Genomic DNA, 71,908 nt, shown 5'->3' on the forward strand with positions numbered 1-71,908 from the left:
GGTTTGTCACCTAGCGGTGCATCAAGGACATAATTCTTCTGTGGAGCAATGAGGATAATCCTCAGATCACGGACCAATCCGCATCATTGCTACTAACATCTTTCAACTTAGTTTTCTCTAGGAACATATCAAAAATAAAATAGGGGAGCTAAATGCGAGCTATTGATCTACAACATAGATATGCTAATACTACCAGGACTAAGTTCATGATAAATTAAAGTTCAATTAATCATATTACTTAAGAACTCCCACTTAGATAGACATCCCTCTAATCATCTAAGTGATCACGTGATCCAAATCAACTAAACCATGTCCGATCATCACGTGAGATGGAGTAGTTTTCAATGGTGAACATCACTATGTTGATCATATCTTCTATATGATTCACGCTCAACCTTTCGGTCTCCAGTGTTCCGAGGCCATATCTGCATATGCTAGGCTCGTCAAGTTTAACCCGAGTATTCCGCGTGTGCAAAACTGGCTTGCACCCGTTGTATGTGTCGGTGTGGAACGACACCTATGGGATCACAAGAATCCCTACTACGGTTGCCGGGCCGCGGGGTTGCGAGAAGAGCAGGGTTAGTAGCCAGCACAAGGATCGTTTACCCAGGTTCGGGCAGCGAGGATGCGTAAAACCCTAGTCCTACTTTGGTGGGTGTATTTCAGAGAGTTCTTGAGCTCTCGAACTAGCTGTGGTCAGTGCGTGGTTCGAAAGAGCCGAATCCTTCTCCAGTATGCCATGGGCCTCATTTTATAGTCGAAAGGGGCTGCCACAATGGCACACAGGAGGTGGAAAGGCGTACAGTGCCCTGAGCTTATCGCTCATATTACATGACAAGACGCATTTAATGCGTAGCTTAGGTGTCCCCTTGCTTTATTGGGGACGGGGGTGAGGCCCGTCCCGTCCATCGCCGCTCCTCCTCGCTTTGACACGCGCCCTGGCCAGTGAGGCGTGTGGTGCCATGTAGGCAGGCAGGCAGCTGAGGTGGCGCAGTGGCGGAGCCTTCACGAAGATCTGCATGCCGCCACGCTGGTGCTCGATGAGTTGGCCTAGGAGCTGCATGTTGCCACGCAGGTGCCCGCCCAGCTGGTTGGGCTGGCAGCTGCATGTGAATGGCGGTGGAAGTTTGGTTGGCGTGGGCCTGGCGGTGGCCCTGCTGGCGTCCTTGGTGAGGGCCTTGCCGGGTGGCCCGGCAAGGGTCTTGCCGTGGCGCGCTGTCGTCCCCGGCAAGGGCCTTGCCGGGGGTCTGGTGGTCTTCCTCGGCAAGGATCTTGCCGAGGATCGTCGTCTTCTAATCCTCATCTGATCTTGAATATGTCTTCACAAAGATCTGCATGCCACCACGGAGGTGCCTCCCGAGCCCTGGCCCGACGTGGATGATGGCGTCGGGGACCGTGGGCTCAAGGGTGGCTCGCTCTGTTGGTGTGGGGTGAGCTACCCCCGCAAGGATCTTGCCGGGGCTGCTGAGGCTGCCGCAGCAAGGGTCTTGCCGGGGGAACCTACTTCGTACCTTTGCTCTTTGTGGTCTTGGCCTTGGCGTTGCTCTTATTATCTTGGGCTTTGGTCTTACCTTGGCTCACCTCCCCTGTTCTGCTTGGCGTGACCGTAGGCACGGCTCCGACTGCACGTGCACAGGTATAGGGGTACAAAAACGCACCCCTCTTTGTGTACACCGACAGGAGCCCGCGGGCCTGGGCCACACGTAAGCGCGACACGTTGTTGGGCCAGGCCCAAAAAGGTGCGCAGGCAGGCGGGGCGGTTTTGACCGCGGTCAAACTTTTCGCGCGCGGCGCTTCCCACCACCCGCGCGCGCGGCGCGGCGTGGAGGGGTGTGCGTGACGTGGGCGGCATGTGTGGGGCGGTTCCTGCACGCATGCGTCACATCGCAGTAAATGGGCAGCGCGACCCACGGCTTCCCCATAAAAAGGGATAACCGCGGGCGCACTATTCCTTTTACCCTTCGCGCAAGCCCAATCTCGGAAACCTCCGCCTGGCTTCCTCTTCTTCTCCAAGCTTCATCCCTGCTCGCAGCCGTTGCGCTTCCGCCGCCCTCTGTCCTGTCCTCCTCCCCCAGCCGCCATGGCGCCAAAATCCACTAAGGGCAAGGGAGTGGCTAAGGACGCCAGAGCCGCGGAGCCGCCGGAGAGTGCGCTGGCGGTGCAGCGGACGCAGTCCGCCTTCTTCCCCTTGACAGTTGACGTGTTCGAACTTCGGGACTCCTTCAGGCCCCTGTGGGGAGTGAAGATAGGGGGGAGAATTCGGGGCATCCAGCCACGCGTGTCATCATCGCTGACTGCGCCGAGGCTGCCCCAAATCGGTACCCCTTCTTTGTCGATTATTTTTTCTGCGGGCTCTGTCCTCCCTTCTCCGATTTCTTCAGCGATGTCATGCATACCTTTGGCTTCCGCCTCCTGGATTTTACTCCGAATGCGGTGGCGTGCATGGCCCTTTTCGCGCATCTCTGCGAGGGCTTCGCCGGGGTGCACCCCAACACGGCGCTCTTCCGCCATTACTTCTCCCCTCGGATCTAACCAGGGGGCGCCATCTCCGGTTGCATCGCCTGGGTCTCAAGATCCAAGGGAGCGTATCCGGAGGGCGCCATGAAGGAGAGGTGGGAAGAATGGCGGGGCCAGTGGTGCTGGATCGAGGAGAAGGACCCCCCGGCGTTCTGCGAAGTTTGACGGGCGCCGCTGGTCCGCAGAAGCGATTGGAGCGACGTCGATGCTGACGACGAGAAGCTCATGGTCGCCACCACCAGGATCCTCCGGCTCACCGAGGCCGGCCTCACCCTTGAGATGATCGGGGCGGACTTCATCCGCCGCCGGATCGCTCCACTGCATAACAAGGGGAGGCCAGCCTGGCTCTTCACGAACCCCGCCGACATCATGCGGCTTCGTCCCGGCCTCGACCACAATTTCACAGTGATGGGGCACGCCCATTTCTGCCAGCGGCTCTTCCAACTTGACGTGGGCCGCGACGGCGAGGTCGAGCGGACCGGCAAGGTCGCAAGGGCCGCCGCGAAGGCCGGCAAGGTCCTCAAGGGGCCTCTGTTCAAGCTGCCGACGGGGGTGGTCCCGTTGTGAAATAACTCCCGCCGGTCCGATATCATTGCCATGATGCCGGAATGCAATGCGCATGGCCCTGACCCGAGCTGGAAGGAGCCGGAGGACGCCAAGGTGCAGCAGTTTTTTGACACTCTGCACGAGGGGTACGTCAACGCCGACGCCGAGCGGCTGCTTGTCCAGGACACCACCCAGGCGGAGCTGGACTACATCGCCACCAGGGCGAGGGAGGCACAGCTAGCCAAGGAGGCCGGCAGCGCCAGCGGTGTGGAGGACAAGGCCGCGACGGCCGCGGAGGAGGAGGAGCTCGCCCGATGGGCGGCGGCCGCCGGGGGAGCCAGCAGCGCCGGCACCGAGGCTTCTCTGGTTGAAGATGTGACCGGTGAGTCGTCGGAGGAGGAGGCCGAGACCGCAGGCCCGACGCCGGCTATGGGGAGAGGGCGAGTCCTGCGGCGGGCCTGTTCCGGCGAGCCGGTCCGGCCCGGCAGGGCTGCGCGTCCAACAGCTGACCTTGGAGGGGTCCGGGCGCCACACGAGGGCCGCATCGACAAAGAAGCCAGTGAAGGTCGCGGTGAAGAAGAAGACAGCCGCCCCCTCTTCGTCCACGCGTGTCCAGACACCACCTCCTTCTCCTCCTCCGGCGGATGTTGATACGGAGGTTACTTTCGATTATGGATCCCTCAGCCCGAGGAGGAAGAGGAAAACAGCAGAGGAGGAGGCGGACGACGAGTAAGTATCTGGTTCCTTTTCGTTATCTCTGCCTTCTCAATCTGTGTTGCTCGTCTTGACTTGTCTTCGTCTTTGCAGGGACGTGAAGACGCTGGCCCAGAGAGTGAAGAGGGCCAAGGTCTCGGCGGGTGGCCAGCCCCCAGTTGGTACTTCGAGGGCGCCACTTGTGGTGTTGAGCAGCCCGGACAGCAGCCCCCGGCATAGCCCCCAGCGTAAGTTCATCACTCTTCCCCCGTCGACATGTGTTAGGGGCACGACACTTTGGTGCTGACCTTGCCAGGTATGCAGGAGGAGAGCAGCAGCAGGAGGAGCCACAGAGGGCTACTCCCAACACGCCGCCCCCATCGACCGCGCCGCCCCGAGGGGCGTCCCTGGCAAGGGCGCCAGGCACCGAGCCCACGCACATGGAGGAGGAGGAGGAGAACTTGGGCGCCAGCGGCTTTGCCTTGACGCCAATATTGGCGGGGAGGGGACTTCCATTTCCTAGCCGGGTACTGGCACAGGTAAGTCGTTTGTCGTTCGTCCCTGCTTCTTTTTCTTTCCGGCTCTTGGTCCTGGCCTTGCCTCACCCCCTTCTTCGGCGTCCAGATTCCTCCTCGGTGAACCCAGAGGACGTGGACGCCGTCATTGAGGACGTCGCCAAGGCCGCCGAGGCAACGCCGAGAAGATCGCCACCGAGCAGGCCACCAAGGGCGCTGCCGAGGACGCCGCCAAGGGTCCTACCGGGGAGGCCGGCAAGGCTGCCGCTGAGGAGACCGGCAAGGAGCCTACCGGAGAGGCCGACGGGGCCGCTGCCGAGGAGGAGGAGGAGGTAGCTGATGACCAGCCTTCCTCTTCTGCTGCTTCCGGCTCCGGCAAGTACCTGAGGGTGAGCAACGACTTGTTCGTCCACCTTCCAGGCGCGTCGAGCAGCAGGACACCCGTTGAGGGAGAGGTGTTCGACGACGAAGTGCTTGCCGCTGCCGGGCTTGAAGTCGTCGACGAGCCGATCGTTGGTGGCGACGGTTCACAGGAAGAGCGGCTCCTCCACGCCATGGGCGCCAGCTTCCGGAAGCTCCAGGCGCTCCACCGCGCCTGCCTGGACAAGGCTAAGTCTAGGACGGCGGTGGTGGAGAAGGCGGAGGCGGACCTCCAGAAGCGCGTTGCCGAGACGCAGGACCGGTTCCACGAGGCCCACAAGGAGCTCAAGGCTGCCCAGGGCGAGCTGGCCAAGCGCGACGTGGAGCTCACCATGAAGCTCGCCGGCGTCGAGAAAGCTCAAGAGATGGCAAGGAACTTGGCCGCGTCCGCCGAAGCCGCCCGGACCCAGCACGAGGCCGCGCTGAACTCCCAGGAGGAGGACCTCGCTGCACGCGAGGAGAAGCTTGCCGCCATGCTTCGCGGCAAGGATGCAGAGGTGGAGAAGCTTGTCTTGCAGCGTACCAGTGAGCTGGAGCAGAGGCACAAAGAGGCACTCAATGCCCAGGCCCAGGTTCACGCCGGCAAGGTGGAGGAGTTGGAGGCGGAGCGCGACGGGCTGAAGGAGCAGGCCCTGAAGCTGTCCCAGGAGAAGGACACGCTTAACAGTGCCCTGACATAGGCGCAGGGCGCGGTCGTCAGCAAGGCTGGGGAGCTCTCCGGGGCTAACAGCTCCATCAAAGACCTCAAGCTGAAGCTGGTGGGTCTCGAGAAGGTGCTGTCGGAGGCCAAAACCCGAGAGGGGACCCTGGCCAAGGAGCTGGAGGCCGAGAAGAAGTTGCGGAAGAACGAGGGCCTCAACTTCGCGGATCACGTGGAGGGCGAGAACCGTTGGCTCGATCGCCTCGCCACCGTCGCCAACCAGGCCGCCGCACAGCTGGCCATCATGGGGATGCCGGACGTGAGGTATGTCCCAGAGCGGAGCGTGAGCGCCAATTGCAGCCTGACCATGTTCTTTGAGAAGGTCGTCGGCGCTCTGGAGCGGCTCCACGCCAACCGGGCGGCCTCACTGGCCGACGAGTCCCGGAGGCTTTGCCAGGGTGCCATGACCAAGGTTCTCACCAAGGTGGCGCACTGGTACCCCGACCTCGACTTCGGCGCCGCGCTGGAGAGCTTGCCAGAGGGTACTGACCTTGCGCCGCTCAGGGAGCACATCAAGCCCATCATTAGCCGAGTCGGCGAAATTCAGAGGGTGGAGGGCCAGCGTCGGGATTAGGCACCCCGTTCTTTATCGCCGCTGCAGATTCACAACCAAGACAATCGCTATCTCTAGTTAGAACCGCAGCAACAATTCGATGTAATATAACTCTGCAGCACTTTCAGTATTATGCATGTTATTTTCCTGTTCGATTTTTCTGTGTGTGTTCACCCTACGTTAATTGGGTAGGTTCACCGGCGCGTAAACCCAGGGCGGCGTCTTGGGGACGGATCCCCATTGGCCTGCCGGGTGTGCTTGCTGCCGGGCAAACCACCTTGCCGCCCTTAGCGCGGCCGCCCGAATTGTCGAGCTTGACTCGAGTCAGAATCGGGAGCGTTGCCAGGCACGGAAGGCTACCCCGCCACTCTCGACGCGGCCGCTTGAGCTGTTGAGCGGACTCGAAACAAGACAAGGGCGTTGGGAATCGCGGGAGGGCCCCCATGCATGCAGGTTTCTCACACATAGGCAAAATCTCCGAGGACGATAACCTTATAGAAAGAAGGAAATAACTCAAAGCTCTGAATGGCTTAGCTTTTCTGTCGCCGCGCCGGCGTCGTTCTTCCGGCCGCCTTCTTCTCAGGAGCCAAGGGCGATGAAGAACCGCTAGGTTAGCTACTAGGCCAGATTCTCACAACTACGCATGCCCCCTGCCTGGCGCGCCAAAGATGTCAGTGTGGAACGACACCTATGGGATCACAAGAATCTCTACTACGGTTGCCGGGGCACGGGGTTGCGAGAAGAGCAGGGTTAGTAGCCAGCACAAGGATCGTTTACCCAGATTCGGGCCGCGAGGATGCGTAAAACCCTAGTCCTGCTTTGGTGGGTGTATTTCAGAGAGTTCTTGAGCTCTCGAACTAGCTGTGGTCAGTGCGTGGTTCGAAAGAGCTGAATCCTTCTCCAGTATGCCATGGGCCTCCTTTTATAGTCAAAAGGGGCTGCCACAGTGGCACACAGGAGGTGGAAAGGCGTACAGTGCCCTGAGCTTATCGCTCGTATTACAGGACAAGACGCATTTAATGCGTAGCTTAGGTGTCCCCTTGCTTTATTAGGGACGGGGGTGAGGCCCATCCCGTCCGTCGCCGCTCCTCCTCGCTTTGACACGCGCCCTGGCCAGTGAGGCGTGTGGTGCCATGTAGGCAGGCAGGCAGCTGAGGTGGCGTAGTGGCGGAGCCTTCACGAAGATCTGCATGCCGCCACGCTGGTGCTCGATGAGTTGGCCTGGGAGCTGCATGTTGCCACGCAGGTGCCCGCCCAGCTGGTTGGGCTGGCAGCTGCATGTGAACGGCGGTGGAAGTTTGGTTGGCGTGGGCCTGGTGGTGGCCCTGCTGGCGTGCTTGGTGAGGGCCTTGCCGGGTGGCCCGGCAAGGGTCTTGCCGTGGCGCGCTGTCGTCCCCGGCAAGGGCCTTGCCGGGGGTCTGGTGGTCTTCCTCGGCAAGGATCTTGCCGAGGATCGTCGTCTTCTAATCCTCATCTGATCTTGAATATGTCTTCACAAACATCTGCATGCCACCAAGGAGGTGCCTCCCAAGCCCTGGCCCAACGTGGATGATGGCGTCGGGGACCGTGCGCTCAAGGGTGGCTCGCTCTGTTGGTGTGGGGCGAGCTGCCCCGGCAAGGATCTTGCCGGGGCTGCTGAGGCTGCCCCGACAAGGGTCTTGCCGGGGGAACCTGCTTCGTCCCTTTGCTCTTTGTGGTCTTGGCCTTAGCGTTGCTCTTATTATCTTGGGCTTTGGTCTTACATTGGCGCACCTCCCCTGTTTTGCTTGGCGTGACCGTAGGCGCGGCTCCGACTGCCCGTGCACAGGTATAGGGGTACAAAAACGCACCCTTCTTTTTGTACACCGACATATGTGAACGTAGAGCTTATCACACCCGATCATCACGTGGTGTCTCAGCACGAAGAACTGTCGCGACGGTGCATACTCAGGGAGAACACTTGTACATTGAAATTTAGTGAGAGATCATCTTATAATGCTACCGTCGATCTAAGCAAAATAAGATGCATAAAGGATAAACATCACATGCAATCAATATAAGTGATATGATATGGCCATCATCATCTTGTGCCTTTGATCTCCATCTCCAAAGCACCGTCTAGGTTACTTATGCAAACCCACGGGGGATATCTAGAATCACTTTCGGCTACTAGATCGAGCACCAGTGATTTCGTATCCGATCAAAATCTTGGCTAATTGATCGAAGTGGGATCGCAAAAACGTGTCAATAATGACAACGCTGGGCGAAAAGGCTAAAGACTTTCTTGGTTGTGACAGAACCACTTATCTTTCGCCCACCATTGTCACCGGCGCGACACCTTGATCTCCATCGAAGCATCGTTGTTGTCTCGCCAACTATTGCTTCTACGACTATCGCTACCGCTTAGTGATAAAGTAAAGCAATTACACGGCGATTGCATTTCATACAATAAAGCGACAACCATATGGCTCCTGCCAGTTGCCGATAACTCCGTTACAAAACATGATTATCTCATACAATAAAATTTAGCATCATGTCTTGACCATATCACATCACAACATGCCCTGCAAAAACAAGTTAGACGTCATCTACTTTGTTGTTGCAAGTTTTACGTGGCTGCTACGGGCTGAGCAAGAACCGTTCTTACCTACGCATCAAAACCACAACGATATTTCGTCAAGTATCTGTTGTTTTAACCTTCACAAGGACCGGGCGTAGCCACACTCGATTCAACTAAAGTTGGAGAAACTGACACCCGCCAGCCACCTGTATGCGAAGCACGTCGGTAGAATCAGTCTCGCGTAAGCGTACGCGTAATGTCGGTCCGGGCCGCTTCATCCAACAATACCGCCGAATCAAAGTATGATATGCTGGTAAGCAGTATGACTTGTATCGCCCACAACTCACTTGTGTTCTACTCGTGCATATAACATCTACCCATAAACCTGGCTCGGATGCCACTGTTGGGGAACGTAGTAATTTAAAAAAAATCCTACGCACACGCAAGATCATGGTGATGCATAGCAACGAGAGGGGAGAGTGTCGTCCACGTACCCTCGTAGACCGTAAGCGGAAGCATTATGACAACGCCGTTGATGTAGTCGTACGTCTTCACGATCCGACCGATCCAAGTACCGAACGCACGGCACCTTCGAGTTCAGCACACGTTCAGCTCGGTGACGTCCCACGAACTCACGATCCATCAGAGCTTCGAGGGAGAGTTCCGTCAGCACGACGGCGTGATGACGGTGATGATGATGCTACCGACGCAGGGCTTCGCCTAAACACTACAACGATATGACCGAGGTGGATTATGGTGGAGGGGGGCACCGCACATGGCTAAAAGATCAATGATCAACTTGTGTGTCTATGGGGTGCCCCCTGGCCACGTATATAAAGGAGTGGAGGAGGGGGGAGGGCCGGCCTAGCTATGGCGCGCCCTGGAGGAGTCCTACTCCCACCGGGAGTAGGATTCCCCCCTTCCAAGTAGTAGGAGTAGGAGAGAAGGAAGGGGAAGAGAGAAGAGAAGGAAGGAGGGGGCGCTGCCCCTCCCCCTAGTCCAATTCGGACTAGGCCTTGGGGGGCGCGGCCTGCCCTAGGTAGCCCCTCTCTCTCTCTCCCCTAAAGCCCAATAAGGCCCATATATTCCCCGGCGAATTCCCGTAACTCTCCGGTATTCCGATAAATACCCGAATCACTCGGAACCTTTCCGATGTCCGAATGTAGTCGTCCAATATATCGATCTTTATGTCTCGACCATTTCGAGACTCCTCGTCTTGTCCCTGATCTCATTCGGGACTCCGAACTACCTTCGGTACATCAAAACACATAAACTCGTAATACCAATCGTCACCAAACGTTAAGCGTGCGGACCCTACGGGTTCGAGAACTATGTAGACATGACCGAGACTCATCTCCGGTCAATAACCAATAGCGGAACCAGGATTCTCATATTGGATCCTACATATTCTACGAAGATCTTTATCGGTCAAACCGCATAACAACATATGTTGTTCCCTTTGTCATCGGTATGTTACTTGCCCGAGATTCGATCGTCGGTATCTCAATACCTAGTTCAATCTCGTTACCGGCAAGTCTCTTTACTCGTTCCGTAATGCATCATCCCGCAACTAACTCATTAGTCACATTGCTTGCAAGGCTTATAGTGATGTGCATTACCGAGAGGGCCCAGAGATACCTCTCCGACAATCGGAGTGATAAATCCTAATCTCGATCTATGCCAACGCAACAAGTACCATCGGAGACACCTGTAGATCATCTTTATAATCACCCAGTTACGTTGTGACGTTTGGTAGCACACAAAGTGTTCCTCTGCTATTCGGGAGTTGCATAATCTCATAGTCATAGGAACATGTATAAGTCATGAAGAAAGCAATAGCAACATACTAAACGATCAAGTGCTAAGCTAACGGAATGGGTCAAGTCAATCACATCATTCTCTAATGATGTGATCCCGTTAATCAAATGACAACTCATGTCTATGGCTAGGAAACTCAACCATCTTTGATTCAATGAGCTAGTCAAGTAGAGGCATACTAGTGACACTCTGTTTGTCTATGTATTCACACATGTACTAAGTTTCCGGTTAATACAATTCTAGCATGAATAATAAACATTTATCATGATATAAGGAAATATAAATAACAACTTTATTATTGCTTCTAGGGCATATTTCCTTCACCAGGTAGGATCCTAGGGGAAAACCTGTGGGTTAGGGCCCACTCAAAAGAAACACCGTTGGAACGATTTTTCAAAAGAGAAATAATGCACCAGAATGATTATAAAGAATATGATCCACCGAAAGCTTGAATTGGGTTCACCGGAGAAGAAAACGAAATGGAGAATGACGACTAGAAACTCCTAAACATCTTCACGAGGAATTCACCAGATGAAACATGAAACAAAAGGATGATGAGACTTCACACGATAAACTGGATACTTGATTCGAGATTTCAGACTCCGTGAAGAAAAAGGGCGTGAGGGTGGGAAAAGAAAACCAACTTGGGACGGGGAAAACGACGCCGTTGAGAAAGATGAGAGTTGATCTTGCAAAATATGAAGAGGGTAAGTGAAACACACCGGTTGAAAAATAGCTAAGATCGCAAAGATCGAGAAATACCCGCATGATCCTAAAGAAAATTTTAAAGGGAAAGAGGAGTAGAATCAAAACACCTACGTCACAATTCCTCACTAGAGCGACAAGGGGATAAGGAGTAAAAGAATTCCTACTATCCGATATAACTAGACTGCTACACTTACGGATATGTGCTACGGATTTATTCTTAGAGCAACTCCAACGCGGCGACCCATTTCATCCGCGCGTGTCTGTTTGGGACGGCGCAGACAGAAAAGTCGGCCCAACGCGTCGACTCAAACGGACGCGCTCCGCTTTTCGTCCGCCTGCCGACCCATTCCCGGCCCATTTTTGAGCCACATTTGCGTCGGCGCGGACACGAGGCGGACGCGCGCGGCGCCCGCCTACTCCTTCCCCTGGCCCGCCAGTTGGTGGCAGCCCCTCCACCAGCTTTGGAGGTATTCAAGGTCCAACACGATGGCAAGTCCTTCAACCTCTTGCATTGTTGGAGAGTCATCAAAGATGAGGAGAAATTCAAGGCGCAATATGCCGCCCTCATGTCGCGTGGGGGGAAGAAGGTCGTGGAGGAGGTTGGGGACGGCGAGAAGCCACGGCCGCGGGGGAAGACCAACCCCAAGAAGGAAGACAAGTGGGAGGACATGATGACCAGGAAGGACTCAAGGGAGGAGAATCGCCGGCAGGACAAGGAAGAACAAATGAACGTCTTCATGGAGATCCAAAGGAGGAGGTTTGAAATGGAGGCGGAGAAACAAACAAGGATGCTTGAGATGGAGGCGGAGAAGCAAGCCAAGATGTTAGAGATCAGGGCCGCCAATGCCAAGATCAAGGCGAAAGAAATGGCTCTTGCTAAAATGATGACGGTGGTGGAGACCATGAAGGTGGATCTCAACACCGTGTCGCCAAGGAAGAGGCTGTGGTTCGAGAAGATGCGGTCCGACATGCTTAAGTTCGACGACGAGTGACCTATGGCGGTGAGCGCCATCCTTTTTTGTATGTCGTCAAGTGTGCTGGCATGACCACGGCCGCGACGGTGTGGTCGAACTTCCGCCCCTTTTTGTGTGCTGGCATGTGTGCCGGCCGCTGGCAAGTGCACCAGCTGAACTGTGTGGTGTTTTTCTAAAGCTGGCATTGTATGCCGGTGTTGGCATGGAGCCGGCGTTGGCATCGAGCCGGCATGAACTTCGGGCGACGACATGACCGTTGGCATGATCTATGACCGTAGACCTTTTTCAAAATTTACGTGCGGATATGGAATGGGTGGCGGCCGTTGGGCGCACTGCCAACCAAATCTTAAAGAGGATGGACGCCGAGCGGGCAGTCCACCCAAACGGACAAAAAACAGATAAAAGCATCGTCCGTTTGAATCGGCGCGTTGGAGTTGCTCTTACGGACTGAAGCGTCGTCCGTGAAAACAATCTGTAGAAAGCTTCCGTTAGTGTAGCATTTTTGGTAGCCGCCGTAGTCACGAGTGGGAAAGAAAAAAGCAAAGGGGGCAAACACAGGATAAAAACAAGAAACTGCGACCTACAATTGTCCGATCATGTTTTTCCACAGACGAAACTGAAGCTCTTTTAATTCTGCTGGTAGCAAATCCAATCCCTGCAAACGAGTCACAGACAAAGCGTACTCTCTCTACCGCCTACGCTACGCATGAACGAATTGATGGGCGCCATCAGATCAGATCCTGCCGATGGGGATGATGCACTCGGTGGGGAACGCGTGGGGGTACCGCTTCCGGTCGGCGCAGTAGTCGTAGGTCATGTAGTTCATGCGCACCCAGTTGAGCGTCATCCAGCTCCACCAGTCCAGCCGCTGCGCCATCCACGACGACGCCGACGACGGCAGGTGGTCGCCGCCGCACCGCGCGGGCGACGCCCCGCCTTGCCAGACGCAGGCGCTGGTCGCGTCGAACCGCCGGTACGCGGCCACGAACGGCGCCTCCGACCAGTCCGTCTTGACGCGGCCGCCCTGCGTCGCCCACTCCTCGGCGTTCCAGATGCTGGCGAAGACGTGCACCGGCTGCCGCGTCGGGAACGGCACCCCGTTCGCCTCGTTGTTCTTGAACACCCGGATCGGCGTCCCGTCGATGTACAGACTGTAACGAACCACAATCAATCAGCAAGATCATGTCAGAGAACTCAGGATGGAGAGATGAACCATTGACGACGATGGTGCTGTGGAGAAGGGATCCGTACATGATGTTGAGCGGGTTCCAGAGGATAGAGTAGGTGTGGAAGTCGGCGGTGGGGTCGAACCAGAGCACGAACTGCTGCTCCCGCTCGCCCTTGCCGTCGCTGAAGATGTTGGTGTGCAGGATGTAGGGCTCGCCGCTCACGTTGCCCAGGAACTCGAAGTCCACCTCGTCGTGCCGCGCGCCACCCGTGCAGATCTGCATGCAATGTCGATCTTCATTCTTAGTTATATAAAATGGAATGCAGATAAGATTTAAACGTGGACGCCATGACTACATATTATGCTCAAAGGGGCAGAATAATTCCAGATTCTGTCGCCTGAAGAATACAGACTTCAGATTATATCTCCTCAAGAATACAGTATTCAGATGGTGTTTAGTCGGCCTTGGTGGAAACCACGTCTGAGAAAAACCTGGCTCGTTCACCATGATTAGATATGCTCGAGAAAATTATTGTTTTTCCCTCCTCAAAACGGCAGAATAATTTCAGATTTTGTCTCCTGAATAATGCAGAATCCAGACTCTATCTCACATTATCCAGATGGTGTCTAGTCGGCCTTAGTTGAATTCACGTCTAAGACAGACCTGGCTAGTTCGCCATGAACGTTTCTTAAATGCAATTCATGACTTAATTAAGCCACTGTACATCTGCAAGGACGATGCTCTCACTTTTTTCACCTCAAAAGAAAATGAAATGCTCTCGTATCCTTATGTACATACACACAATAAGTGTAGTAGATCTGTGGTGCTACTGGTACAACTTCACCCCCGTTCATTGCAAAAACCCAATTTAATCCATCAATTACTAACACATTTATGCGTCAACTAGTACAAAATCCACTGCAGTTGGGCGTCAGTTAACCTCTGAATTCACACTTGTTTCCTCCGGGGACTACGTTAATGTGCTCGAGAGACAAATGCAGGGGACCAACAAGACATTTTTCACCTTAATGTGCTCGAGATTTTTTACCGTTTGCTTTCTGAATCAAAAATCACTCTACGAATGACGAGTGTCGAACTCGTGTGGGTACTGGGTAGGTGTTGTCTGAACTCTGAACAGTGTCAACCTTTTTTTTACTCCGGTTAACGAAATGGGCAATGCCGGTTAACTGGGCAGACGGAAACGAGAAGGAAAATGCAGTCGACCAGCAGGGAGATCCATGTACACTTACGTAGAAGGAGGTGATGGTCCCGGCGGACTCGCCGGCGACGAGCCTGATGTCGAGATCGAACCGCCCGAAGAGGTACCGGTCCTTGGACTCCAGCCTGGACCCGGTCTCCCGGTCCAGCGCCAGCTCCACCACCCGGCCGTCGTCGAAGAAGCGCGCATTGCGCTTCCCCCACACGGCGTCGAAGTCCCGGTGCAGGCTCCGGCTCCGGCCGGCCTCCACGGCGGCCGCCGCCCCCGTCGCCCCTACGGCCAAGGTCACGGCCACGGCCACGGCCAGCAGCCGCCAGAGAGAGCCGCTCAGCATCTCCGCGAAACCTTCTCCTGTGAAATTTTGAAATGGGGTGGCGATCTTCGGCGAGATGTCGCGAGAAAGTGAGAGGAGGGGGGCGACGGGGGCTCGTGAGCAATTTATGGGCACCGTCGTGGTTGCTTTCGCCAAGTGCCAGCGGGTGCGGGGACGGGGCGGGCCGGCATGGGCGCCGCTTTTATGTGGCCACGGCCGTGTGACCGGGACGTCGTGTCTCGGCAACACGACGGGGCTACAGAGTCGACGGCAGCGGGGATCGGATCCGTGGGACGTGCTGTGTGCTCGTGGCTGTATGGGTCGCGCTGGCTGATCTCTCCGGCAGCCGGCAGGTACTACGACGTGGCTGCTGTACGATACGACGTGGCAGTCGCGTAAATGATACTCGTATCTTTCACGGTGGCGTGCTGAAAACGGGCCGGCGGGCGGGGAGGGTGCATGACTGAGATGAGTGCGCGGCACGAAGCGAACGGGGGATGTGATCACGGCGGGCCGGCCGTGGCCGGTCGGTTCGGGGATTTGAATGCGAATATCAACTCGGCTGGGTCGACCGAGCTGTGGCAAGCATTTACGTGCGCGGTGTAGGAGTAGCCGGCTGGACGCCCGTCGACGGCGATCCGCGGGAACGGCGTAGGCTAGGGACCTCGCGTGCGTGGTGCTACGGCACCTTTCACATGCCTGCTCCACCGTACCTTGTTCTTGATTATTGACCTCAAAAGGGCGAAAGTTCCTTTCTACCCCCGAGCTGGGGTGAACAGTAACTCAAAAACCATATTTAAAATGTTTTGAAAAAATAATTTTCTAATGGAAAACTTTGACAAATGTTCTAAGAGCTTGCAAAATTTCATTAAGTAAGTCGTGGGAAAACAATGCTTTCAAAAGTAGCATTTTCATTGTATCAATTTTTTTCCATGACTTTCACAAATGTGATGTCATGAAAGTTTGCAAGTTCTTAAAATATTTGTCAAAGTTTTTTATAAAAACAATTCAGATTTTTTTTAACATTTTAAAAATATTTTTTGGTTTTATGGTTCACCCAAGCTCATTTGAACACAGGTGCAAAAACTTAACGTCCTCGAAAGGGCTTCTTCCTCTTTTGTGTGACAGCGGGCATGCGTGGCTAGTTTGTCATTACAGGCCAGATGAAACGGCGATCGATCGTGACAATGCCAAAATATGTCCAAATCCTACCCTGTGTACCCGCAAAAAAAATACTACACTATGTAATGTTTACTAGGTGCTGACGTCAGAAAAAATGTTTACTAGTAGATGCTATGTAACCTTCAAAAAAATTTACCTAAGAGCATCTCCAATGACGACTCGCAAAATTTCTCCCGCATCTGTCCGCAGGCAGGGGGACCAGTCCGTGCACACGGATGCGGAAGGCCGCCATCCAACGCTATCCAGTATGTCTCCGCCAGTAAATTCAAATTCAAATTTACTCCGATCTACATAGTGCGCCGGATCACATCAGTGTCGGATCGCATGCGCAATCGCAACAAAAAAAGACAAATATGCTTAGTTTTTACATGCCCGAATCCAAAAGAACATCAGTCCGATAGTCCATGTAATTTTCTGCCATGTCGGACCGGCAATCCCAACCATTTGCTCCCCAATCAAGGTGTTGCCGTCGCCACTGGATAGACAACCTCCACGCTCGCGTCCGCGTCCGCCTCCGCCGCGTCCTCATTGTCCGCCGCCGTCAACTGATCTTTCTGCCGCTGCAACATCTGGTAGCGGACGGATGGCACGGACATTCTTGTGTCAGCATCCAAAGAGTCCACATTCAAGGTCGACATCTTAGCGTCCTCCGCATAGGCGGCGATTTTCACCCTCGTTTCCTTGAGCGCGGCCTTCCTCTCTTTGAGCTTGAACTTCTTGTTCGTAGCCTCCATCAACAATTTGAACCTCTCCGCCTTTTTCTTCTTCTTAATGTATGAGCGCTTCACGCATGCCTCCTTCTTCTTCGCCAAGATGTCCTCAAACCTCTCCGTCAGCTTGGCCGCCGCATCTTCTAGCTACGCCCTCTCCTCCTCCCACTTCTTCCCCCGTAAATTTCTTCTAACCTTTTTCAGCAGTTCTTGGGTTGGGTTGGTAGGGTCACTGGTTTCTTCCTCGGTGGCTTGGGCAGTGGTCTTGGCTATGAAAAGGTTCCACTTCGGTTGCCATTCAACTTCAACCAACAATGCATGACGGTGAAGGACTTCTTCTTCAACTTCTTGTACACCAAACAAGCACGAGTACGCTACAAAGTGAAACATTGTGAACAATGTATATCCGGCTAGTGATCAACAAGACTAAGGATATCAAGCTAGTGAGCAACAAACAATGCATGTCTGGCTAGTGATCAACAGAACTATGCATATCCGGCTAGTGGTCAACAAAACTATACATCTCCGGCTAGTGAGTAACAAAAAAATGCATGTCCAGCTAGTGATCAACAAAACCAAGCATTGGCGGCTAGTGAGCAACAAAACAATGCATGTCTGGCTAGTGATCAACTTACTTGCTCGGTGATTTGTGCACCGCCAGGCCACCGTGCAATGAGATGCTTCAAGTGCCCATAATACTTGGACACGACCTCTTGGATGGTGTACCATCGATGGTTGAGGGACTTCCATTCACGGTTGCGGATGACCGTGTCGGAGTAGGGCGCGAAATGCTTGTGTTCATGGAACCATATGTGAATGTTACTCCAAAATGTTGTGCCCTTTTGCTCCGTGCCATGGACAGGTTCGAGGCTAGTGATCAACCGAACAACTCGTCCTCCCTCATGTTGAAGTTTTCTCCTCTACACTTCTTCTTCGGATTGCCGGTTGTACCATCCGGATAATCGTCCTCGCCGTCCTCCTCCTCCTCCCCCTCTGGCTGCTGCTGTCCGACGGCCCAGTGCTACTGTTGCTGTGTGCCATCGCTGGTCTGGGTGTAGGACTGCTTCGTGGCCGTCTCGGTGTAGGACTGCTGCTGATGGTAGTTGCTGGATTGGGTGGGATCCGAGTCTTCCACCTGCCTGTCCTCATAGCCCCCTCATCCTCCTTCGCCTTCGTCGTGGATGATGTCGAGCATCTCCCTGTCCAGGTCGTCGTACGTCGGCTCCCTCGCTCTAGGCATTGCAGCGAATAGCATGCGGGACCCATCTGCTCCCCGTCCGTCGTCCGCGCCCGGACAAGCTGCGACAAAGAATACTCAAAGAAGAGTGGCGTCACGTTAAAGTTGATGATGTAAGGCACCGTGTTGGCATGCCACGCGAGCAGATCATACGTCTGGGTACAAGAGCAGGCATTGTATTTACACGGTGAGTCATGTTCGAGCACGTGTTTCGTGTATTCTACAAGTTTAGTATCAAAGTGACCACCCGACGCAAGTTTAGGCACTCCAGTGTATTTACCCCTTTTTTCTTCAGCTTTTCCCAAAAGTGAATGCTTATACAATGTGAAGTAATTATCTCATGATTGTTAGATACGTTAACAAAAGAAATATATAATGCAGGGATAATTAGATGCCAAAACTATTTTCGAAAGTTCTCTTTTCCTTCTCCTAGAAGAATAACCATTTCCCATCATTTTATCTCAAAATAAGAAAAAGAAGAAAAGTCCATTTTACTACCCTGAACAAATTTGCTGGTTCACATTACCCCTGACATATATTTCTGCTCCCTTCACCCCCCTAAACAAACCCATACCGGTCAAAATCAGCCCCTGGGTGGTTTGCCTCTATTGACTGCTGATGTGGCACCAGTCAACGAAGTTTTGACCTTCGGGTGGGCCTCGGCTGAGATTTGCTGGACAACCTGTTGCGCTCCTTCCTTCCCGTCTCTTTCTCTTTCCTTCCTCTAAATGCCATGGTCGCCGCTCTGTTCTGCAGATCAGTGCTGCTGAGACCCACCGTGGCCACTCGAGACCACCATCACCGTTGGCCTCGAGCGCCCTCCACCTGGATCCCGCCGCCTTGCCGTAGATCTGCGTCCGTCATCGCCGTTCGTCGCCCAGCACCCGTCCCCGTCGGGCGCCTGCTTCGGATCCAGCGAGGACCATGCAGCCGCCGCTGTGCAAGCTCCTCTGCCTCGCCAGCGCCGAGGCCGATGGTGGGGCCGCTGGACGGTGGGGAGGTGCTGGAGGTCCGGAGGTGGCTGGTGGCAAGCTCCGGGTCGGAGCAGAAGTAGTGAAGCGACTGGCGGCGGAGCAGCGCTAGGAGTGAGAGGTCGTCGGCGTGGAGGGCTTCAGCAGCGACGCAACAGCGCGGTGGTGCTCAGACGCAGACGTGCACAGAGGAGGTCGGGATGTTTTCATGGCGGCTGCGGAGGTCCTAGCCTCCCGTCGACCAAAGGCGGCTGACCATGGGCGTGGAGGTGGCAGCAAGGGTTGGTGGGCTAACAGGGCGACGGTGTGGGTGAGCAGGTCGGGGGGGGGGGGGGGGGGGGGCAGCGAAGCAGGGAGGCGCTTCGGCAGTGGGGCGCGAGCAAGCGAGCCGAGGCACATGTTGGCGGCGAGGATCCGGCGTCCTGCAGGAAAAGGTGGAGGGAGCGGGAGAACCAGGGAGCAGGGCAGTGGTGCTTCGCCGCCGCCGGCGTACCGGCGACGGCCAGGACCAGTGTGATCGGGTGTTCACGCGGGATCGGGTTGGGCGCAGCTCCAGCTCCTCCCGGCGGCGACGACATAGGAAACAGGAGAAGGAGGACGACACTGGTCAAATACCGCCTTGACTTCTTCCACGGCAGCAAACCACCTAAGAAAACCCACCTAACACGATTTCTGACCGGTATAAGATTGTTTAGGGGTAAGGGAACTGTAAAAATGTCAGGAGATAATGTGAACCAGCAACTTCGTTCAGGATAGTAAAATGAGAGTTCCATTTCTGCCGCTAGAAGGTACTCCCTCCGGTCATTTTTAGTTCGCATATAAGATTTGTCTGAAGTCAAACTTCATAACTTTGACCAAGTTTATAAAAAAAAAACCAACATTGAGAATGTGAAATCAACAACATTAAATGCGTCATGACTTTAGTTTTCATATTGTATAAATTTAGCATTGTACTCCCTCCATTCTAAAATAAGTGTCTTAGCCTTAGTATAATTTTGTATTAGAATTAGTATAAAGTTGAGACACTTATTATGGGATGGAGGGAGTAGATGTTAATATTTTTTTATATAAATATGGTCAAATTTTATGAAGTTTGACTTCAGACAATTCTTATGTGCAAAGTAAAAAGGACCGAGTAGCTGCAGATGAGTGAGAGACCCCGTCGAGTTATCAGTCTAACAAATCCACAGTGGGTCCGACCTGTCAGCCGCAGCAGACGAGACGTCCACCTTAACCCCAGCTTAAACCCCACTGGTTAAAGCATCTCCAACGGTACAACGGCCACCCCCCTCTATTTCTCTCCTCGCCGCCGTCTGCGCCCTTCCTCTCTCCCCGCCGCGCCTCCCGCTCCGCCGCCATGATCAACCTAGTAAGTCCCCTCTCTCCCTCTCCTCTGAACCCTTTGCCTCGCCGAGCGGCGGGGAGCCAGCACACGAGCTCGAGATCTGGGCGGGGGCTGCTCCCCGTGCCCAGGGAGCCCAGCCGGCGAGCAGTGAAACAATTGTAGGATTTTGCAGGAACCCTTGCGTGTCACATACTCTAAACATTCCGATTTTGCAGGATTCCTTTGAGCTTCCTCGGCGGGATTCCTCGAGAGATGGGGACGTTGAAATGACTTTGGACGTATGATAAGTTGTATATACGCTGTATGTATCCCTATTGGGCCGGCCCAAGAAGGTGGCCGCAGTACCGGTCGCACCTACGGCAGCGATATAATAATCGCTAAAGAAGGAATAAAGAGTGACCTCACAACGATTCGAACTCTACGCCTCTAGCTCATAAAGTCCAGCTGCTAACCAGCTAAGCTGAGATGCGTTGTTGACAAATAAAGGGCGCGTCAATTTAAGAACTAACTACAACGGAGAATCCGGGTAGTTTTTGGACTTTTTATCTTGTCCTTGGAAAATCGTGAATTTTTTTACATGACTAATGTTTGAAAATCCAACAATTGTTTCAACAACTCTAACAAACTTTGAAAAAAAAATCATGTTTTTAGAAACAAGCCTTTTATGATTGGAACCATTTTTTAAAATCCTAAACATTTTCTGAAAACACGCTGACATTTTTGGAATTTACAGAACAAAACTTGTTAACGGGAGTATTTTCGAAATTCTGAACAATTTTTCAAAAGCGCGAACAATTTTTGAAATTCCCAATAATTTTTTGAGTTTTGAGAAAAAAATTCTAAACAGGAACATTGTGAATAGTTTTCACAAAACAATAACCTTTTCTGAAATAGACCATTTTCGATTGGATGGTGTTCGGGTAGGCCAAAAGGGTCCATATGAGAGCACGTTTTTTTCGCATCGTCAAATGACCCCAATAATTTTCCATGAACATATATAACCAATTCGAGACACCATGCCTACTTGTTTGAGTTTTCGAATTTTTCTGCATTTTCTGGAGTTTTCTCGGTGAAAAGCGACCAATAAATGGATGGAGGTGACCCAACTTGCATACGATGTCGAAAATCATTCAAACCTGACATGAATGCCTATCATGTGCATGCCCACCCGATAGAAAAAGTTGGAGTCATTTCATGCATGTCCAAAAATAAACCATGTTTAACAGTTGTTCCGGCATGCGAGAAGGGTCTGTATGAGAGTACGGGGACATTTTGTGAAATTCCAGATAAATTTTTATAATTTATATTGAAAAAAACTTAAATGGCCAGTTCAAGGCATCATGCCAAGTTGTTTGAGTTTTTGACAATTCTTGCATATTCTAGAGTTTTCTTGTTGAAAAATGGTCGGACGTGATGCAACTTGCATATTGTGTCGAAATTCGTTCAAACCTGGCATGGATCCCTACCATGGGCATGCTCACCTGCTAGCAAAACTTGGGGTCTTTTCATGCATGTCCAAAAATATACCATGTTCAATGGAGGGTGTTCAGGTAGGCCACACGGGTCCGTATGAGAGTAATTTTTTTGGCATCTTCAAATGATCCCAAATTTTCTCCACGAGCTTCTATGATCAATTCAAGGCACAAACCCAAGTCGTTTATGTTTTTGACAATTCTTGTATTCTCTGGAGTTTTCTCAGATAAAATGACTGATAAATGGACAGACATCACGCAACGTGCATAAGGTGTCAGAATTCATTCAAACCTGACATGGATGGCTACCATTCGCATCCCCTCTGCTAGTAAAAATTGGTGTTATCCCAAGAATGTCCAAAACTAGACCATGTTCAATGAAAGATGTCAGTGTAGGCCCAAACAAAACGTGTCCAAAACTAGACCATGTTCAACGGAAGTTTTGGTGGCTCTTCATATTTCTTTAAAAGTGTTCAAAATGTTGTTCAAAAAAAAATCTTAACATTTTGAACTAACATATCTCCTTCATTTTTTCGAAATGTTCATGCTTTTAAAGAATGTTGTTCAATTTTTTTGAAAAATGTTCATGCTTTTATGCAAAATGGTTTTTTTCAAAATGTGTTCAAGTTGTTCAAAAATGTTGGATTTTGAAACATTATCCAATTTTTAAAAATTCATTCAGAATTTTCAACAAAAGTTCAAAAAATTGAAAAGGTGCCTGGATTTTACGTTTTTGTATTCTACCTTGGTGTTACTCCCTCCATTCGGTTTATTTGGTCCGAGAGCCAGCAAAACTCGTACTACCAATTTACCATGTTTATTATTCTAAAAAAAATGTACTACCATGTTTATTAGGGTGCTGCATAGTTTCTAAAAACAAGGCTGTTGCATTTAGGCACGCCACTTTATTCCCTTGATTCCAGCGTCTCTCCATGGAAGCTAGCGCATGGGGCTCTTTGATTGGATCAGGCAGTAGGCATTGCATGTACGGTTAGTTAATAGGCCTAATAAATAGCGGCAATTTGCCGCAAAAAAAATTTAATAGCGGCAATTAGCTAAGAGGTTTATTTCCAATTTCTCTGCCTGTGTAATTTTCTTGGTCTTCCAGTTTCGGCTGAATTCTTAATAGCGTACGCTCCTATTTATTCACAAACACTAGTCAGCTCGATTGGTGAGCCACTCAATTTTATGTGCAAGAGGTGCGTGGTTCGATTCTTAGCGGGTGCAGGCACTTATTTTGTGTGACTTTTTACATCTCGCGTCGCGGTCCCTACAGCCGTCACCTAATGGGCCGGCCCAGTAGAGGGTGCCTCACGGCGTATATGTTCAGGACTATTAGCCAAAAAAAAAAGTATATGTTCAGGATGTATTTTAAAAAAAGACAATCCTACCCTTTACTATGAAGAGGTATCAAGAAATCTCGTGCGTTGATGTGTTGGGGTTGTACCGAAGCAGAAGTGTTTTAATTTCCCTATTGCTGTTTCTGGTCCTTATGTTATGCTGACATCAATTCTCATATTAGTAATGATGGAATCTCGTGTGCCTTGATGAATTTATCAATGCCCCGCAGTTAAATATAATATATATACCTCACCTTTGCCTGCAGATTGCAAAGGAGGAATCAAAAGCAGTTGCAGGAGCAAGCGCCATGAAAGGTGAGAACTCATGTGCTTTAGCAGAGCCAAACCTTATCTGAAATGAGTGTGAACTCTCTTGAAAATTTCGCTATGCTTTTATAGTCACACACATCAATACATTTTTGTAGCAATTAATCAGTGAATGGAGAAAGATATTCATGAAGTGGGGAGAACTGCTCCTATGGCAAAAACAGAAGTTGATGAACTGGAAAAGATGTATGTTTTCACTTGACCTTGCTCGTGTCTGCTATTCTTTCCTAGATGTATCCGCATAAATAAAAAGATGGGCATGCTTATGGTTTGCTGCCTCCCTGTGCTACAGAGCGTGTCTAACTGGCAGAAACCTGGATGCGGGAAGGGGTCTGCGGTAGATCGATCAAGGGAACAGACTACTGGGTAAGTTTACTGTCAATTTGTGTTTTCAATCTCTTGCCTGCATGAATTAGTCGTTGTTCACTGTGCTTACTGATGTCTACAGAGCAGTGAAAAAGAAATTGAAGGAACGGATGGACGATTTTCAGGTATTGTTTTCCTCCAACTGGAGTGATGATTTTCTTGTTCTGTGAACTTGCGAAGTGGCCCGCGCAAATGTGCGGGCAACGCTGTAATGAATCTGATATATTCGAGCGTTTTTTTATCAGATGAAAGGTTGCTTACCATTAACGAAGTATCTTAATCATTATAAGTAGTAGTTAAGTACAGCCTCTTAATTCAGTTAATCCCATGTGAATATATGGTTTCAGTGCTCTTTATTGTACTCGCTCCATTTGTTAAAGACATCCCTAATCCACCAGGAATGGGTTTGATTGTTGTGTCTCATTAAACGAAATATGCTTTTAGTGGATGTGACGTTTCCGCCGATGGAAGACACATATGGTGACGCCACTGAGATCCGGTGCCTTGACTGAGCCAAGGCACCGGTGAACAGTGTGGTGCCTTGCCGACTTGGCCGTTGGATTGAAAACGGACAGGCAAGATCACGCACTGTAGATTATGTACTGTAGCTGGTCCTGTAGCACCGACCTGTGAAAGAACTCTGTAGCAGATTGTACTGTGGATGGTTCCTGTAGCAGTGCCCCTATTCATGTTCATCCGACCATTGATTCTCGATTTGACGGACATAAATGGAGGGCAAGGCACGACACTGTTCGCCGGTGCCTTGGCTCTGTCAAGGCACTGGATCTCAGTCCATTAGTCTTGAAGCTTGACAACTCTATTCTTCAGTACACATGTATGTTGTACAGTACTCTGCTATCAAACAGAAAAGGAAATAGTGTTCCAAGAAAACATTAGTGCACACCAAGAAATATTATGGCTGGGTAAAAAAGTACTATGTTTACTGTCGACAAACTGTAGTAACTAATTTTGACCAGGCACATTACTAATGAATAAATTTTAAAATAAAATTCTAAATTATTCTAATGAATACTGAAAATGTTGTAACCTTTGCCAAGAAAGAAAATCCAGGAAATTGTTCAGTTGAACTGCAGCCTTTTTCCGTTCCTACACTACCTTGTCACTGTTCAGATCGTGTACCATGCATCCTTCCAAGGATTTTAATTCACTTGCTATATACATGGTAGGGAGCATTGTCAATGTTGAACGTTCCAAAAAAACTGCATACAAGTGAACTCAAATTGGTATCTTTCGGTCGTCTGCTCTTCACCTTCCAGATTCATGAGCAAAGAGAGTTGGGTAGTTCCAAATTTGTCGTCATCCTTCAGGGTCGTCGATGGTGAGGAGAGCCTCCACAGCAGCGAGCGGTCGCCATTCCTGCCATCTCCTCTTGACTTCTTCTCCAAATCCACCTCCTCTCATGTCTTAAATCTACCCGACTCCAGGGCATCGAATAATGAGAAGATTTATTCAGGCAATACACATACAATAATTGTACCTTTTATCTGTTAATATCATATCATTGCTAATAAGTTCATTAGTCATTGATTAACTGATTCCCAAAGTATTAAAACTTAACCTTGATTGTCCATGCATATCTTGTCCCTTGTAGAGAACTAATGCGCTTAACAATTAGCAGTTTAGGTGCGATATCTGTGGAATCTTGTAAAATAGAATTAGAGAGGTTAATATAACACATAATACATATTGTTTTATTTCTTAAGAAATAGCATGAGAGATGAAATAGATCAAGTTACCCAAACTCTTAGGCATCTACATTGCTGACTACTTGTTTACGATTGGTTGACAGCTGATGTGTAGCACGTATGCTTCCGTTGAGTGCATCTCTGATCATAACAGAAGAGGACCATACTCATAGGCTGCACACTGATGTGCAGCACGTATGCATCCTTTGATTGCATCAGAGATCAAAGCAGAAAAAGGTTGCATCTTGCATGCATGATGGGATCCCGTGCACTACTCATGTATCAATGTACTATGTATCTTGCATCTCTACTGAATTACTGATTGACTCGATGATGCTGGACGAAGAAACCCTCTGTCCCGCAGACGATAATGATGGCGGCGGTCGAGGCCGTATGAGCCACGTGGAAGGCAAGATCGGGAAACTGCTACGGTCAAATAAGACAGGATTTGCCGCGGCAGGCGGATACTTTTTTTTTTGCAGCGGCCGCCGGAGATTTATGAGAGAGCGTGCAACAGAGATTTTTTGTTTCTCTTTCTTTCCAATCAGGGATGGAGAGGATAATGCTTTAGGTCAGATGCTTGCATGGCATAGGTGGGTAATTTCTTTAACTTTACATGTTACGGAGATCGAACGGCTAAAACTCCATCAGATGAAGGGCTGGTATTTTCTGATTAACGTGGGATTTTCTAGCTATTTTCTCTATTTTTGACCCATATTGTGTTTTTAGTATGTAATAATAATAATAGATAGAAGATAGATAGATAAATGTTCCCTCTAATGCCTAATAATCTTTAGATACACACAAAAAGTTAAAACCAGTTCCATGTTTCTATTTACTACTCGGCTATTTGATATGCCCACCCTCATAGAGCAGCGGGAAGAAACCACTCTGCTTCCCCATGTCTATGAGCCATCCTGGTATCCAGGATCCAGCTATATGAATTCTGAACATCTAGCTCTTCATAAGCAGTGGAAGTGGCTTCGTTGATGCTTCTATGTTATAAAAAGTAAAAGAAAGATACTACTGAACTGTGTTTTGCAAATTGTCCTCCTTTAGACTTTCATTAACTTTACAAGATTGTTTCTTGGCCATTATGGTAGATTGATAGTGTGCTATAAGCCTGATGTCTCTGAAGATAGAGTATATAATGTAATCTTGCAACTATGTGAGTGATACGGTGTTGTTACCCTCTGATGCAGGTATTGAGAGAAACAATCATGCAGGAGTACTGGGAAGTTGTCGAAAGAAGGGTATTTACTGTAACTGGTAATCGCCCTGATGAAGAGGTATAATTGCAACTTTTTTTCCATGGTTAAATTTGTGCTTTGATTTGCCATGTTTTTTTCTTCTTCTATTGTTTATCTTACAGTGTGCCTCCTTTGTTACTTTGGAACCTGCAGACAATTGACGATTTAATCGAGACAGGGTGAAGCGAGCAAATTTTGAAAGATGCGGTTCAACAGCAGGGGAGAGGCCAGGTATATGAGTTATAACTTGGTCATTATTTGGACACTTGTGGGGAAATGCATCAAAATCTCATCAGTATAATCTTCCATCTTCCAGATATTGGATGCTGCTGCTGAGATACAGGCGCGGCATGATGCTGTAAGAGATCTAGAGAGCAGGCTTCTGGAGTTGCAGCAGGTTACCTTTCATTTGCATAAGCTCTTATACAATTTTATAGTTCACACCATGCATATGTGAATGGCAGGGGGGTAATATGTACCCCATTTCCTGGGCTTTGCCTTGTAGATATTCCTGGATATGGCAGTATTGGTTGAGTCTCAAGGAAACATGATCTATAGAGACACATGTAAGACCACTTCTGAAAACAGCTTGTTTCAAATAGCCTAACCGATTTTTATGAAGCAAGCTAACGAAATGTTGCTAACATTTGCACTGTCATGCCACTTTGTTTTTCCAAGGTTTCAAATGCTACTGATCACATACAGCAAGGTGTGGGTGCTCTCCAGAAGCAAAGAAGCTGCAGAAAAACTCGAGAAAGTGGTTAGCATCGTGGTCGGGATTAAACAGCCATGGAAGAAGTAACCCTTGAGCACAACCTGAAACCCAAGATCTCGGCAGAATATATATGGATATAGATACTGTTTTTCTGTGTGTGCAATCTGTGAGTTCTATGACCGATTCACACTCTTCTGTGGCTGCACCTATGTTCAACCAGACAAAGCCCCTGGAGGCTGCTGCTAATTCGTTTGTGCTTCGCGTGCTCCAGCTATTTTATCGGTGAAAGTGGCGAACGCGAAACCAAAATCTGCATCCTTGTTCCTGAATCCTGAATTCACTCATTGCAGTTTGTGCAGCATACTAACATGTACTAAGAATGTTTTGCTGTTTGTTGCTGGATCTGATGCTCATTCATCCTGGGGTTGATCGTCGCCGCCTTCGTCCTCGACGACCTCCAGGGGCTTGAAGTGCTTCCCGTCTAGCAGGTACGTGCCGACGGCGAGCCGCACGGCCCAGACGTCCTTCGGCTTCCGCGCCATTATCCTGCGCAACGCCGCGGGGATGTCAGGCGTCAGAGGCATCACATATGCATTCAAGTGCTTGTATATAAGAGTGTAGGAGCGCTACCTCCCGACGTCGCCGCGCTTGACACGGCCGGCGTTCTGCCGGAGCGACGGCACCGACGCGGCGGTCTTGAGCATGGGCGGCTCCTCGGTGATGACAATCGGCGAGCCGACCTTCAGCTTCGCCTTCGAGGCGTCGGGGGCGTCGCGGTTCACGCACCGGACGGCTATGGCGGCGGGGCGTCGTCGGCCCGGAAATGCTGGGAATCGCGGCGGTGGGGCGTAGTAGGATGACGGATAAACAGCGGCAGCCGCTGGCCGTAGCATCCTGCCCTGCTGAAACGGGATAAAGATAAGATGCCTTGTGCTTGGAGAAATGCCTAAATGCACTCGGCGGCAGCTGGTCCGGGCAGATGCCCAGCTCTACTAGTTGGTCCACGCTAAGGTGGGGTCCACCGCAGCAGCAACAAATTATTTCGATACAATGCATGCAGGAGAAATCAGGAGAAAAATCACATGTAACTGGCTGGTGGACCAAGTCGGCTGACAGTTTGATTCCACCTGCTGCCCACGACCTAAATCAATCAAGCCCTCCATTTTATGAGAGCTTAGGGCAGGACCATCAAACCCCCCACAAGTGTATGGACCAAGCTGTTCGTATGCAATTTCTCATCCAATAGCATCCCGCATCAATCCGCAGACCAGTCCCGTCGTCCGTTTTTCCGCAAACCAGGGGCTTTGCAGGAATCCGAACGCTAGCAATGTAGGACTCTGACACCCTCGGTCCATCAAAAACCCTGCGCGAACCCCGTGTCCCTATCATTTTCTCTTTCTCTGGATCCGCTTTCTCTCTCGTCGAGGCCGCTGCTCTTCCACCCCCACCACCTGCCGAGCCCTTCTCGAAACTTCGTGACCTCGACTGCTACACCCGGTCTCCACGCCACTTGTCTCCCGCAGTCGGTCCAGACCTCTCGATCGTTCGCCGCGCAAGTACCATCCGCCCCTACGAGGTGACCACACCCAGCAAGTGTTTGGTGAAATGCCCGTGCTAATTTTTTTTCCCTTCTTTGAAGCAATGGATTCAGACAGTGAGTACACAAACGAGCACAACTAGTACGTGGATTTAAAAAAAAAGACGAAAGTTTTAGGCAATAGGGTTGGATGGCCGACTAAGCATCACTGTTTGCGGACTGGTCTCCACCATTCCATGGAAGGATACGATGTCCAATTTAGAGGTCAAAGTTAGAGATGCCCTTAGGGCACCTCCAACAGCGTACATCAAAATGAACACACGAAATGTTTGCGGACATGTCTGGACAACGGGCAGGGGAGATGCCATCCCACTAGGTGCACCAGGTGCGCACCCTGTGTCCAGTGAAGAGATAAGATAGAAGTGAATGAAAGAAAGAATTGGGTTTGCGGTGGGGTCCAAGGCTTGTCCGTAGTGTGTCCGAACTGCCCCTCCATTTCTATGTTTGGTATTCGATTGGGAGATTTTGAACATTTGTTCGTATCCATAGACGATTGACGTACCTCATTGAATGACAAAAAGTGCCCGAACCATCGGGGTCGTACACTCATAAGCAATTTGGTGCATCCCATTGAAGATGCCCCAAGATACCACGAGAATACCTCATGTGTAGGGCCGCATTAAGGGCATCTCTAACGGCAACCCGCAAATTTCCTTCTGCATCCGGTCGCGGACAGGGGGACCAGTCCACAGAGACGGATGCGGGAGACCACCATCCAACGCTGCCCGCATACATTACAAACACTTTTTCAACAAACCGGATGAAATTCATGCAAACATGGGCGGATTTCATACAAACCGGATGACATTCATGCTAACACGGTAGATTTTCATTACATTTCGAACATCTAGAAAAAAACCTATCCTACGGCAGCGGCGCCCGGCGTCCAAGCCCGTGTTGTCCTCCATCCACCGTCTCCATGCGCACCGGCGATAAGACCCGTGAAGTGAATCCGCGGTCTCTGGTGAGGAAGAGTAGAACACGGGAGATGGACCGGCTCACATGGGACACAAGGCCCTTGCCACCTCCCGTGGCCTACTCATCCTTGGAGGAGCCCGTGACCTGTCTGTCACTGGTGGACGTGAGGTCGATGGAAATGGTGGCGTCGGCGCTGTCGGCGGTGCGTAGAAGGCGCATCTGGCGTTGTTCTCCTCCGCGAGCGCCTGCAGCTGCATGTACACAGCGGCCGCTTCCTGGCGAGTGGCGGCTTGAGCACGGACGGCATCATAGATGGCACACCGCTCCATGACGAAGTTGGCGTTCACCACGGCCATGGCCGCCACCGCCTCCTCTCTCGCGCGCTCGCTGTAGATCTGGCCTTCCGCCAGCCAGTGCTGCCCCAGGAGGAACAGGTTGCACCGCTATTGCTCATGCGCCTGCTGGAATGCCAAACAAAGGCGCCGACGCAGGCTGCACCTTCGCCGTGGTGGTGTTGTAGTTCTCCTGCGCCTGCTCCATGATGAAGCTGGGGTGCACAGGAGGCGCGGGAGCTGGGGTGGTGTCGTCGGAGCCCGTCTCCATCATGGTGTCATCCTCGTTGTTGGAGACCTCGTGCAAGCTGGCCTCGATCCGCCTGGCACGACGACTCTGCCAGGTGGTGGCAAGGGTGGCCAGCACGTGCTTCATCTCAATGGAAAGGCTCTCCCATAGAGCTTCGCTGCCTGCAGTGCAAGGGAGGAGGATGCAGAGCGGCTTGTGTTGTAGAGTGGAGTTAGTTAGGTGTGGCCGGCTTTAAATAGCGGATTCTAGTGAGGCCGGGTGTCCGGGTGCGTCAATGCGGCGCCGGGGTGGGTTTCTAGGCCGGCGAGCCTGCTTAATGGTGGCATACGAACGGACAGGGCATTGAATAGGCATGGTAGATATATGTCTCGTCTCGTCTAGTCACGCGTCTCTGGCATTGAACAGGCACATACACCGGAGACGCAATGCGGGTGACGCACTCGTCCAGCGCGCCACTTCAATGGCGGAGGCAGTGAGAGGTCGCGTCCGCCCGGAGCCGTCTTCAATGTTGAGCGACGTGCTCTAGAGCGGCATGAATGCGGGTAGCCGGCACCGGGTGCGAACGCGCGTGGGCGAGGAGGAGGGGGTTTATGTGGGCTAGGGCGGTCAGAAGCGGGATTGGGAGCGGTCCGGACTCCCGTAAAGCCACCCACGTTTGTCTCCGATTTGCAGGAGAAAGTACGTCGAGACCGCGCCGTGGACCGATACAGGACCGCGTTGGATGGCTTCCGCGGTCCGGACAGATACGGGAGGTTTGCGGGTCCACCATGACCCATCTCTAAATTATTGTCGTCTCTTCAATTTTTGTGTAGTTAGGGAAACTCCAACGTGCTTCACTAAAATAGACATCATCAAGTGTTGACGGACACGTTTCCACGTGTCCACGGATAATTGAATGAGAGCCTCTTCGGTCAATACCACAATGGCGATTAGGTGGCGTTGAGGCGTGGCGTCTTCAAGGAGTTTGGACTGTCACGCACCCCTCAAACCCAACCCATATCTAGGGCGAAAATGGGATGCCTAGGTGTGCCCGGATGCATCCGCCACATCAGACAGACGGGAGGGACCTACGCGGAAAGCCTCGTGTCCACCAGGCGCCTCCTTCGGTTTGGTGCAAACGCATTCATGGTGCCGGTCTGGTGTGCCGCCCGAGGGGCTAAATCCGGCTATATATATCGGATGATGGGAAACCCTAGCCTCGTCCCATTCTCCTTCTCTTCCTCCTATTCGTCGTCGTCGCCGCTGCTCTCTCCCTCTTGCACTTCCAATTCAAGCTCGTCGTCATTCGCCATGGTCCGACAGAAGATCACATATTACAAGATGCTCACGCCTGAAGATCGGGCGGAGATCAAAGCCGAGATACGCGCCACGAAGGAGGGACGCCACACCATCGAGCTTGCAACAATGGGGGGAGGAGAAGTTACCGGAAGTAGATGTGCTGGAGGAGGAGGAGCCAGTCGCAGAGGACGAGGATAGGACCATGGAAGAGTACGTCGAGGAGGCGTTGAGCATGGAGCCTGGCATCTTTGCCATGGTGGAGGCGGCTGCGGCATTTGAGGCGGAGCATACCGCCATCCTCAACTCGATTCAGTCCGAGTGGGAGGTGGCGGCCAACCGATGACGACGACGATGAGGGGAAGCCGGAGTTGTGGCCCGCCGCCAATGACCACGAAGCCGGTCCTTCCAATACGAGGGTCATCGACATCACCGATATTTAGCTTCTTTTGCTAATGTATGATTTAGTATGTAGATGAATTTTAGGTTGCATGTTGTAGTATGAAAATAGGAGTTCCGGTTTGAAGATTTTGGTTGTAGCGTCGGCCAAACGAGGGATGACCTGCTCATGTCTGCGGATTTATAGAGGGTCAAATTTGACATGTCTGACTGTAGATGCTCACACACGCCAACAAGTTTGAGGACCAAATGTGTATTTTTTCCTCGCAATTGGAGGCATATACTTCAGACATTTTACAATTCGAATTGGGATCTGGTAATGCCCGAATGTCACGTACGAGCACATGGCAAATCGATTTTTTATGGCAAGTTTAGTGATACGAGGATGACAACTTTAGTCGGAAAGTATAGTAACTTCATGCTTTTGTTTTTGTTTTGGATAGAAAAATATCGTGTGTGTCAACTAACTAGCCACGCTTATTGATGTCTACTACACAACCTTCTTCTTGTAGACGTTGTTGGGCCTCCAAGTGCAGAGGTTTGTAGGACAGCAACAAATTTTCCTCAAGTGGATGACCTAAGGTTTATCAATCTGTGGGAGGCGTAGGATGAAGATGGTATCTCTCAAACAACCCTGCAACCAAATAGCAAAGAGTCTCTTGTGTCCCCAACACACCCAATACAATGGTAAATTGTATAGGTGCGCTAGTTTGACGAAGAGATGGTGATACAAGTGCAATATGGATGGTAGATATAGGTTTTTGTAATCTAAAAATATAAAAACAGCAAGGTAACTAATTATAAAAGTGAGCACAAACGGTATTGCAATGCTTCGAAACAAGGCCTAGGGTTCATACTTTCACTAGTGCAAGTTCTCTCAACAAGGATAACATAATTAGATCATATAACTATCCCTCAACATGCAACAAAGAGTCACTCCAAAGTCACTAATAGCGGAGAACAAACGAAGAGATTATTGTAGGGTACGAAACCACCTCAAAGTTATTCTTTCCGATCAATCCATTGGGCTATTCCTATAAGTGTCACAAACAGCCCTAGAGTTCGTAATAAAACAACACCTTAAGGCACAAATCAACCAAAACCCTAATGTCACCTAGATACTCCAATGTCACCTCAAGTATCCGCGGGTATGATTATACGATATGCATCACACAATCTCAGATTCATCTATTCAACCAACACAAAGAACTTCAAAGAGTGCCCCAAAGTTTCTACCGGAGAGTTAAGACGAAAACCTGTGCCAACCCCTATGCACAGATTCCCAAGGTCACGGAACCTGCAAGTTGATCACCAAAACATACATCAAGTGAATCAATAGAATACCCCATTATCACCACAGGTATCCCACGCAAGACATACATCAAGTGTTCTCAAATCCTTAAAGTCTCAATCCGATAAGATAACCTCAAAGGGAAAACTCAATTCATCACAAGGAGATAGAGGGGGGAGAAACATCATGAGATCCAACTATAGTAGCAAAGCTCGCGTTACATCAAGATCGTGCCACATCAAAAACACGAGAGAGAGAGAGAGAGAGAGAGATCAAACACATAGCTACTGGTACATACCCTCAGCCCCGAGGGTGAACTACTCCCTCCTCATCATGGAGAGCGCGGGGATGATGAAGATGGCCACCGGTGATGATTCCCCCCTCCGGCAGGGTGCCGGAACAGGGTCCTGATTGGTTTTTAGTGGTTACAGAGGATTGCGGCGGCGGAACTCCCGATCTAGGTTTCTTTTCGGGGGTTTATGTATTTATAGGAATTTTTGGCATCGGTCTCACATCGGGGGGGGGGGGGGGGGGTCTCCGAGTCATCCACGAGGTAGGGGGCGCGCCCAGGGGGGTAGGGCGCGCCCTCCACCCTTGTGGATGGCTCGGGACTCTTCTAGCCCAACTCTTTTCCTCCGGGGGCTTCTTTTGGTCCATAAAAATCATCAAAAATTGGCACGTCAATTGGACTTCGTTTGGTATTCCTTTTCTGTAGGACTCAAAAACAAGGAAAAAACAGAAACTGGCACTGGGCTCTAGGTTAATAGGTTAGTCCCAAAAATCATATAAAATAGCATATAAATGCATATAAAACATCCTAGATGGATAATATAATAGCATGGAACAATCGAAAATTATAGATACGTTGGAGACGTATCAAGCATCCCCAAGATTAATTCCTTCTCATCCTCGAGTAGGTAAATGATAAAAACAGAATTTTTGATGTGGAATGCTACCTAACATATTTATCCATGTAATTCTCTTTATTGTGGCAAGAATATTCATATCCATAAGATTCAAAACAAAAGTTTAATATTGACATAAAAATAATAATACTTCAAGCATAATAACAGGGCAATTATGTCTTCTCAAAATAACATGGCCGAAGAAAGCTTATCCCTACAAAATCATATAGTCTGGCTATGCTTCATCTTCATCACACAAAATACTCCAATCATGCACAACCCTGATGACAAGCCAAGCAATTGTTTCATACTTTTGACATTCTCAAACCTTTTCAACTTTCACGCAATACATGAGCGTGAGCCATGGACATAGCACTATAGGTGGAATAGAAGGTGGTTGTGGAGAAGACAAAAAGAGGGAGATAGTCTCACATCAACTAGGCGTATCAACGGGCTATGGAGATGCCCATCAATAGATATCAATGTGAGTGAGTAGGGATTGCCATGCAACGGATGCACTAGAGCTATAAGTGTATGAAAGCTCAAAAAGAAACTAAGTGGGCGTGCATCCAACTTGCTTGCTCATGAAGACCTAGGGCATCTGAGGAAGCCCATCGTTGGAATATACAAGCCAAGTTCTATAATGAAAAATTCCCACTAGTATATGAAAGTGACAACATAGGAGACTCTTTATCATGAAGATCATGGTGCTACTTTGAAGCACAAGTGTGGTAAAAGGATAGTAGCATTTCCCCTTCTCTCTTTTTTCTCTCATTTTTTTGTTTTCCTTTTATTTGGGCCTTCTCTTTTTTTTATTTGGCCTTTCTGCCCCCCTTTTTTATTTCCTCACATGGGACAATGCTCTAATAATGAAGATCATCACACTTCTATTTACTTACAACTCAAAAAATTACAAATCGATACTAGAACAAAAATATGACTCTATATGAATGCCTCCGGCGGTGTACCGGGATGTGCAATGACTCATGAGTGACATGTATGAAAGAATTATGAATGGTGGCTTTGCCACAAATACGATGTCAACTACATGATCATGCAATGCAATATGACAATGATGGAACGTGTCATAATAAACGGAACGATGGAAAGTTGCATGGCAATATATCTCGGAATGGCTATGGAGATGCCATGATAGGTAGGCATGGTGGCTGTTTTGAGGAAGGATATGTGGTGGGTTTATGGTACCGGCGAAAGTGGCATGGTACTAGAGAGGCTAGCAATGGCGGAAAGGTGAGAGTGCGTATAATCCATGGAGTCAACATTAGTCATAAAGAACTCACATACTTATTGCAAAAATCTATTAGTCATCAAAACAAAGTACTACGCGCATGCTCCTAGGGGGATAGATTGGTAGGAAAAGACCATCACTCGTCCCCGACCGCCACTCATAAGGAAGACAATAAAAAAATATCTCATGCTCCAACTTCGTTACACAACGGTTCACCATACGTGCATGCTACGGGACTCACAAACTTAACACAAGTATTTATGAAATTCACAACTACTCACTAGCATGACTCTAATATTACCATCCTCATATCTCAAAACAATCCTAAACAATCAAACTTCTCATAGTGTCGTGGATTTGTCATGGCAGATGTCCTAGTGAGAGGACTTAGTCGTGAGGCCAACACATCTATGTGGTAGCTTGAGAGGGGTTGAGCGGAATCGAGAAACACAACACAAGACAAGGATTTAGATAGCTTCGGGCCCCGGAAAACATCATCCGGTAACAACCCTACATGCTGTTTGTGGCTAGGTCTCATTATCATCATGAGAGAGTCGCCGGTAAACCGGCTCTTTGTGTCCAGCCCTAGAGATTGTTTCTTCTTTCTTGTCCCTCTTTGGGGAGCCCTGCCCCTCCTTATATAAGTGGAAGGGGCGGGTTACATGTGGAGTCCTATTAGGATTAGGACTAGTCTACCTTCTAATACAAACCGGATACAAGTCCGGGTCTTAACTCCTTATAAGGTAAATATTCCTTATGCCTTTCCTCGTAAACCGGCCCACCATAGTATGAACCGGCCTTCTGGGCCTTGGGCCTTGTCATCCGTCTGGCCCGCCCGCCGGGTTACCAGTGAGTCGCCAAGTCCGGCCGGGTTATACTTCGTGCCGGGTTATGCCGCGGGGTATATCCCCGACATTAGCCCACAGTTTAATTTGGATTTATCCATGTTAAACTGATCTGCAACATAAACACAAGAACAAATTTGGCGGGTTGTGCTCTGGTTTAAATATTCTTATAAACCGACACTTAATCATCCTTAAGTCCTTGTCATTTCTTCCTTCTAAAAAATCCAAGTCAATATACCAGCTTCATAATCAATTTGCTTGCAGAAGATATTTTGTAAATAAAGAATCCATTTGAATCGGCCTGCAATGCTCTGATTTGACAAAAATATTGGTCTTCAAATATTCAACTGATACCAGCCGGCTTGAAAATGTAGAACTTGCCGGTTTATCATTGCCAAAATTGCCGGGTTATAAAAACTGATGATCCCGGGTCATGACCGTTTATAGACACCGAGTTATGATTGTTGCCAATACCGGGTCACACAATTAATCTTCCTGATTTGCCCAAAACTGAGAATTTGAAGATGTTTCTCCTTTATATGCACATTACCTATAGCCCCCAAGTCTTAAGAGGAGAACATAGTGATAGCTTAATACTTGTTTCAATATAAATGTTGCAACCTTGAAGAAATCCAGATTGTTCATCTTAGTCACTAGTCACAACTTAATATTCCACATATGTAGCCCCCAAGTGCCGGGTTGTTATGCTTGCAGCAACCTGGGACTTGAAATTGCCTGATGCTCAAAAAACTTCAACCAGTGTAGCCCCCAAGGGCCGGGTCATTATGCAATAATGAGCTGGGACTTTATAAATATGATCATGTAGATTTGAACAGCAACGTGTAGCCCCCAAGGGCCGGCTCAGTAAGATAATATTGAGCTGGGACTTTGTAAATACTTCATTGAAAATAACATCATATGATGTAACCCCCATCATGGGGCTTGAACCCACGTCCACAAGGTTAAGAGCTTTGTGCTTTACCAACTGAGCAATAAACCTTTCAATATAATGGATTAAAGTTTGTGTACCTTAAATTTTTTGACAGAAGCAATTGGTAGCCCCCAAGGGCCGGCTCATTACACTGTGATGAGTCGGGTCTTCAATACGGTGAGCAAAAAAATGACTTTGCATTAGCTCGCAAGTGTCATGGTGCATGCTTGCAGCGACATGAGACTTGCATTCTTGATGTAATCTCAACTTGAATAATGTAGCCCCCAAGTGCCGGGTCATAAGCCTGCAGTGACTCGGGACTATTCCTTCAATTGTAGAATAAATCATATCCATCGATAATATAATAGCCATTGCGCTAAAGCGACTTTGAAAACCTTAATCATAATACTGGTTATTGATAACCATAATAAAATCCAGCCATGTTGGCTATTTGAAGATTTGAATAATATAATCCAATGATTTATAAGCGCATGATTCCAATGGCGCAATCCCAATATATACTGGCGACTTATAGTCCAAAGCCAGGCCGGGTTAATAAACACCGGATATTATCTCATCTCATACTGGCGACTTATAGTCCAAAGCCAGGCCGGGTTAATAAACGCCGGTGATTTATAATCATGCTTTATTCAACCTGTTTCTGCATACAACAAATTTAAAGTGTCCTGTGACATTGAATCACATCATTGGTTTACCAACTTTTTGTAGTAAGGGTGATAACCCTAATCATGAGTACTGATAACTCCTTCCATATTGTGCCGGTTTATGATAAAACTGTACCGTGTGGTGATAAACACCGGATTATCCATATATAACACTTGCGACCTATAGTCGAAACCAGACCAGGTTAATAAGCGCCGGATTATAACTGATCATGTACTGACAACTTGTAGTTGAAAGCCGAGCCGGGTTAATGAACGCCGGTTTATCAAAAACATTATAAATCTCATCAAAGGAGAAAAAACTTGGCAAATAAAAGCATATGAAAACTTGTAGTCGAGGCTTTTCACGGGCTGCCAGGCCCCAAATCGAGGCTTTTCATGGGCTGCCAGGCCACCGAGTTAAACCATTTTACAAAGCCTTTTAAGATGGACCTCAATCTTTAACCAATCGTCATCTTAACTTTGACAAGTTCAGGGTCTATGAGATTGACTTGTCAAGAGTTCGGCGGGTCATACCAGGTTTACCTGGACGGAGTGGCTTACTTAAAAAGGCAGGATACCCCAGAGTTTTAGGTGAATACACCTGGCTTCCAAGCCATGGCTTGATAGCCTATTACAAGTGTAGATTCTTTGTTCATTGCGAAGCAAAGAATCCCCAAGCAATATTTTGAGCTGTGCCCAGCGGGTGCCTATGTTTGAGTTGTGCTTTTGCAACACTCTCTTTGGCCCCTAAGTAATTTTCTTTTGGCCTTGGGCCGATCAAGAGGTGTAGCTATGGTTCGAATACAACCAAGCCCCCAAGTGATTTTCCTGGTGGCCTTGAGCCGATCAAGAGGTGTAGCTATGGTTCGAATACGACCAAGCCCCCAAGTGATTTTTATATATGGCTTTATAAGCCGGATCAATGGGTAAGCAGAACTCCGCTTTATAAATAGAATCCCCCACGTGATCAATAATATGATAATCCAATAAGGCAGGATATCCATGTTTGACCCGCGCATGATGGCAGCAGGTCCTCTTCGGCAACCTTTAACTTTTTGCAAGAGATAAATTCTTCTTGAACCGGATGTTAAACCGGATATTGAGAGCTTCAAAGCTTTATGGGAGACATCTTTCCCTTGAACCGGATTTTAAACCGAAATCTTCATTTTCAGCCGGAAATTTTCTGACGGCCTTTAAACTCGAACTTGCGAGAGATTAATTCTTTTTGAACCGGAAATTCTTAAACCGGATTTGAGAGCTTCAGAGCTTTGTGGGAGAACAGATTTCCCTTGAACCGGATTGTAAACCGGATATTTGAGAGCTTCAGTGAGACTGACTTCCCTTGAGTCGGATTTTAAACCGGAATCCTTTCTGATGACCTGGAACTTCTTCATTGAGCCGGGATTTTGTAAATGTCATATACATTCTAAGCCGGAAATTTTCTGACGGCGTTTAAATTTTCATCAATATAACAGTAGCCTCCGGGACCGGGTTATCTTTCCCTCCATCGTCCTGGGGTTCTTAAATTTGCTGCTGAGTCATGTCATTGTAGCCCCCGAGTCTCAAAGGTGACTCGAGGAGTTGGCTTGAGACTCTCCATATTTGACCGTGATATAAACCGGCATAACTTGTATATCATTGGTGTTGATAGCACGATATGAATCCACCAAAGGTTGAGGTGACCGCGGCGGGTTATAAATGATCCCGTATGAGCCGTGCCAGCAACTCAGCCAATGGTTCCTTCCAACTGGCGATTTGAAGTTTACCAAACTGTAGTGGTGGCGACTTGTGCGCCTGCCCATTGAGCCACCCAGTGTAGACGGCGATTGATAGTATATGATAATTTGCCTTCATTTTGTTGAAAGAAAACCGGGCTACCCAAGCTGTGACTTGCTCATACTCAATAAACAGCTCATGCAGACAGGTGCGGCCCGGTGTGTTGATGTAGACCGGGCCGTACGGGCGGCGGTTTGTGCGCGTCCATTCATCGGGTAATATGTTACAGACTATCGCCGGGCGGAATATTGTCAGCCCGTGCTCCATACCCATGGTATAAACCACATTTGTAGTGAATGATTGTCCTGTATATAAAAATACACAGATCAAAGTAATCGTTCTTTGACAAAAAATAACACGTGCTAATAAAATAGACTTTAGATGGATAGCACCTGATTCGTTTAGGCCGGAAATAACCCTCCATGAAGTTGATGATCACTAGGTGAAACTGAAATCACTCACGGGTGAGTCGGCCGCGGGAGCAGACAGATGAGTCGGCCCGGTGTTGTAAGCCGGTGCGGACGAGCAAGTTGTCCTCCGCGTTGTAAGCCGGCGCGGACGCGTGAACCGGCCGCGAGGGCGGACGGGCGAGTCATCCGTGGCGTTGTAAGGCGGTGCGGACGGGCGAGTCGGCCGGCGCGTTGATGTAAACCGGACTGCAATACGCGTGTCCGTGAAGCTGCGCGGCACAGCCGAACGTGCCTCTGCGGTATAATACCACCCCCTTTTCTTTTAATAGCTGTCATGCATAAAAATATTACAGGCCAGAGTAACTGTTGTCGGATGAATTAATATGTACTGATAAAATACATTGGAAAAATAACACCTGGTATTTTTTGCCGGATGAAGACGGATACTGGCGCTGGATAATGTATAGTGCTACTTTTGTTTTTGACAAAAGAATTGATTGGTTCTCTTGTCTTCAAGTGCCTGAGGTCTCTACGTGATGTATTTGGTTGTTCGTCAAATGCCAAATATTAGTAATCAGCACACATAGGAAGTACAGGTCTCAATCTCCTTGGGACTCGGACAGCCGCGTGTGAACAGGAAGACACAGCAGCAATCGGACATGTCCATTACACGGATTGAATCTGCAGTGAAATTCCTGATGGTCTCGGTAACCTGCGTATGATTGGAGTCTGCTAGTACCGGCCATGAATTAACTGTGGCATTGCTTTCTCTCCTCCACGTCATGTGTATACCATAGATTGGCTTGTCTTCTTATGCACAAAAGAAGGAGAATTTCTTTGGGAGTCCGTAGTGCACCCTCCAGAATTGCCTTGAGAAACGAGATTTGATTCCTGTGGGGTCTTCGGCTGGTTCTGCTTCATGATCAATGACCCGGCGGGGCTTGCGCGCTGTGGACACACTGGTCCTTCGCGTCCAGCGTTTTGAGCTGATGAATTTTTTCTTTTCTTTTTCTTGGAACATCCGCCGAGTAAATTGACCGTGCCTCGCGGGACTTGATCCGTATGACTGTTGTTTAATGGAAAGTAGACCCCCGCGGCCGCGCGTACAGAGGAAACCTTTAATCTCCTCAATATCACTTCCCGTAGATCAAAAATCTTTTTCTTCACGCCCATGATTTGTTGCAGTTGACTCTTGAATTTTGCCGGATCTGTTTAAGGTTGTACCATGCCGGGTTACCCTGCGCGATTGCTCTGTGCCGGCTCTTCTTCATCCGGCATATTGTGAGATTCTCGGTCCCTTGAAGTGATCCCTCCAAGAACTCAACACCACCGTGCCCAAGCCCCACGGTGGGCGCCAACTGTCGTGGATTTGTCACGGCAGATGTCCTAGTGAGAGGACTTAGTCGTGAGGCCAACACATCTATGTGGTAGCTTGAGAGGGGTTGAGCGGAATCGAGAAACGCAATACAAGACAAGGATTTAGACAGCTTCGGGCCCCGGAAAACATCATCCGGTAACAACCCTACATGCTGTTTGTGACTAGGTCTCATTATCATCATGAGAGAGTCGCCGGTAAGCCGGCTCTTTGTGTCAAGCCCTAGAGATTGTTTCTTCTTTCTTGTCCCTCTTTGGGGAGCCCTGCCCCTCCTTATATAAGTTGAAGGGGTGGGTTACATGTGGAGTCCTATTAGGATTAGGACTAGTCTACCTTCTAATACAAACCGGATACAAGTCCGGGTCTTAACTTCTTATAAGGTAAATATTCCTTATGCCTTTCCTTGTAAACCGGCCCACCATAGTATGAACCGGCCTTCTGGGCCTTGGGCCTTGTCATCCGTCTGGCCCGCCCGCCGGGTTACCAGTGAGTCGCCAAGTCCGGCCGGGTTATACTTCGTGCCGGGTTACGCCGCGGGGTATATCCCCGACACATAGTATTCAATGCACTTTATATGGAAGTTTTTATTATATCCCTCTTGGATGCCTATCATATTAGGACTAAATTCATAACCTAAGCAAATTACCATGTTGTTTAAGACTCTCAAAATAATATAAGTGAAGCATGAGAGTTCATCAATTTCTTCAAAATAAAACCACCGTCGTGCTCTAAAAAGATATAAGTGAAGCACTAGAGCAAATGACAAACTACTCCGAAAGATATAAGTAAAGATCAATGAGTAGTCGAATAATTATGCAACTATGTGAAGACTCTCTAACATTTAAGAATTTCAGATCTTGGGATATTATTCAAACAGCAAGCAAAACAAAATAAAACAAAATGACGCTCCAAGCAAAACACATATCATGTGGTGAATAAAAATATAGCTCCAAGTAAAGTTACCGATGAACGAAGACGAAAGATGGGATGCCATCCGGTGCATCCCCAAGCTTAGGCTCTTGGTTGTCCTTGCATATTACCTTGGGGTGCCTTGGTCTTCCCCAATCTTAGGCTCTTGCCACTCCTTATTCCATAGTCCATCGAATCTTTACCCAAAACTTGAAAACTTCACAACACAAAACTCAACAGAAAACTCGTAAGCTACGTTAGTATAAGAAAATAAATCACCACTTTTGGTACTGTTGTGAACTCATTCTAAATTCATATTGGTGTAATATATACTGTATTCCAACTTCTCTATGGTTCATACCCTCCGATACTACTCATAGATTCATCAAAATAAGCAAACAACACATAGAAAACAGAATCTGTCAAAAACAGAACAGTCTGTAGTAATCTGTAACTCTCGAATACTTATGTAACTCCAAAAATTCTGAGATAATTGGTGGACGTGGGTAATTTGTCTATTAATCTTCTGAAAAACGAATCAACTTAAAATTACTCTTCTGTTAAAAATGACAATTATTCTCGTGAGCGCAAAGTTTTTGTTTTTTACAGCAAGATCGCATTAACTTTCACCCAAGTATTCCCAAAGGTTCTACTTGGTACTTTATTGAAACAACAGATATAAAACATGATTACTACAGTAGCTTAATCACGTGGACACACAAAAACAGTAGGGGTAAATATTGGGTTGTCTCCCAACAAGCGATTTTCTTTAGTGCCTTTCTAGCTAGGCATGATGATGACAATGATGCTCGCATAAAAGATAAGAATTGAAACATAACGGGAGCATCATGAAGCATATGACTAGCACGTTTAAGCCTAACCCACTTCCTATGCATAGGGATTTTATGAGAAAACAACTTATGGGAACAAGAATCAACTAGCATAGGAAGGCAAAACAAGCATAACTTCAAGATTTTCAATACATAGAGAGGAAACTTGATATTTTTGCAATTCCTACAAGCATATACTACTCCCTCATAATAATTTTCAGTAGCATCGTGAATGAATTCAACAATATAACTATCACATAAGCACTATTTTCATGATGCACAAGCATAGAATTTTTATTACACTCCACATAAGCAAATTTCTTCTCATGAATAGTAGTGGGAGCAAACTCAACAAAATAACTATCATGTGAGGCATAATCCAATTGAAAATTAAATTCAAGATGACAAGTTTCATGGTTACCATTATTGTTTATAGAATACATGTCATCACAATAATCATCATAGATAGCAACTTTGTTCTCATAATCAATTGGAACCTTTTCCGAAATAGTGGATTCATCACTAAATAAAGTCATGACCTCTCCAAATCCACTTCCATAATTACCACAATAAGATTCAACACCCTCCAAAAGAGTGGGATCATTACTTCCTAAAGTTGACACTTTTCCAAACCCACTTTCATCAATATAATCATCATAAATAGGAGGCATGCTATCATCAAAACAAATATTCTCATCAAAACTTGGGGGACTAAAAATATCATCTTCATCAAACATAGCATCCCCAAGCTTGTGGCTTTGCATATCATTAGCATCATGGATATTCAAGGAATTCATACTAACAACATTAAAATCAAGCTCATCATACAAAGATTTAGTGCCAAACATTCTAATGCATTCTTCTTCTAGCACTTGAGCACAATTTTCCTTTCCATCATTTTCACAAAAGACATTAAAAAGATGAAGCATATGAGGCACCCTCAATTCCATTTTTTTGTAGTTTTCTCTTATAGACTAAACAAGTGATAAAACAAGAAACTAAAAGATTCAATTGCAAGATCTAAAGATATACCTTCAAGCACTCACCTCCTGGGCAACGGTGCCAGAAAAGAGCTTAGTTGATGGGATGTTAGTGCCGCTTACCTAGCCTCCCCGGCAACGGCGCCAGAAAAGAGCTTGATGTCTACTACACAACCTTCTTCTTGTAGACGTTGTTGGGCCTCCAAGTGCAGAGGTTTGTAGGACAGCAACAAATTTCCCTCAAGTGGATGACCTAAGGTTTATCAATCTGTGGGAGGCGTAGGATGAAGATGGTATCTCTCAAACAACCCTGCAACCAAATAGCAAAGAGTCTCTTGTGTCCCCAACACACCCAATACAATGGTAAATTGTATAGGTGCGCTAGTTCGACGAAGAGATGGTGATACAAGTGCAATATGGATGGTAGATATAGGTTTTTGTAATCTAAAAATATAAAAACAGCAAGGTAACTAATTATAAAAGTGAGCACAAACGGTATTGCAATGCTTCGAAACAAGGCCTAGGGTTCATACTTTCACTAGTGCAAGTTCTCTCAACAAGGATAACATAATTAGATCATATAACTATCCCTCAACATGCAACAAAGAGTCACTCCAAAGTCACTAGTAGCGGAGAACAGACGAAGAGATTATTGTAGGGCACGAAACCACCTCAAAGTTATTCTTTCCGATCAATCCATTGGGCTATTCCTATAAGTGTCACAAACAGCCCTAGAGTTCGTAGTAAAATAACACCTTAAGACACAAATCAACCAAAACCCCAATGTCACCTAGATACTCCAATGTCACCTCAAGTATCCGCGGGTATGATTATACGATATGCATCACATGATCTCAGATTCATCTATTCAACCAACACAAAGAACTTCAAAGAGTGCCCCAAAGTTTCTGTCGGAGAGTCAAGACGAAAACGTGTGCCAACCCCTATGCATAGATTCCCAAGGTCACGGAACACGCAAGTTGATCACCAAAATGTACATCAAGTGAACCAATAGAATACCCCATTGTCACCACAGGTATCCCACGCAAGACATACATCAAGTGTTCTCAAATCCTTAAAGACTCAATCCGATAAGATAACTTCAAAGGGAAAACTCAATTCATCACAAGGAGATAGAGGGGGAGAAACATCATAAGATCCAACTATAGTAGCAAAGCTCACGTTACATCAAGATCGTGCCACATCAGAACACGAGAGAGAGAGAGAGAGAGAGAGATCAAACACATAGCTACTGGTACATACCCTCAGCCCCGAGGGTGAACTACCCCCTCCTCGTCATGGAGAGCGTCGGGATGATGAAGATGGCCACCGGTGATGATTCCCCCCCTCCGGCAGGGTGCCGGAACAGGGTCCCGATTGGTTTTTGGTGGCTACAGAGGGTTGCGGCGGCGGAACTCCCGATCTAGGTTTCTTTTCGGGGGTTTCTGTATTTATAGGAATTTTTGGCGTCGGTCTCACGTCAGGGCGGTCTCCGAGTCATCCACGAGGCAAGGGGCGCGCCCAGGGGGGTAGGGCGCGCCCTCCACCCTCGTGGATGGCTCGAGACTCTTCTGGCCCAACTCTTTTACTCTGGGGGCTTCTTTTGATCCATAAAAAATATCAAAAATTGGCACGTCAATTAGACTCCGTTTGGTATCTTTTTCTGTAAAACTCAAAAACAAGGAAAAAAAACAGAAACTGGCACTGGACTCTAGGTTAATAAGTTAGTCCCAAAAATCATATAAAATAGCATATAAATGCATATAAAACATCCTAGATGGATAATATAATATCATGGAAGAATCATAAATTATAGATACGTTGGAGACGTATCACTTATGTCACTAGAATTGCGATCAAAACATTCGTTTTGCCATATGCTCGTACCTAACTTGACCAGGTACTTAGGGCATCTCCAAGGCAGACATGTAAACCTCCCGCAACCGTTCGCGCTGTCCAGACCGCGGAAGCCATCCAACGCAGTCCTGTATCGGTCCGCGGGGCGGTCCGTGCGTGATTTCTCCCGCAAAACAAAGACAAATGTAGGGGAGGTTTGCAGGAGTCTGGAGACACAAAACGTACGAATCACCGCATGCCCACCCGAAACCCTTTCTGGACCCCGCGATTCCATCCTCCTCATTTTCTCTCTTTCCTTTTTTCTCTCTTGTCGTCGCAGCCGCTCCACCACCCCAGCCACCACGCCACACCCCTATCAGAAAACTGCGTCTCCGTCACCTCTGGCGATCCAGCAGGGCTCCCCGCCGCTTCTCCTCCGTCTCCGTTCAACCCCCTATCCTCCGACCCCCCCGCCAGGTACCATGCTCTACCATGCCCGACAACTGTTCGATGAATCACCGAAGCTGGAAGCAGTTGTCCCTTCTTGTTTGTAGCAATGGATTCTGATTTGAAGTACCTATATGAGTAGTATGTTGAGTCCTCTGACGGCTCGTCGGACGAGGAGGAGTACTCCAATGAGCGGTGATGTAGGGGAACATAGTATTTCAAAAAAAATCCTACGATCACGCAAGATTTATCTAGGAGAAGCATAGCAACGAGCGGGGAGAGTGTGTCCATACCCTCGTAGACTGAAAGCGGAAGCGTTAAGTAACGTGGTTGATGTAGTCGAACGTCTTTGTGATCCAACCGATCAAGTACCGAACGCACGGTACCTCCACGATCTGCACACGTTCAGCTCGGTGACGTCCCTCAAACTCTTGATCCAGTTGAGGCCGAGGGAGAGTTCCGTCAGCATGACGGCGTGGTGACGGTGATGATGAAGTTACCGACGCAGGGCTTCGCCTAAGCACTACGACGATTTGACCGAGGTGTGTAACTGTGGAGGGGGCACCACACATGGCTAAAAGATCAACTTGCGTGTCTATAAAGGAGGGGAGGGAAGAGGTGGCCGGCCCTAGGGGGCGCGCCAGGTGTGGGGAATCCTACTAGGACTCCCAAGTCCAAGTAGGATTCCCCTCCTCTTTCCTATTCCTAGTAGGAGAAGGAAGGGAAGGGAGAAGGGGGGAGAAGGAAAGAGGGGGGCACTGCCCCCTCCTAGTCCAATACGGACCAGCCCATGGGGGGGGGGGGCGGCCACCCCTTTGAGGCCCTCCTCTCCTTTCCACTAAAGCCCATTAAGGCCCATTACTTCCCCGGCGAATTCCTGTAACTCTCCGGTACTCCGAAAAATACCCGAATCACTCGGAACCATTCCGATGTCCGAATATAGCCTTTCAATATATCGATCTTTACCTCTCGACCATTTCGAGACTCCTTGTCATGTCCGTGATCTCATCCGGGACTCCGAACAACCTTCGGTACATCAAATCACATAACTCATAATACAAATCGTCATCGAACATTAAGCATGCGGACCCTACGGGTTCGAGAACTATGTAGACATGACCGAGACACCTCTCCGGTCAATAACCAATAGCGGAACATGGATGGTCATATTGGCTCCCACATATTCTACGAAGATCTTTATCGGTCAAACCGCATAACAACATACATTGTTCCCTTTGACATTGGTATGTTACTTGCCCGAGATTCGATCGTCGGTATCATCATACCTAGTTCAATCTCGTTACCGGCAAGTCTCTTTACTCGTTCTGTAATGCATCATCCCGTAACTAACTCATTAGTCACATTGCTTGCAAGGCTTATAGTGATGTGCATTATCGAGAGGGCCCAGAGATACCTCTCCGACAATCGGAGTGACAAATCCTAATCTCGATCTATGCCAACCCAACAAACACCTTCGGAGACACCTGTAGAGCATCTTTATAGTCACCCAGTTACGTTGTGACGTTTGATAGCACACAAGGTGTTCCTCCGGTATTCGGGAGTTGCATAATCTCATAGTCAGAGGAACATGTATAAGTCATGAAGAAAGCAATAGCAATAAAACTCAACGATCATAATGCTAAGCTAACGGATGGGTCTTGTCCATCACATCATTCTCTAATGATGTGATCCCGTTCATCAAATGACAACACATGTCTATGGTCAGGAAACATAACCATCTTTGATTAACGAGCTAGTCAAGTACTCCCTCCGTCCGGGTTTATAGGCCTCTCAGCATCACAAGCATGTCCCCTTTTATAAGGCCCCACTTTGGAAAGGTGCATGCATGCAACCATTTCATTGGTTGCATTGAAAGCCATTGTTGTTGGTGTCATGGCTGGAAAATTAATACCCTTCATGTGTGCTTTTTCATTGGCTGCATGCATGTGAGAGAGTGCATTGGGAGTGGAATAGAAGAATTAATGTGAGAAAATTACTATGTGTCTTGGTCTAAGAGAAGTTGTCTTTAGGCCTAATAAACCCGGACGGAGGGAGTAGAGGCATACTAGGGACACTCTGTTTTGTCTATGTATTCAAACATGTACTAAGTTTCTGGTTAATACAATTCTAGCATGAATAATAAAAATTTATCATGATATAAGGAAATATAAATAACAACTTCATTATTGCCTCTAGGGCATATTTCCTTCAGTCTCCCACTTGCACTAGAGTCAATAATCTAGTTCACATCGCCATGTGATTTAACACCAATAGTTCACATCACCATGTGATTAGTTCACATCGCCATGTGACTAATACCCAAAAGGTTTTACTAGAGTCAATAATCTAGTTCACATCGCTATGTGATTAACACCCAAAGAGTACTAAGGTGTGATCATGTTTTGCTTGTGAGAGAAGCTTAGTCAATGGGTCTGTCACATTCAGAGCCATATGTATTTTGCAAATTTTCTATGTCTACAATGCTCTGCATGGAGCTACTCTTGCTAATTGCTCCCACTTTCAATATGTATCCAGATTGAGACGCAGAGCCATCTGGATCGGTGTAAAAGCTTGCATCGGCGTAACTCTTTACGACGAACTCTTTATCACCTCCACAACCGAGAAATATCTCCTTAGTATTCTAAGGATAATTTTGACCGCTGTCAAGTGATCCACTCCTAGATCAATATCGTACCCCCTTGCCAAACTCATGGCAAGGTACACAAAAGGTTTGGTACACAGCATAGCATACTTTATAGAACCTATAGCTGAGGCATAGGGAATGCCTTCTATTTTCTGCCGTGGTCGTGTTTTGAGTCTTACTCAACTTTACACCTTGCAATACAGGCAAGAACTCCTTCTTTGACTGTTCCATTTTGAACTACTTCAAGAATCTTTTCAAGGTATGTACTCATTGAAAAAACTTATCAAGCGTCTTGATCTATCTCTATAGATCTTGATGCCCAATATGTAAGCAGCTTCACTAAGGTCTTTCTTTGAAAAACTCCTTTATGCTTTCCAAAAAATTCTACATCATTTCCGATCAACAATATGTCATTCACATATACTTATCAGAAAGGTTGTAGTGCTCCCACTCACTTTCTTGTAAATACATGCTTCACCGCAAGTCTGTATAAAACTATATGCTTTGATCAACTTATCAAAGCGTATATTCCAACTCCGAGATGCTTGCACCAGTCCATAGATGGATCGCTGGAGTTTGCACACTTTGCTAGCACCTTTAGGATTAACAAAACCTTCTTGTTGCATCATATACAACTCTTCTTTAAGAAATCCATTAAGGAATGTAGTTTTGACATCCATTTGCCAGATTTCATAAAATGTGGCAATTGCTAACATGATTCGGACAGATTTAAGCATCGCTACGAGGGAGAAAATCTTATCATAGTCAACACCTTGAACTTGTTGAAAACCTTTTTGCGACAATTCGAGCTTTGTAGATAGTAACACTACTATCAGCGTCTGTCTTTCTCTTAAATATCCATTTATTCTCAATGGCTCGCCGATCATCGGGCAAGTCAATCAAAGTCCATACTTTGTTCTTATACATGGATCCCATCTCAGATTTCATGGCCTCAAGCCATTTCGCGGAATCTGGGCTCATCATCGCTTCCTCATAGTTCGTAGGTTTGTCATGGTCAAGTAACATGACCTCCAGAAAAGGATTACTGTACCACTCTGGTGCGAAACATAACCATCATTGATTAACGAGCTAGTCAAGTAGAGGCATACTAGGGACACTCTGTTTTGTCTATGTATTCACACATGTACTAACTTTCCGGTTAATACAATTCTAGCGTGAATAATAAACATTTATCATGATATAAGGAAATATAAATAACAACTTAATTATTGCATCTAGGGCATATTTCCTTCAGATGATGCAAGCAGTCCTTGAAGACGCGAAGCGTGCAGAGGAGCATGTTCTCAATTTCAAGGGCTCGATCAAGGGTCATTGAGTGCTCAATCACAACAGGGTGTGCGGGCATTTGACACTGATGGCCGACTACATTGCCCCCGATGCACTATTCGCTGACCATTTTCGCCAGCATTTTCGGTTGCGCAAGACTGTCTTCGATCATTTGTACCATGGCGTCCGGTCCTACGATGACTACTTCATCCTGAAGAAGGACACTGTGGGAACGATTGGCTTCTTTGGTTACCAGAAGTGCACGGCTGCACTCCGGATGCTTGCATATGGCACAACCGCTGATTCGTGGGATGAGTACCTACAGATGTCCTATAGCACACATGGAGATGCCATGGTCAGGTTTGCAACTGTCGTGGTCGAGGTGTTCGGACCTCGGTACCTGAGAGAACCAACTATGGCAGACACCGAGAGGCTCCTGGCAATCTCATAAACACGAGGGTGGCCAGGTTTGCTTGGATCTCTTGACTGCACGCATTGGAAATGGAAAAATTGTCCGAAGGCTTTACAAGGGCAATATCAGGGTCATGTTAAGAAGCCCACCATCATTCTTGAAGCAGTTGCATCACATGATCTTTGGAGTTGGTACGCTCTCTTTGGCATGCCCGGGTCTCACAATGACATCAATGTGCTGCAACGATCGCCGTTGTTTGCGAGGCTGACTGAAGGAAAAGCTCCTCCTTGCCACTATGCTGTCAATGGACATGAGTACAACATAGGCTACTATCTGGTTGACGGTATCTATCCTCCATGGGCTACCTTTGTCAGCATCATCTCAAACCCAGTTGGCCAGAAAAAAGGCTCACTTTACCGAAAAACAAGAAGCAGTTAGGAAGGTATCGAGAGGGCATTTGGAGTTCTTCACGCCCGTTTTGTAGTTGTTCATGGACCTGTAAAACAATGGGATACGGAGACCTTGTGGGAGGTGATGACATGTTGTGTAATCATTCATAACATGATCGTCGAGGATGGGGGTGACGATGATGCCGCAACTCTGGAATTTGAGAATATGGGTGATCCTATCCAACTTTCTGACCAGAATCCGGCCACATTTGAGGATTTTATTCAAATGCGTCAACAAATTCGCATCGATCAACTCATGCAAGGAAGATCTGATTGTGCATCAGTGGGCTGTGAAAGGGAACAACAATGTTGAGATATAAAATATTCGAACCTTCTTAAATTTTAACTAGTGTTGTATACAGCTATTTGAACTTCTGTATCCTTTGCATACGGCTACTTGATCGTGCAGACTAGAAAAACAAATCCAATGGCCGGAAGTATATGACTATGGTTGGATGTCGACCTTCCGTATCTGTGTCCGCGGACTAGTCCCTTTAGACGACGCGAAACATTTTTTATGGGTTGCCTTTGGAGATGCCGTTATCATTTTCGTTCGAATTAGGTCCAGGTCGGCAGGTCGGCAGCGCGCGTATGGTCCCGAGCTGCATCTGTAGCAGTAGGTAGTAGTGCGCAAGTGTGCAAAAGGTATGTCCCGTTTTGCATGGCCACCGGGGTGTGACAGGAATCATGTGTGTGGCTTTGTGACCATGCAAAAAAAATGTGTGTGGCTTTGTGGTACAAGTACAGTCAGCGATGCTCTCTGTACGTTCGTTTTGTTTACTACCACTACTCATATTGCTCAACCATCATATGATGTCTTCCCACAGCTATTAATAATCCAATCGGATGAACCTCCCGTTTGCAATGCTTAGAGCACCTCCACCCGCGCCCCCAACAAGCCCCTTTTGGGCGATTTTTTCGCGCCGGCGCTCAAAAATTGGCCCAGTCGCGTCCCTAGGCGCCTGTTTTTCGTCGGTTTGGGCCAAAACTGGCGCCGGCGGACTCAGACCAAACCCGGCGTGCCGGGGGCGCCCGGGGACTCTGGGGCAAGCGATTTTGGCACGGAAAAACTGCGGGGCCGCCGAGTCAACGACACTCGCCTCGTCATCCTCACAATGCCTAGGTTTCCCGCGGGGAATCAATGCCAAGGCTACCGTCGGTCAGCCTTCCATTGATTCCTCAGGGGCGGCGCGGTGACGCCCCACCTCCCGCCACGCGTACACACGACGCCCACCCCTCGGCCGCTATAAAGTAACGCCTCTCCCCTCGCCTGTGGCCACACACCGCCCACAGCCGCCAAGCTCTGCCCCTGTCTCCCCGTGCGCAGCCACCGCTGACGTTCCTCCCCTCTCTCCCCGTGCCCAGCCGCGACGATGGGCAAGCGTTTCCCCGGCGATGGGGCGGCAGCCAATGGCTTCAGCCGCCGCTCTTTGCACGAGTGGGAAGCCCACTTGCTGTTCGAGGCGAACATCCCGGCGCCTCCCGACATGAGCGTGCCGGGGAAGTGGAAGCTCAGCGTCGGTGGCGTCCCCATCCCCCCGCTGCCCGACGCCACCGCGCGCCCCGACTACTTCGCCGACGAGGTCGACCGCGTGCGGGCGTCACTGACGGAGAAGCAGCGGGCCCTCCCGCAGTACGCCGCCGGTAACCACGAGGCGTGCGCGGTGTACTTCCAGCACCGGCAGGCGCAGCGGCTGGCCTCCACTTACAATGCGTCGGTGGTGGGGGGGACCAAGAACAGCGAGGGCCGCCGCCTGTGGTGGGGCGCCCCCGGCCGCACGCTCCACGCCGTTCTCCGGCACCTCGAGGGCGGCAACGACCCGCCGTTGACGTATCCTACTGCCCCGATCCGGAGCGGCGGCTGTCGGTGTCAAAACCGGCGGAGCTCGGGTAGGGGGTCCCGAACTGTGCGTCTAAGGCGGATGGTAACAGGAGGCGGGGGACACGATGTTTACCCAGGTTCGGGCCCTCTCGATGGAGGTAATACCCTATTTGCTGCTTGATTGATCTTGATGATATGAGTATTACAAGAGTTGATCTACCACGAGATCATAGAGGCTAAACCCTAGAAGCTAGCCTATGGTATGATTGTTGTTGTCCTACGGACTAAACCCTCCGGTTTATATAGACACCGGAGGGGGCTAGGGTTACACAGAGTCGGTTACAAGGGAGGATATCTACATATCCGTATCGCCAAGCTTTCCTTCCACACCAAGGAGAGTCCCATCCGGACACGGGACGAAGTCTTGAGTCTTGTATCTTCATAGTCCAACAGTCCGGCAGAAGGATATAGTCCGGCTGTCCGAGGACCCCCTAATCCCGGACTCCCTCAGTAGCCCCTGAACCAGGCTTCAATGACGATGAGTCCGGCGCGCAGATTGTCTTCGGCATTGCAAGGCGGGTTCCTCCTCCGAATACTCCATAGAAGATTTTGAACACAAGATAGTGTCCGGCTCTGCAAAACAAATTCCACATACCACCGTAGAGAGAATAATATTTCCACAAATCTAATCTGCTGACGCATTTTGCAGCATGACATCACACCATGGCCCGGTCATTATTCGAACCGTTTTTCACAACCAGCCGCTGCACATATTGCGAGGCGGTTTTCTTGGCACGTCTTGTCGAAGCAGAGATCGTGTCCCCTTATCACGGGATTCCCATCAATACAGGTGTGGGTAACCCAACCGCGCCATCAATTACGGCGCTTGGGGAATAAGCGGTTTTACCAGGCAAGTGGGGAGGCGCAGAATCCCTGCTGCCTTTATAAGGGGGTAAGGACTCCCTTTCGCACCCACGCTTTCTACTTCCCGATTCATTCCCCTCCGCCCAAGCTCCAGCGCCCAGGCGTTCATCTTCTCTGCCCACAAAAGGCCTTCCGAAGATGTCCGGATCCGGAGCAGGAGGCAAATGGATGGCCTCTACCTCCGAGAGAAGGATATCAAAAATCTTCGGGAGGCCGGGTACCTGGCCAAGAAAATTAGCCACCGACTCCCGACGGCGGGACAGATCGTCCCTACTCTGGAACCCCATGAGAGGGTTGTATTCCTCCCTCACTTTGTCTGCGGGCTGGGGTTTCCCCTCCACCCGTTCGTTCGCGGCATCATGTATTACTATGGGATCGATCTTCACGATCTGTCCCCTAATTCTTTTCTCAACATCTCGACATTCATTGTCGTGTGCGAGGCTTTTCTCCGCATCTCGCCGCACTTCGGTTTATGGCTGAAGATTTTTAACGTGAAGCCCAAGGTGGTGGGCGGCGAGCACGCCGAGTGCGGGGGCGCTATGGTGAGCAAGATGCCCAACGTCATATGGCCAACAGGAACCTTTAATGATTCTGTCAAGGAGTGGCAATAGCAGTGGTTTAATATCACTAAGCCGCGCGGCACAGAATGGGCCGCCTCCCCCGAGTTTCGATCCGGTGCCCCCCTGCGGCTTACATCCTGGGTCAAGAAAGGCCTGGACTGGTCCTCGTCCGACGAACTGTCGGTGCTCCAGACGCGCGTTAAAGATATGGGAGACAAGAACATTGAACTTGTCAATGTGGTCCAGGTGATGCTAGTTCGCCGGATCCTGCCTTGTCAGCACCGGACTTGCAATCTATGGGAATTCGATCCGGCCAGGCACCAAACCTTGCGAGTGCTTTTCGGCTCTTCGCACAAGGACATCTGGAAGGTGCTTTTCAAGTCCAGCAAATCATGGCCGGACTCCGCCGAGGACCGCGGGTACCAACTGTCCCGCCCTGCAAGTTCAGTAAGTCATCAAACTTTTTACCCGCGTAACCCAAAGGAAGCGCTTAGCGTGTTTTATATAACTCTCCCAGGGCTGGACGAAGAAGGCGGAGCGGATCCATTGTCCGGCCCCGCTGCCCAAAGAACCGGCCGTCCCACTTCTGACGAAGATGCTGGTCCCGGTGCCTTACAAGGTGCCGAAGAAGACGGCCGGGAAGGAGGCCAAAAAGACCCGGGGCGGCCTTCGTCGCCGCGGCACTTCGGACACAATATCTGAAGGCTCTGATGCCCATTCCGCCTCCGAAGAGGACAAGGAGGAGGAGGAAGATGAATCCCCTGCGGGGGGAAGAAAGAAGAGGATGGCCTCAGTACACTTGGAGGCCGAGCTGCCCAAAAGGGGAAAGGCTCCTCTTCCGGAGGAGTCCGCTGCCGCCGCCGACAGCGGCCCGGCATGGGATCCCAGGGCCCAGCCCCTGGTGAACTCGTAAGCATATAAAATCCGAGTACGTTTTAGGCGTCCAGACTCATCATGGCATAGTATTTTAACCTAAGCCATATTTTTTTGTAGTCCGGCGAGGTCCCGTACCAAACAATCCTCATTAGAGGATTCGCTGAGCTCAGATGCTATGGAGAGCGGGACGCCTCCAAAGGCCCCTTCCTCCAAACAGGTGCATAACACCGATGCTTCGTCCCAGAAGGACCCCGGCCAAGGAGGGGAGAAAAAGACCGTGAAGGCGGCGCCTGGAGGTCAAACCTCAGGGGCCGGACACATGGGGGAAAAGATTCCCATGGGAGCTGACGGCGGGGGCCATCCTGAGTTTGGCTCCCAGCTGGATGCGATTCCGGAGATCTATACGGCTCCAGAATCAAGCAGGCAGCCTCCCTCGGCTGGAGGGGGCGTGCCTGTTCCATCAGCAACCTCTGTCCAACCAGAGGTGTCGGATGCTTTGTTGGTGGCGCTGAAGAGCGCCTCCATCGTTGATGAACACTGTGCCCTTATGGGTGCGGTGATTGAGAAGATTCAGTCAGCTGAGAGTGGACTGAACGAAGCCTGTATCAGCCTTATAAGAGGCTTTGAGGTATGTTTTATGAGTTTTCGAAGAGTTTCATAGTATAGATAGTAGCCCCTGATACACTGTTCGGTGAAAGAAAGAACCGGACAGAGGATCGAATTTATGTTCGCAGGAAGACTCATTGGATGACATATATTTCTCTTCTGTTATAAGCAGGCGTCTATAGCGGCTGCTGCTTCTCATACTGCGGAGATCTCCGGGCTGAATCAAAGTCTGGAACGAGCCAAAAAAGAACTTGGCCAATTGAAAATGCAGTTGAGAGATAAACAAGGTATGCACAAGTCTTGTTCGCGTTTATTGCGAATGAATTTTCAGTATGAACTAAGCTTCATGATTTGCGCTAGGGATTGTGACCGAAGTCGAAGCCCTTAAGAAGGCTGCGGCCGAGGCCGAGAAAAAGGCGGCCACAGAGCAGGCTCTTCGTGAGAAGCACGAGGCCAGGGTTATTAAAGCTGAGCAGGAGCTGCAAGAGGCCGTGAGGAAGTGCAAGACCTTGGAGTAGAGTTTAATGGAGAAATAATCCGAACTCACGCAGGCGCATCAGGCCACGAGCGATGCCCGGGGGGAAACCCAAAGCGCCCTGCAGGGGATCCAAGAGGCGAGAAAGATTGCGGCTGGTAAGGCTTTTTCCATGTAAATCAAGTATTTGAGGGGAAAACTATGTTTCTAATTTTGAATCCGGATTTATCAGGGGTATTTGCCGAGCTACCCCGCAGCATATCAGATGCCGCCCAATTCTACCGAGCCGAAGAAAGGAACACTTCAGATAAGCTCTTCTGGTTGCAGTATTTGGCACCGAATTATCCGGTGCCTTTTGCCGATCAGCTAAAACAGCTGATCGAACTGCATAAGGCGGCGGAACTAGCCATGAAAGATTTGGTTATCCGGCTATGGCCTGCCGAGCCGATTCCAAGCAGCTACTTCGGGCTCGTGAAGCGGCTTGTAAGCGCTTGCCCTCGACTTGACGTCATCAAGCGGTCGGTCTGTATAGAAGGTGCGCGAATGGCCTTCGCCCGCGCAAAGGTGCACTGGGGGAAGATGGATGCTGAGAAGCTGATGACCGAAGGGCCGCCAGAGGGGAAGGAGCACCGCAAGCCCGAATTATATTATGAGAGTGTCCTGAAAGGATCCTACCTTGCAGCGGAGCTATGCACCAAGGACATTATATTTCCATGAATGCCAATCATGTTGTCCTTTGTAATGTTTGAACAAGGTCATTTATTTGTTGCCTGTTATATAAAAGTTTACCCTCCTGTGCGGCCGTTTTATATGTTAAACCTGAGAGTTGGCCAGTCGTCGGCTTCTGCCCCCACGTAAGAAGTACGGGGGTGTTCGGGATAAACCTGAGCACTCTTTATCCCAGTTTTGGGTCCTTCGAAGGAGGTGCTCAGCACAACGAACCAGGCAATCGGACTATAGGGCTTTATCACTCTCACTTAGCCATAGGAGCTTTAGTAAGGTAGGCGCAGCCCCTGGTGTTCGGAAGACCGTACTAGGGGCTCTATAAGCACCTGATCGGAGAAAAAACCGATCCATCGCACGCTGCATTGGTTATGGCATTATGCGGGAGAAATCCTTAAAGATTTTGTGACCTCTCGAACAGCTGACCAGCTCTCGCCGTATCATGACAGTCAGTTTTCGGCTTTCTCTACTGAGGTGCTCGTCCGGAAGAACCGGGACACAATCGCAGTAGTTCTCCCAGTGCTACCTTAGCCGATATAGCGGAACGTAAGGTACCAAAACATGGGAGCCGGGCAAACCCAACTATTGACCCAAGACATGATTCGGAGCTGATGCATATAATGCTATAGGTTCGGGGTGCCGAACTTCCATGAAGGTGTTCGGACTTTATTGCCGTGTTATGGGTAAAATGAAGCCCCTGGCATATTTTAAGGCATATCGCTGTGTACGGATGCCACTTGACAAAAGAATTTCAATAAGAAATAACAGCAGGTAAACGTCATATAAATCCACATGTTGTATTTGAATAGTACGTCTATGCATATGGGTACAAGTAATGTGATAAAAAAGGAATATGATTGCGGAACCTGCTGAGACCAGGGGGAAGAGGCTGAGTGCGGATCCGTAATATAGCCGGATGGTCATTGCGGGGAATGTCTAAGGATTCCCTTGCGCGTTCAAGCTGTCTCCGTATAGCCCGTCCTGGTCGGCGCGAAGGTGAACCTGTGAAGGAAATGTAAGAAATATTTGCGTGCCGGAGAGCGGTTGAGCCGCTGAATGCGGCCTGCCTGGCCTTCGCCGGAGTGTTTAATTGAGCTCTGGACGAGCCGGGCTATCCTTCCGCGAAGTAGTTCGGAGTCCCTTGACGGTGTCCGGGAGCCTGGACGTCGACTCGAGGTTCGGCTGCAAGGTGCTGCTCGTTGCTTCTACTGCTAAGGCAGTGGTGTATTTGCTGGTGCCGAGGGAAGGTTCGGCCTTGCCATTAACCGTGATGACGCCGCGTGGACCGGGCATCTTGAGCTCACGGTAGGTGTAATGTGGCACCGCGTTGAATCGAGCAAACGCGGTTCGTCCGAGCAGTGCCTGATAATCACTGCGGAAAGGGACGATTTCGAAGATTAACTCTTTGGTACGGTAATTTTCTGGTGATCCGAAGACTACCTCAAGGGCGATGGAGCCTGTATAGCTGGCTTCCACACCTGGTATAATGCCTCTGAAAGTGGCTTTAGTGGGTTTGATCGCCGAATGATCGATGCCCATCTTGCGCACTGTGTCCTGGTAAAGCAGATTTAGACTGTTGCCTCCGTCCATAAGGACTCGAAAGATGGTGGAACCCGTCTATTATTGGGTCGAGGACTAGTGCGGCTGGATTGCCCTGATTGGCGTTAACCGGACGATCCGTGCGGTTGAAGGTGACCGGCCCTAGTTTATATTGTGGGACGACTAGTTCCGTTAAGTCGGCATCCCTAAGGGTGCATATCCGGTCCGAGTTGGTAATTTGGGTGGTATTTACCACATTCACCAATTGAATATGCGGGGGAAATTTCTTTTGCCCTCCTGTGTTCGGTGATCTGGGCTCTTCATCGCCATCATCGCTTTGAGGGCCCCCTTCTCCGTCTTTGGCGCCTGCCCTGCCGGCTTGTTTGAAGACCCAACATTCTCTGTTGGTATGGGTGGCTGGCGTTCCTGGGGTGCCATGAATTTGGCATTGGCGATCGATTATGCGGTCCAGACTGGATGGACCCGAATTGTTATTTTTGGGTGGCCCTTTCCGCTGACCGGACTTTGAGCCCCTGAACCGGGCATTAACTGCCGTATTTTCGGCGTTTTCACCATATTTGCGGCGCTTGTGTTTGTTTCGTCGTGGTTTGCCATTGCTATCCCTGGCTTCTGATATGCCAGGTTTGCTTGCTGTATTGGTACTACGAGCCAACCAGCTATCTTCGCCCGCGCAAAAGCGGGTCATAAGTGTTGTGAGGGCTGCCATTGATTTTGGCTTCTCTTGGCCGAGGTGCCGGGCGAGCCATTCGTCGCGGATATTATGCTTAAATGCCGCTAAGGCCTCTGCATCCGGACAGTCGACAATTTGGTTCTTCTTAGTTAGGAACCGGGTCCAGAATTTCCTGGCCGATTCCCCTGGCTCCTGAGTTATATGACTTAAATCGTCAGCGTCCGGCGGTCGCACATAAGTGCCCTGGAAATTGTCCAGGAATGCATCTGCCAGGCTCTCCCAACTTCCGATGGAGTTTGCCGGCAAGCTATTGAGCCAATGCCGAGCCGGCCCTTTGAGTTTTAGCGGGAGATACTTGATGGCATGTAAATCATCCCCGCGGGCCATGTGAATGTGGAGGAAGAAGTCTTCTATCCATACCGCGGGGTCTGTAGTACCATCATATGATTCAATGTTTACGGGTTTAAACCCTTCTGGGAATTCGTGATCCATTACTTCATCAGTGAAGCATAGGGGGTGCGCAGCGCCTCTGTGCCGGGCTATATCACGACGCAGTCCATACGAGTCTTGTCTGCTGTATTCGGCCCGGCCGGATTTGCTTTTAGCATATCCGGCGTGACGGTCATCGTCCCGCGTTGGGGCGCGCCCCCGTGATCCGTAGATCGATCTTGCATGTTTTGCTTTGTTTTCCAATACGTCTCGCAGGTTCCGCGTGTTACCCCGGGCCTTGGTATTTTTGTTTGAATGGCGGTGGGGTGCGGGCTGTACTTCGGGCTGATAAGCCTCTCTGTCTCAGCCGCGTCATACGCTGGTGATATAGGTTTCAATGCTTCCTCCTCGAGTTGGGGTAGCAACCTGCGCTTTGGGTAACTCTTGGTTGGTCGCTCGAGTTCGTATTACTTGGCTGCCAGGACTTCAGTCCATCTATCCGCTAGCATATCTTGATCAGCTCGAAGCTGTTGTTGCTTTTTCTTCAGGCTGTTTGCTGTGGCTATAAGCCGACGCTTGAAGCGCTCCTGCTCGACGGGATCCTCAGGCACGATAAATTCTTCGTCACCAAGGCTCACCTCGTCTTCGGAGAGAGGCATGCAATTGTCATCCTCTGATTCTCCGTTTGCTGCCTGTTCCGGAGGGCTAGCTTGTTCATCTGCCCGCTCGAGGTCTGGTTGTAGGGGATTATCGTCGCCTTTGGCACTATCCGGAGCGTTATTGTCTCTTGTGCCGGTATCTCTGCTTTTGCTGTGGCGAGACTTAGAGCGGTGCCGCTGACGTCGGTGCTTGGATTGCTTCTTGGAGGGATTATCCTCCGTTGTCTTATCGCCATCCCCCTCTTTGGGGGTGTCCACCATGTATATGTCATACGATGAGGTGGCAGTCCAGCGCCCTGTGGGCGGTGGTTCTTGTTCGTCTCCTGCATCGTCGTCCATACCGTCGATGTCTTCGAAGCCGAGTCAAGCATGTCGGTTAAGTCGTCGACAGTGGCTACTAAGTGGGTGGTGGGTGGGGAGCGAATTTCTTCGTCGTCCGCATCCCATTCTAGCCGGACATAGTTCGGCCAAGGGTCTCCTGACAGGGAGAGAGACTTCAACGAGTTTAGCACGTCGCCAAAAGGCGAGTGCTGGAAAATGTCCGCGGAGGTAAACTCCATGATCGGTGCCCAATCGGATTCGATGGGCACGGACACAGGCGGCTCGGAGTCCATGGCCGAGGACGAATCCAACGGTTCGGCAACACGGGTCTCGTAGGAGGTGAAGTCAGTATTCGGCTCTATCGCCGCTGAGTGTGTGGCCTCCGTGGCGGGGTCCATCCACTCTCCTCAGATGGCGCAATTTGTTCTGGATTGAGGGCCGGAGTAGTTGTAGGTGTGATCTCCCGAACACTGTCCGACAGCAGAGCTAAATCATGCTCGTCGTGATTGTGCGGCGCACCTGACATGGGCTCGAATCCGTCGAAGATCAAGTCTCCGCGGATGTCGGAAGTATAGTTCAAGTTTCCAAACCTGACCTGATGGCCAGGGGCGTAGCTCTCGATCTGCTCCAGATGGCCAAGCAAGTTGGCCCGCAGTACAAAGCCGCCGAATAGGAAGATTTGTCCGGGGAGGAAAACCTCACCCTGGATCGCATCGTTGCCGATGATCGAAGGAGCCATCAAGCCTTATGGTGACGGCACAGTGGAACTCTCAATGAAAGCACCAATGTCGGTGTCAAAACCGGCAGATCTCAGGTAGGGGGTCCCTAACTGTGCGTCTAAGGAGGATCGTAACAGGAGGCGGGGGACACAATGTTTACCCAGGTTCGGGCCTTCTCGATGGAGGTAATACCCTACTTCCTGCTTGATTGATCTTGATGATATGAGTATTACAAGAGTTGATCTACCACGAGATCGTAGAGGCTAAACCCTAGAAGCTAGCCTATGGTATGATTGTTGTTGTCCTACAGACTAAACCCTCCGGTTTATATAGACACCGGAGGGGGCTAGGGTTACACAGAGTCGGTTACAAGGGAGGAGATCTACATATCCGTATCGCCAAGCTTGCCTTCCACACCAAGGAGAGTCCCATCCGGACACGGGACGAAGTCTTGAGTCTTGTATCTTCATGGTCCAACAGTCCGGCAGAAGGATATAGTCCGGCTGTCCGAGGACCCCCTAATCCTGGACTCCCTCAGCGGCCAATGGATGCCGAGGAGGACAGCAGCCTCTTCTTCCTCCTCCTCCCGCTCCTCCTCACACTCCTCTGGGTCGCCGGCGCTGTTCAGCGTCAAGGCCGAACCCGCGGAGACGCCGCTCGGCTGATGCACCCGCAGCACCGGCATCGTCATCAACGAGGGCGGGCGCTGAGGGAGTCCTGGATTAGGGGGTCCTCGGACTACCGGACTGTTGGACTATGAAGATACAAGATTGAAGACTTCGTCCCGTGTCCGGATGGGACTCTCCTTTGTGTGGAAGGCAAGCTTGGCAATTCGGATATGTAGATCTCCTCCCTTGTAACCGACTCTGTGTAACCCTAGCCCCCTCCGGTGTCTATATAAACCGGAGGGATTAGTCCGTAGAAGAACGATCATAACCATAGGCTAGCTTCTAGGGTTTAGCCTCTACGATCTCGTGGTAGATCAACTCTTGTAATACTCATATCATCAAGATCAATCAAGCAGGAAGCAGGGTATTACCTCCATCGAGAGGGCCCGAACCTGGGTAAACATTGTGTCCCCCGCCTCCTGTTACCATCCGCCTTAGACGCACAGTTCAGGACCCCCTACCCGAGATCCGCCGGTTTTGACACCGACATTGGTGCTTTCATTGAGAGTTCCACCGTGCCGTCACCATAAGGCTTGATGGCTCCTTCGATCATCGACAACGATGCGATCCAGGGTGAGGTTTTTCTCCCCGAACAAATCTTCGTATTCGGCGGCTTCGTACTGCGGGCCAACTCGCTTGGCCATCTAGAGCAGATCGAGAGCTACGCCCCTGGCCGTCAGGTCAGATTTGGAAACTTAAACTATACTACTGACATCCGCGGAGACTTGATCTTCGACGGATCCGAGCCTATTTCAGCTGCGCCGCACAGTCACAACGAGCATGACTTGGCTGTGTCGTCGGATGGTGTTCGGGAGATCACACCTGTGGCTACTCCGGCCCTCAATCCGGAGCAGATTGCGCCGTCCGAGAACAGGTGGATGGACCCCGCCACGGAGGCCGCGCACTTAGTGGCGATAGAGCCGAATACTGACTTCACCTCCTATGAGACCCGTGTTGCCGGACACTTGGATTCATCCCCGGCCACGGGCTCCGAACCGCCTGCGTCTGTGCCTATTGAATCTGATTGGGCACCGATCATGGAGTTTTCCTCCGCGGATATCTTTCAGCACTCACCACTGGGCGACGTGCTAAACTCATTAAGGTCTCTCTCCTTGTCAGGAGACCCTTGGCCGAACTATGTCCGGCTGGAGTGGGATGCGAACGACGAAAAAATTCGCTCCCCACCCACCAGCCACTTAATAGCCACTGTCGACGAGTTAACCGACATGCTTGATTTCGACTCCGAAGACATCGACGGTATGGACGACGATGCAGGAGAAGAACAGGAACCACCGCCCACAGGGCGCTGGACTGCCACCTCATCATACGACATATACATGGTGGATACACCCAAAGAAAACAATGACGAGGAACGGAAGGACGCAGAGAAGCAACCAAAGCGATGACATAGGCACCGCTCCAAATCCCGCCTCAGCAAAAACAGCGATAACAGCGCAAGAAAGAATAATACCCCGGTCGACTCCAGAGGAAACGATGATGACATGGACCCAGCGACAGAGCAGGATGAGCCAGCGGACGGTGAACATAGTACGGAGCCGCTGTCCGACAACAGTGACGCCGAGGGTAAAGCTAATCAACCTGTCTCCGGAGAGGAGAACAGTCCGGACGACGATGCACGCATCATCCCGGAAAGGCACTTGGAGCAAGAGAACCTCCATAGAAGGCTTCTTGCCACCGCGAGGCGTCTAAAGAAGCAGAAGCAAAGGCTCAAGGCCGCGCAAAATACACTCAACAGTAGATGGAACAAAGTGCTCGACACTGCAGAAAAGTACGGTGGGAGTCGCCACACAAAAAGCTATCGAAAGCGCAAGCTGCTGCTTGAATTCGATGATGAGGCTTTAGAGCCTATACAGCCGAAAAATAAAACGGCCGATCAGCCGGATCGACCACCCCGTGGCCGCGATAGGGCAGCTAACGATGTCGGTATGACCAGGTCTATCTATGGATCTAGGAAGCGCGCTCTGGCATAGAATCAAAACCGAACACTACAACCGTCAGAACGCCATGACACATCCAAATACAGGGGTGCCGCGCACCCCCTATGCTTCACCGATGAGGTGCTGGATCACGAATTTCCAGAGGGATTCAAACTCGTGAACATAGAGGCATACGACGGAACGACAGACCCTGGGGTCTGGATTGAGGACTTTATCCTCCATATCCATATGGCTCGCGGAGATGATCTCCATGCCATCAAATACTTGCCCCTCAAGTTGAAAGGACCAGCTCGGCACTGGCTGAAGAGCCTCCCCAAAAACTCAATTGGAAGTTGGGAAGAGCTTGAGGATGCTTTTAGGGATAATTTTCAAGGGACCTATGTCCGGCCTCCGGATGCAGACGATTTAAGTCATATAATTCAACAACCCGGAGAGTCAGCCCGAAAGCTTTGGAACAGATTCCTCACTAAGAAGAATCAAATTGTCGACTGCCCGGGCATCGAAGCCTTAGCGGCTTTCAAACACAGTGTCCGGGACAAATGGCTCGCCAGACACCTCGGCCAGGAAAAACCGAGGACAATGGCAGCCTTAACAAGCCTTATGACCCGCTTTTGCGCGGGCGAAGATAGTTCGCTGGCCCATAGCGGCACCAGCGATCCAGGCACATCCGAAGTCAGGGATGGTAATGGGAAACCGTGACGCCATAAAAGCAAGCGTCGAAGCAATGAAGACAGACCAGACAACATGGCGGTAAACGCCGGATTCAGGGGCTCTCAACCCGGTCAACGGAAAAAGCCATTCAAAGGCAGCAGAGATGGACCGTCCAGCCTAAACAAGATTCTAGACAGATTATGTCAGATTCATGGCACCTCCGACAAACCGGCAATTCACACCAATAGAGAATGCTGGGTCTTCAAGCAAGCCGGCAAGCTAAACGCCGAGCACAAGGGGAGAGAGACACCAAGTGAAGACGAGGATGAGCCTCGCCGGCAAAACACCGGGGGACAGAAAAAATTCCCACCAGAGGTCAAAACAGTGAACATGATTCACGTAATGAAGAGGAGGAGCAAACGCGCACTCCGAGACGTATGCACCGTGGAGCCTGTCACCCCCAAGTTCAACCCTTGGTCGTCCTGCCCGATCACTTTCGATCGCAGGGATCACCCGACTAGTATCCGGCACGGAGGATCTGCTGCCTTGGTGCTAGACCCAATAATTAATGGATACCATCTCACCCGAGTCCTTATGGACGGCGGCAGTAGTCTCAATCTGATATATCAGGACACAGTCCGCAAAATGGGGATAGACCCGACAAGAATTAACCAAAGCAATACTACCTTTAAAGGAGTAATACCAGGCCCAGAGGCACACTGCACGGGCTCTCTAGTACTAGAGGTTGTATTCGGTTCTCCCGACAACTTCCGAAGTGAAAAGTTAACCTTCGACATCGCTCCATTCCGAAGCGGCTATCAAGCACTACTCGGAAGAACGGCCTTCGCTCATTTTAACGCAGTACCACATTACGCTTATCTTAAGCTCAAGATGCCCGGTCCACGTGGCACCATCGTAGTTAGCGGAAACACAGAGCGCTCCTTGCGTACGGTAGAATGTGTGGCGGCTTTAGCAGCCGAACACTGACTGGCCTCTCCAACCAGAATAAAGGATCGGTTGTGAAGACCGCGGACACGGCTAGACGAGTCCGGCGCAACACTGGCTGTAACAGCTCAGATAAACCTGAGATTTGGTTGATGGATATACCCCAATAGGTGGTGCTAGGGGCTTCCCGCATGTAAAAAGAACTACAGTTCGGGTTGACCTTATTTAGATTGAATTTTAATGGTTTATTAAGAATAACCAATTTTTCGCATGAATACTTTCACCTGAGTTTTTTTCTTTTATAGACGATAATCGTGCTACACCCTTCTAGGATACGGCACAACGGAGACACAGGCGCAGATGTGCAGCAGGGCCCCGCTCAAAGGTTTCTTTTTAGATTAAGACCCTGTGTAAACCTTGCTTACTGTCTCTTGTTGCTTCACACCCTCCGGATACTCAACACAACCGAGAGGGATGCTGGCGTTATTGGCATTTTTCCATGTCAGACTAATGCACGTACCTGGAAATTCAGGGTTCATTATCAAGGGCGTTACTCAGCCCGGTATATGTTGTAAAGACCGAATACCTTAGGGAGTGTTCGGCGTCGCGAGTTTGGCCTTATATGAATCAGCTCCGAATCATGTCTTTGGTCAATAGTTGGGTTTGCCCGGCTCCCATGTTTTGCTACCTTACGTTCCGCTCTATCGGCTAAGGTGGCACTGGGAGAACTACTGCGATTGTGCCTTGGTTCATCTGGACGAGCACCTCAGTAGAGAAAGCCGAAAACTGACTGTCATGATAAAGCGCGAGACTGGTCAACCACTCGATGACTCATCGGAATCTTCGCGATTCCTCCGCATTAACGAAGGACCGGTTTCCCGGTCATGTATGTACGCGCACCGTATTCGGATAGACGCGGAAGTACCAGGGGCTATATAGTAGCCCCACCGTCAAACTCCTATAGCTATGTGAAAGTGTTAAAGCAATATAGTCTGATTGCCTTGTTCGCCGCGCTATCACCTCCTTAATGGACCAAGACGTTGGATCAAGTGTGAATACGCGTTTTTCCGAACACCCCCGCATTATATGCGAGGGGGCTGAAGCTGACGACTGCAAACTTTCAGGTTATATACATACATAAACGGCCGCACAGGAGGCACCATCATACTTTCAGGCAAAAGTATAAACACAACCTTTATAATCAAAATAGCATTGTTTTTACAATTGGGATACATGTCACTAGAACATGATACTCTTCGAGCACTGAGCCTCTATTAAACGAGCGCCTTCTAGGACTTCTTCAAAATAGTGCTCGGCCGATACCTGGCCTACGGCCGAACTCTGGGTTGTAATAGCGGTGGCCTCCATATCTGCCCAGTATGTCTTAACATGGGCAAGGGCCATCCGTGCACCCTCTATGCACGCCGACCTCTTTGCAGCGTCGATATGCGGCACAGCACCAAGGAATCGTTGTACTAAACCAAAATAACTATTCGGCCTTGGTCCTTCCGGCCAAAGATGATCCACGACAGACCTCATGGCAAGCCCGGACAACCTATGGAGCTCAGCCCACTCGGCCATTTGCTCATTTAACAGCAGCGGACGCGTTGGAGCACTGAACTACGACCAGAACAACTTTTCCACTTCATGATCTTTTTGATCTTTAAAAAACTCAGTCGCATCAGCAGCACTCGTTGCCAAGTCCAAGTACGCGTCTACAGCACTCCATAATTGATCCAGAGGGGCACACTTCGGATCTCCGAACTTCGTCCGCAACAAAAAGGGCTTCCCAGCCGTGATATCCCCGGCTTGACGAAGCTCCTCCTTCGCCGCTCTGATTTTAGAGCGGGTCTCCTTGGCTGCTACCATGGCTTTCTTCAGGTCCGCCGCTTTCGCTTGGCTTTCCTTTTCAAGAAGCTCATACTGATCGGCGACATCCTTAAGCTCAACAGCCATCTTGGCTATTTTATCTTCGCTCCGGTGATGAGCAGCCTGTTCGGCTCTTAATTCTTCGACCGCCTTTAGGGCGGCCACATCACTTCTCCTGGCTTGTTCCTTGGCTCGGGCAAGCTCCGCCTGAAGGGTCTCCACGGCGGCAGCTCCATCTGTAGTCACAGCATATTATAGATACTAGCATCATGCTCCTCTTAATATCTGTTAACCACCGGAGAATAGATACCCTGTGCCTCGTCAAGCCGCTTGTTTACAAGCACGATGTCGGCATCTGCCGCATCAAGTCGCCGCTCCAGTTCGGCAAACTCACAAGTCCAGCCAGCCATCGGACCCTCAGCCGCCTGCACATAAAAGCAGCATGATCATTACCTGGGACTATGATCCTCTGTTTGCCGCCTTTGGACAGCAACTAGAGTCTCAGGGGCTACTATCTGCATGGGCACTCCTAGCGTGTGCGGTACCGTCGAAAAATATATATATTACTTTGCGTACCTCAAAGCCTTTTAGCAGGCTCATAAAAGCTTCATGCAACCCACTTTTGGCGGATGAAATCCTCTCAACCACTGTACCCATTAAAGTACGATGCGCCTCTGAAATAGCCGCTTGCTCCAGAAGAGCCATCAGTACGTCCGGTTGTGCACCGGACAATCCCGGACTCTTTCTGTTGCTCTCCTTAGGAGCCGAATCCTCTGGACTTCGGGTGGCCGAAGGGTTACCTTCTGGCCTTGGCGGATCGGGAGAAATCCTCCGCGACGACACCTCAGGGTCGTCCGCCTCATGAGGCGGGGAGACAGGGGGAGGCGTTTTGCTCTCCATCATCTCCGGAAGAAGATCCCCCGAAGACGAACTCTGTCGAGAAGGGCTACGATCTGAACTGCAAGACATACGTCTCGGTTATTGTCCTCGGAGATGAAGCAGGATATATTTACCAAAAGTACTCTTGTTCACTTACAGTTCGGTGGAGGGCTGACCCCCTTGCGGGCACAGTGCGGTAAGGACGCCCTCCGGGGCAGGGCCCCCTGGCGAAGGTTTCTTCCCTCGTTTGGAAACCCTTGTTTCCAAATCTTCAGAGGCGGTCCTTTTCCTTCCTTGGGGAGAGGGAATTTCAGATTCTTCTCCCCGATTATCCTCCTTCGCGGAAACACTAATTCCCCCGGTTTGGATGAGTAATGCGTGAGGCCCGCTTTCGGCTTCTTTATTCCTCCCTTGATCTTCCCCTGATGACGCTTGATAAGGTGCGAGCTCAAGCATCCTGGCTAGTACAGGATCCGGTGAGCCTTCGGGGAGGGGGGCCAAACACCTGATCATCTTCGCCTTTTTTATCCAGTCCTGGTCAAAGAGCAATTTTTCAGAATGATGTTGTGACAAATTAAAAGACAGCGTGTTCGGTCACAGAATTACTTACGTGGGTATCTGGACGATTGCAGTTTAGACCTGCATCCTCGGTGGTGTCCGGACACTTTATTCGTGATCCGAAGAACAACCCATACATCCCTTCGAGCGTCACGCCGAAGAATTGCTGAATAGTTCGCGGTCCTTCCAGGTTGAACTCCCACATACGGAGAGGTCGACGTTGACATGGCAGGACCTGATGAACTAGCATGACTTGCATTACCTTGACAAGGCTGACATCTCTCTGGAGGAGATCTCGGATGCAACTCTGCAATGTTGGCACGTCATTAACTGGCCCCCAGTCCAGCCCCTTGTTGACCCATGACGCCAGTTGTGGCGGGGGGCCCGAACGGAAGGCGGAGGCAGCTACCCACTTAGTACTTCGGGGAGTTGTGATGTAAAACCACTCCCGCTGCCATAGGTCGGACGTCTCCGGGAAGGAACCCTTTGGCCATGGAGCATCGGCGCCTTTGCTTATTATGGCACCTCCGCATTCTGCGTGTCGCCCATCGATCATCTTCGGCTTCACATTGAAGGTCTTGAGCCATAAGCCGAAGTGTGGAGTGATGCGGAGGAAGGCCTCACACACGACGATAAAAGACGAGATGTGAAGGATGGAATCTGGAGCTAGATCATGGAAATCGAGCCCGTAATAGAACAAAAGCCCTCTAACAAAGGGATCAAGACTAAAGCCTAGCCCTCGGAGGAAGTGGGAAACAAATACGACACTCTCGTTGGGTTCGGGAGTAGGGATGACCTGCCCTTGAGCAGGCAGCCTGTGCGAGATTTCGGCGGTCAGATACCTGGCTTCTCTTAGCTTCTTGATGTCCTCCTCTGTGATAGAGGAGGCTATCCACCGGCCTTGAAGGTTGGATCCGGACATGATTGAAGGTCCGAAGCGCTTAGTCGGAGCCTCGGGTGTTGGAATTCGAGGTGGGGGAAGGGAAGGATCAAGCGCGAGAAGAAAAGGACAGGCCTTGGCCCCTTTATAAAGAGGGTGAATATCAAGCGTCCTCCGCGTGGCCGTTTGGAACTTGCCTAAAATCGAGGAGTCATACCAACGGGCACGATTGGGTTACCCGCACGCGTATTGATGAGAAACCCGTGATAAGAGGAACACGATCTCTGCTTTGACAGGACATGCCAATAAAACCGCCTCGCAACACGTGCAGTGGCAGGCTGGGAAAAACGGTTCGTCATGACTGGACCACGGCAGAACGTCACGCTATGAAAAGTTGTCAGCAGATTAGATTTGTGGAAATATTGTACTCTCTACGGTGGTATGTGGAATTTGTTTTGCAGAGCCGGACACGATCCTAGTGTTCAAAATCTTCTATGGAGTATTCGGAGGAGGAACCCGCCTTATAATGGTCCCGGGCCATGGTAAGGCGACACCCATGGGAATACCGTGCGTGAGGCCGCAAAGTGATATGAGGTGTTACCGGCTAGATCGATGTGACTTGGAATCGGGGTCCTGACATTGGGTTTTACCTTAATGAACGTTAGTAGTTGCAGATGCTTGCTAATAGTTCCAATCATAAGTGCATAGAATTCCAAGTCAGGGATGACATGCTAGCAGTGGACTCTCCCACATAAAACTTGCTATCGGTCTAGTAAAGTAGTCAATTGCTTAGGGACAATTTCGCAACTCCTACGACCACTTTTCCACACTCGCTATACTAACTTTATTGCTTCTTTACCTAAACAGCCCCTAGTTTTTATTTACGTGCTCTTTATATTCTTGCAAACCTATCCAACAACACCTACAAAGTACTTCTAGTTTCATACTTGTTCTAGGTAAAGCGAACGTCAAGCGTGCGTAGAGTTGTATCTGTGGTCGATAGAACTTGAGGGAATATTGTTCTACCTTTTGCTCCTCGTTGGGTTCAACACTCTTACTTATCGAAAGAGGCTACAATTGATCCCCTATACTTGTGGGTTATCAAGACCTTTTTCTGGTGCCGTTGCCGGGGAGCAATAGCGTGGGGTGAATATTCTCGTGTGTGCTTGTTTGCTTTATCACTAAGTAATTTTTATTTGCTGTTCTAAGTTGTTCTCTGTCTTTAGTTATGGATATGGAACACGAAATACAAAAAAATTAGGTTTACTTGCTACTCATGGAGATGGGGAACCTCCTCAAACCATCGATGCTCATTATGTGAAATATATTATGTACTACTTTGATAATCCTGAGAAAACCCCATTCAATTATGTTATGGGAGACACATTGGATCAACGTGAATACTTTAGGGGTTATCGCTTGACTCAAAAAGGGAAACTATTTTGGGATCAAATATATATGTTGTATTGGTATGCTAGGCAACTATGCTTGAGATATGATTATACTTGTTGCTCTAGGATGAAGGCTCCACACCTTCCCTTTTCATGCAAATTTAATGATAATGAAACCTTAGCTTCTTATGCTAATGGTATATATGATTACTATGATGTGGAATGAATAGAAGAATTTGTTGCTTTTAAGGGTGCTTGTGAAATTGAATCTTTGTTTAAAGAGTTTGAAGATTTTGATGATTCAGTTTCTAGACCTGTAAATATAGCTATCCTTAAATATTGCTATGAGAACTATAAATACAATTAGGATATTGATGAATTTATTGAGAAAGTCTCCGCTGTCCGAGAAGAGACTAATATTTTGCAGGAGTCTATGGAAGAAGGAATT

At 49.4% G+C, this 71,908-nt stretch overlaps 2 protein-coding genes and 1 pseudogene across 2 annotated transcripts; 1 reads left to right on the forward strand and 2 right to left on the reverse strand.

Moving 5' to 3' along the window:
- Positions 1-12,524: 12,524 nt before the first annotated feature.
- LOC123169331 (probable xyloglucan endotransglucosylase/hydrolase protein 23) lies at positions 12,525-14,837 on the reverse strand. Its single transcript, XM_044587172.1, has 3 exons — positions 14,403-14,837; positions 13,235-13,428; positions 12,525-13,134 (listed from the first exon to the last, which is right to left on the reverse strand). The coding sequence occupies exons 1-3, from the start codon at positions 14,703-14,705 to the stop codon at positions 12,717-12,719; spliced, it is 915 nt and encodes a 304-aa protein (XP_044443107.1). The 5' UTR covers positions 14,706-14,837; the 3' UTR covers positions 12,525-12,716.
- A 3,900-nt stretch (positions 14,838-18,737) lies between these two features.
- On the forward strand, positions 18,738-27,399 carry LOC123171258 (syntaxin-132-like; annotated as a pseudogene).
- Positions 27,400-27,421: 22 nt separating this feature from the next.
- LOC123165980 (uncharacterized) lies at positions 27,422-28,277 on the reverse strand. The gene is made up of 2 exons (XM_044583743.1): positions 27,936-28,277; positions 27,422-27,851 (listed from the first exon to the last, which is right to left on the reverse strand). The coding sequence occupies exons 1-2, from the start codon at positions 28,196-28,198 to the stop codon at positions 27,716-27,718; spliced, it is 399 nt and encodes a 132-aa protein (XP_044439678.1). The 5' UTR covers positions 28,199-28,277; the 3' UTR covers positions 27,422-27,715.
- Positions 28,278-71,908: the final 43,631 nt, after the last annotated feature.

Source organism: Triticum aestivum, chromosome 7D (genome assembly GCF_018294505.1).
Source record: "Triticum aestivum cultivar Chinese Spring chromosome 7D, IWGSC CS RefSeq v2.1, whole genome shotgun sequence".
NCBI lineage: Eukaryota > Viridiplantae > Streptophyta > Magnoliopsida > Poales > Poaceae > Triticum > Triticum aestivum.

Excerpts from the sequence above, each read along its gene's own strand:
- LOC123169331 (XM_044587172.1), bottom strand. The coding sequence starts at position 14,705 with ATGCTGAGCGGCTCTCTCTGGCGGCTGCTGGCCGTGGCCGTGGCCGTG. Across the intron at positions 13,429-14,402 it reads GGACCATCACCTCCTTCTAC|ATCTGCACGGGTGGCGCGCG; the intron begins GTAAGTGTACAT and ends CATTGCATGCAG. Across the intron at positions 13,135-13,234 it reads TGGAACCCGCTCAACATCAT|TCTGTACATCGACGGGACGC; the intron begins GTACGGATCCCT and ends GGTTCGTTACAG.
- LOC123165980 (XM_044583743.1), bottom strand. The coding sequence starts at position 28,198 with ATGCTACGGCCAGCGGCTGCCGCTGTTTATCCGTCATCCTACTACGCC. Across the intron at positions 27,852-27,935 it reads AAGCGCGGCGACGTCGGGAG|GATAATGGCGCGGAAGCCGA; the intron begins GTAGCGCTCCTA and ends GGCGTTGCGCAG.